Raw genomic sequence first — 72,089 nt, 5'->3', positions numbered from 1 at the left:
TGGGTTTTACAGTACATATCTGGCACCAAACATAACAACACAAAAAAACAGTTTCTCATATGGTGATAGACAAGTTTTTATACCAGAAGGCAATACAGCTTAAACAGTCTTAATGAATATTTAAAATCTCAATCCATCAACGTAACATTATCAGAAGATCATTTAAGAAATAGAGTTAAAATTGAAACTGATAGTAATGATGTTACAATTGGGAGTATAGGTACTGTCCTCGGGTTTAATGTTTTTGAAGTTTTAGAAAAGAACAAAACACATATTGGAAGTAAGTTGCCAAAGTTTCATCCGTTTGATACTATAAATGTTCACTGTAATATAGCAGATGGCATGTTTGTTAAAGATACAGAATACACACATAGAGAAACAGGAATTATAGCATCATTCAAAACAGATGCTGAGTTCAAACATAGTATTATTTACGAGCCTACTTATCCATTATTTTTCCCTGTATCCAAAGACAAGGTTGATAATTTTGAGATAAGGATAACAGATGAGAATGATTTCTTAATTGATTTTGGTGGAGCTACAACAACTGTACTTTTACAAACCAAGATTTTCTCTTAAATAAATAGGAAGATGTGTTCTATTAAAGGTTGTATGTTTAGTGTTCCTTATAACGAACTAAAGGATCTAAATATTGATCATGTATTAACAAAGAAACAGCTTAGTGATAAATCTAAGAAAATTAAAGAAGGTAAAGGAATGAATTTAACTTTAACTACTGCGCAAATGAAAAAGATTAAGAAAGAGCATATTGGCGGTTTTATCTTTACAATTCCAGCCATTCTAGCAGCTTTAGGAGCAGTTGGCTCATTAGCAGGTGGTGCAGCAGCGATTACTAAAACTGTACTGGATGCTAAGAAGAATAAACAAGAACTTGAAGAACAAAAAAGACACAATATGGCTATGGAAGAAAAGCAGGGAGCAGGTAAACCGAAGAAGTCAAAAAACTAAAACCATTGACCAACTTCGATATAGAGAAGTTGGCTAAAGAACTGAAGATAAAACGATTTAGAGGTGTATTTATGAGTGATGAACTTCCACAAAATCCTTATGTACATGAGTGTGGTGTAGTTAACCTTGATAAATCAGAAAACATTGGTACTCATTGGATATGCTATTGGAAAGATAACAACATAAAGTACGTGTTCGATTCTTATGGTGGTGTTCCTCCTAAACAACTGGTACAATATCTTGGTACCGAAAACTTCTTTTACAATGACGAACGAATACAAGACTTTAATTCAGTTATATGTGGTCATCTTTGTGTTAAGGTCTTAAATCTTCTAAATCAAGGGTATTCATTTAGTGACGTTATGTATATGTTTAAAAATGATTAAGTGCTTTTATGGTTTGTATCCATAAAAGTTTTTCTTTAAGATAAATATGGAAGCTATACACAATAGATTTTTAGATTATTTTGAGAAGCATGAGGATGAACTAGATGCACTAAATAGTTATAATTTTTATCAGTATTTTGAGCATGTTAGTGAGATAGACTTAAAAGATAAAAACAATGTATATAATGTTATTGATCTATGGAAAAGGTTAATACCAAAATTTTTGTACACGGAAGAAGAGTTGGAAAAGTTACGTCCAATAATTACCTTAAAGGACTTGTTTTCAAATTATAGCTCTAGACCATTAGAGTGCAGTAATTGTGGTAGTAAGTCATTAACAAAAGGTATGAGTAGTTACATTTGTGACGATTGTTCTGTAGAGAGTGGTTGGGTTTACGATACTAATGAAGGAATGAGAGCTGCTTGTGCGATACCATGGTACGATACTACAAAAAGATTTAAGTTACAGTTATCTCGTTTGCAAGCTCTACAGGATAGAATTATTCCCGAAGAGGTGCTCAAGGTGTTAAATGATGAACTTAGAGATATACCAAGAGATTTAATATCAGCAAAAGATGTTCTAGAAGTACTAAAGAAAAACAAATACACAAAATATTATGATGATGTCTATTTAATACACTATCACCTTACCGATCAAAAACCATTAAAATTACAGCATATGGAGGAAACACTTATAAATGAGTTCGAAAACTTACACGAGGTCTTTAGGGAGCTGTATCCGGAAAGAGCATTGTTTATTAACCTAAAATGTGTATTGTACTATCTGTTGAAAAAGCATGATGTTCATGTTGATATTGATTTTAAACACTCGCCTAGACAAATAGAGATGTTAAAGAAATGTTTTGAAAAATTAGGATGGGCATTTTCTGTATAATAAATGAGTATGGATATATTTGGTAATGTTAAAGATAGAAAAGGTGATGTTGATATTAGTGAAGAAAAATTAAAATTGTTTGAGAATTTAAATGATGTTGTTAGCGTAAGTCAACTTAGGTCAATAGAAGCTCAATTAGAGAACGATAGAAAACGATTTGATGCATAAGAAGATGCATTAGAAACGTTACAAGACACATACATAAAGAAAGAAGATTTTCAAAAGATTAGAATGGATACTACTAGATTGATTATGCAAAAAGAAACCATACCTCTATTATGTCGATTGAGAGCTAAAAACGTTAAGGAGCCAATCTTTAGAATATTCAATCTCTCTAATGGTTACAAATTTCTCTATAATGGGAAAATAATGCACATGGAATTAAATTTGGATGAATACTTTCTAGAGATATATTTAGGCGATACTTTGAAAATTTACCTTTTAACTTTAACAAGAACGATATAATCACAATTAAACCAAATAAAAATTCAGCTATGGAAGAAGGTCAATTATTGTTTGGTATATTGTACATAGAAAGAGAGCTTTCCTAAGGACGTTTGCTATACAATAAATATGGATATCTTTGGTAATGTTAAAATGACATCAGAGTTAGGTAATACAGTTGTGAGAAAAGATATTGCTATGTTGAAAGAAGAGCTTAACTTCATCAAACGGAGTTATGTTATAGAGCTTCATAGTCGATTGATATCAGAAAATGTTGAAACTCCGTTTTTTTAATACATAATCTATCTATCACATACAAATTTCTTTATAAAGGTAGGTTAATGCATATAGAATCATCTTACAATACGTATTATATAGATATATATTTAAATGATTCTCTAGTTGAAACTTTTCCATTGCACTTTAATACAAATGATCTATTAGCAGTTAGGCCATCTAAAGATTCTGATCTGAAACATGGTAAATTACTATTGCTTCTTATGCATGTAGAAAGAGAAGACGAAGATAGTGATGATGGTGAGAATGTTGATAGCATAATATTAAACAGCGATAGTTATTGATTTTCTATATAATAAACAGGATGTATTGTGTTAAGTGTAAGAATTCGACAGATACGAAGAAAGATACTATTAGAATTGAACAAACAAAGAATGGAAGATATCTAAAGAAAGGTATTTGTTCTGTATGTGGTGTTACTAAAACTCAATTCGTTAAAAAGCCTGATTGACTAGAAGAAGGTAAAGGTGTTAGAGAAGACATTAAAGAAGAAATTCACAAACCATCTAGAAAAAACTTTGACAGATTAAGTGCAGTTATAAAAGGTATCGATGATCTTTGGCAAGCTGATCTTGTAGAAATGGATAGCGGAGTATTAAAAGGTGTTTCCAAAATCAATAAAGGTTATAAATATTTGCTAACGATTATAGATGTGTTCTCGAAATATGCGTTTGCTGTTCCTGTTAAAGATAAGAGTGGTAAGAATGTTACAGAAGCATTCGAATCCATATTAAGAACGAGAAAACCTAGTAACTTACAAACAGATCAAGGTAAAGAGTTTTACAATAAAGAGTTTAAGAAGTTAATGGATGAAAATAAGATTAATCACTACTCAACCTATAGTGGTAAGAAAGCTTCTGTTGTTGAGAGATTTAATCGAACACTTAAGCAGAACATGTGGAAAAGGTTCACAACACAAGGGAATTATAAATGGATAGAGATATTACCAACACTAGTTAAAGAATATAATCATCAAATTCATAGAACAATTGGTTTAAAGCCTGTAGAAGTTAATAAGAAGAATGAGAGAACAATATTGGAGAAAGTGTATCAAAAAGAATATAAGCGTGTTAAGCCCAAATACAAGTTAGGTGATTATGTTCGTATAAGTAAGTCGAAAGGGTTATTTGAGAAAGGATATACACCTAATTGGTCAACAGAAGTATTTGTTATTAGTGAAGTTATTCCATCCAATCCGCCTACATATAGAATTAAAGATTTAGAAGAAGAGAATGTGCAAGGTAGATTTTACGAACCAGAGCTATTAAAGACGAAACATAAGGATGAATACTTGGTAGAAAAGGTGTTGAGAAAGAAAGGTGACAAAGTATATGTTAAATGGTTAGGGTTTGATTATTCGCATAATAGTTGGATAGATAAGAGTAATGTTGTAGTGTAAATATAGATGTTTGTCTTTTATGGTTATTATGCCATAAAAGGATAGTTTGAATGAGATAGGGGGCGTCGAAACGCTACCCCCCATAACGTATATTTCCAGCGCTTGTATTCGAGCTGTGGAAATTATCAAAAAAGGCGATGGGGACGATTCTACCAACCGCTCTATGTACACAATCAAAGGTGGAGAAAGGCTTGATAACTAGTTGAGAAATAAAGAATCACAGGAGTTGATAAGATACTACAATCAAAAAATAAGCGACTCCTACTTCAAGTTGATTATAGATAAGAGCACAGGATATTTCAACGCTACTAAACTGTGTCAAGATGGAGGTAAGAGGTTTAGACACTGGCTAGAAAATAAACAATCTAAAGAACTAATAAGGTATTACGATGAGAAAACCGACTGCCGGAATTTCAGCGGTCGCTCTTCTACATATTTAGTAAAAGGAGGGGATGCAGAAACAAATGTTATTATCTCCGGAACATACGTCCATCGCACTGAATACATTCGTTTAACGAAGAAACACAAAGAAACTCCCGTACGGAAGATTTTCCGGTTGCAAAATACACCATCATGACACAAAATAAAACATCGGAAGACAAGCTCATTTCAGAAAAGATAAGCGGTCTAGATATAGGCCACTTCAAAATTCCTCCGAAGCTAGGAACTTCAGAAGCTCATCTTAGACAGTAAAAACTAGCTGGTTACGAAATAAACAATCTAAAGAGTTAATTTCTTATATAAAGTGATCGCACCGAATTCGTAGGGATGACTTTAAGATTAGTAAGAAGTAAGAAACTACTTGAATATTTTGATAAAAATTAGCTGGCCTACATCCAAGCCAGCAAAACTCATCTTACACAGTAAAACTAGGTGGTAATGAAAATGAAGTTAAAAATAAAGATTTTCTATATAATAAATATGAGTACTATGGATAGTCCTCTTAGTTTAAATGATATTTGCTATGAACAGATCAAAGATAACTATTGGTATGGTATTTTTGGTGATTTCAAGTTGATTATAGATAAGAGTACAGGATACTTCAATGCTACTAAGTTGTGTCAGAGTGGTGGTAAGAGGTTTGACAACTGGCTCAAAAATAAAGATTCTAAAGAATTGTTGGAATACTACAATGAAAAATTAGCTTCCTCTCTTTGTAGGAAGCTAAATGTAACGTATTATATAGAACCAAAAGGTACAAACGAGAAAGATTTATTAATCTCCGGCACATATGTATACAAAAGAATTTTCCTAGCTATTGCTTTTTGGACATCACACGACTTTTACGAAAAATGTTCTGTAATCATCGAAGACTATTTAGTTTCTAATTTTAAAGAGATTCAAGAAGACCAAGAAGAGTTACAATCAAGAGTAGAAGAGATAGAACAACAAATGGAGCAATTACGATTGTACAATCAAGAACTAGAAAGCAAAGTTGATTATCTTAAAACAGTTGCAGCACCATATACAGAAGATCCAGGAAAGATACATAGGCTATTCATTATCAAGAAAAACCTTACTAAAGAACAACTTGAAAATATACTCTTTTACTATGACGAAGAAGAACGAGATCAAAAAGAAAGAATAGAACGATATAAGTATTGGGTTGGAAGAGTACAAACATGCAATTACGAAAGTAGGATTAAACAACTAAAACTTAAGTATCCAAGTATGAGTATTCTGCTTAACGTCGACGATCCAAACTCTGTCAACTTATACAACAGAGCTAAAGAAAGATATGATGATAGAATAACTTGGCACGGTTCGCATATGAACACAGATTTAAGTGATATAGATCTTGTTGACAGGTTTATTCAGTTGAGAGACATTTAAGTACGAGAAACTAAATATACCATTGCTTTTATGGGTTAACCCATCAAAGTACGAAGCGTTGTATTAGAACAAACAAACCCCCAAAGCCGGTGCGGGATATCTGGCGCCGGCTAGCTGGTAACGAAAATGAAGTTAAAAATCAACATTTTCTATATAATAAATATGAGTACTATGGATAGTTCTAGTTTGAACGATATTTGCTACGAACAGATTAAAGACAATTATTGGTATGGTATTTTTGGTGACTTTAAATTGATTGTAGATAAGAGTACAGGATATTTCAATGCTACTAAACTCTGTCAAGATGGTGGGAAAAGATTCAAAAAATGGTTAGAAAACAAAGAATCAAAAGAACTGATAGATTATATTTCCAGGGACCGAATTCGGGCCGATGAAATTATTAGAAAAGTAACAGGAGGTAAAGGTGAAACATGGAACAAAATAAGAGGAACATATGTATGTAAAGAGTTGATTTTGGATATATCTCGATGGTTTTCTCCTGAGTTTTACCTTAAATGCAATCAAATCATTATCGACTATTACACAAAAGACTTTAAACAATACAAGGATGAACAGGAGCAACTAGAAGCAAGAGTAGAAGAGATAGAACAACAAATGAATCAATTACGTATAAACAATGAGAAATTAGAAACTGAAAATCAACACCTTAAATCAATCGCAGCTGAACATACAGAAGATCCAGGGAAAGTACACAAACTAGTTATTATTAAAAAGAACCTCACGGCTGGTCAGCTTCAAGACATAGTAGACAAGTACGACACAGACAAACATGATCAGGTTCGGCGTTACGAGTCATACAAATATTGGGTTGGAAGGGTTCAGCAGCGAAACATCAAAGCAAGACTTCAGTGCCTTAAAGAAAAGTACCCAAGAATGTCAGTGTTATCAGAAACCAAAGATCCAAACTCAGTCAACCTCCTAAACAAAGTCAAAGAAAAATACAGCTGTGTTGTTTCGTATGGTTGTCACGTGGATATTGAAGGAGAAGACGACGACGAGTTTGTTGTTGATTTGTTTTTGAGTATAAGAGATTTGTAGAGGTAAGGGGTATGAGTTTCATTTTTGTTGGTTTTTTATATAACAAATATGGAGAAAGAATTTGATTTATTACATGATAGACTTAACCTTATTCATGAAGATCTTAAACTTTTAGCAGCACTACTAGAGAAGCAAATACTGTTAAAGGAAAAAGAATTATTAATAATGCAACAAAAAACATCTGATTTGAGTAGTGATGATGAATACAAATATGGTAGTGATGATTATGATGATGATGATGATGATGATGAGTAAGTTTACAAAAATGATTTAATTTTAATATGTGTATATGTGACTTTGATGGGTTAATCCCATAAAAGCCGTGTTCTAATACAACGCATAATATGTAGACAATGGCAGGGGTGTACAATGTTAAGCGTTGTACTAGGACAAATGAAAATGAACTGAAATAACCCGGTGAAGATAAAAATTGAAGATTTTCTATATAATAAATAAGATGAGTAATTATAGTAAATTTAGTGTAGTAGAGTTAAGACGCCAATGTAAAGAGAGGGGAATCAGAAGATATTCCCGATTAAGTAAAGCAGAACTGATAGACCTTCTTAAACAATATGATGATGAACAAAGCAGAAGGCAGATTAAAAATATATTCCCCTTTAAACAAGAAGTATTTGAAGAACCAAGAATCAAAGTTGAATCACAACCAATCGATGTAAAACGTCAGAACATTGCATTAAAATCAAGATTAGAATCATGGAGATTTACAACAGATTATAAACCACAAGATCCACTTGAACAATATATTACTGCGACATCTAAAGCCATATCAAACAGATTACAAATTAGCTTAAGTAAACATAGTTCATTGAAAGCTAATCTTTATATAAGAAAGGTGAAGAAACTCAAAACTTCTATTTTAACACTGAAAACCAAGAAATATATCGATCAAGTAATTTAAAAGAAGAAATAACTAAGATGAAACAAAGATTAAGAACAAGAATGGATGAGCTCCAAGCTAAAGGTTCTGGTTGGGCTCTTATAAACATTAACTTTTTACAACTAGCAATCGTCAAATATACACCATATAGAGGATCAACATACATAGAATTACCTAAACAAATTCAAAACAAAAAGGCAGTAATTAATGTAAAGAATGAAGATGAAAAATGTTTCTTATATTCAATTTGTTCTGCACTATACCCAGTTAATAAAGATCCACAACGACCTTCCAAGTACAAGCAAGCTGTCAAATACTTACAAGAAAAATTAAAAAAATATTCATTTCCCTGTAAAACTATGCGATATTCCAAGAGCTGAAAAATTACTTAATATTTCTATAAATGTTTATGCATATGATAAAGACTATTCAATCTATATACTACATCACACACAAAACAAGCAAGAAAATCATGTCAATTTATTATATGTAAAATAACAAAATGAAGACCAAGTTGAAACACACTATTGTTGGATTAAGGATTTAAGCAGACTAGTATGTACACAATTAACTAAAAAGAGAGCTCGAAAATATTTATGTGACAGATGTTTGTTATACTTTTACTCACAAAACGCTTTAAATAAACATGAGCAAGATTGTTCGTTAAACGAGCCAGTAAAAATAATAATGCCTGAAGAAGGTAAATGCGTTGAATTTAAAAACTACCAATACATAATGAAAATGCCATTTGTGATTTATGCTGATTTTGAATGTTTGCTACATAAAGTTATAGGTTGTGAAGAATGTTATCCAGATAACGAGCCATATACCAAAAAATATCAACGACACAAACCATCCGGATTCTGTTACTATATTGTAAAAAGTGATGGAAGTAAAACTAATCCTGTTGTGTATAGAGGTAAAGATGCAGCAAAAAAGTTCATAAGAATGTTAAAGAAAGAAGCCAAACAAATATCAAACATATATAGTCAAAATAATGAACTACCATTAACACGTAAACAGATAAAAGAGTTCAACCAATCCGAATCCTGTTCTTACTGTAAAGTAAAATATACACCAGAAAACCACAAAGTTAAACATCACGATCATATAACAGGAGAGTTTGTAGCACCTCTATGTAATAACTGCAATTTAAAAGTTAAAGTACCAAAGTTTGTGCCAGTGATCATACATAACTTGACAGGATATGACTCTCACTTGTTTATAAAAGAGCTTGGATGTAATAAAGAAGAAATAGATCTAATACCCAATAACGAGGAAAGATACATATCATTCAGTAAAAAGGTTGGAACTATTAAATTGAAATTTGTAGATTCATTTAGATTTATGGCTTCTAATCTAGACAAATTGTCATCGAACTTGAAACCTGAGCAAATGATACATACCCAACACTTTTATCCTAATCAAGAACAATTTCATCTTGTGATAAGAAAAGGTGTTTACCCATATGATTATGTTAGCAATTGGGATAGGTTTAGAGAAAGAAAATTACCACCAAAGGAAGCATTCTACAACAAGCTTATGAACACACATATAAGTGATGAAGATTATGAACATGCAAAGAAAGTATGGGAAACATTTGGCATTAAGAATCTCGGACAATACCATGATTTATATTTGAAAACAGATGTATTATTGTTAGCAGATGTGTTTGAGAACTTTAGAGAAACATGTCTTAAAGCTTATGATCTTGATCCTGCTTGGTATATGACGGCACCAGGTTTAGCTTGGGATGCAATGTTAAAGATGACAAATATAAAACTAGAGTTACTAACTGATTATGATATGGTATTAATGGTAGAGAAAGGTATAAGAGGTGGGATTAGTCAATGTTCAAAAAGATATGTGAAAGCAAACAATAAGTATATGGAAGATTACGATAAGGATAAAGAAGATTCTTACTTAATGTATCTAGATGCCAATAACTTGTATGGGTGGGCAATGAGTCAATATCTGCCGTATAAGGGATTCAGATGGTTAAGTGAAGATGAGATAAGAGAAATAGATTTCACAAATATACCTGATGATTCTGATACTGGTTACATATTAGAAGTTGATCTTGAATATCCTAAAGAATTGCATGACTATCACAAAGACTACCCATTAGCACCTCAAAACATGTGTTCACCTGGTTCAAAACAATCAAAACTCTTAACAACCCTATATGACAAAGAAAAATATGTAATTCACTATCGAAACCTAAAACAATGTCTTTCACTTGGATTAAAACTTAACAAGATACACCGAGTAATAGAGTTCGAACAATCAGATTGGTTAAAGAAATATATTGATTTAAACACGCAGATGAGAACTAGAGCAACAAATAACTTTGAAAAAGACTTCTATAAGCTCATGAACAATTCAGTTTTTGGAAAGACTATGGAAAATATTAGAAAGAGAGTTAATATCAAACTTGTAAGTGATGAGAAAAAATACGAGAAGCTTGTAGCAAAACCGAATTATAAGAGTACTACAGTTTTTACGGAAAATTTAGTAGCAGTTCACATGAGCAAGGTTAAAGTGCAATTTAACAAACCGATTTATGTTGGTATGTCAATTCTAGATTTGTCAAAATATTTAATGTACGACTTCCATTATAATGTGATGAAGCCAAAATACCAAGACAAAATAGAAGTATGTTATACAGATACCGATAGTTATATATACCATATTCAAACAGATATGAAAAATTACATTGATTACTTCGATACGAGTGATTACTCTAAAGATAACAAATATAGGATACCACAAATCAATAAGAAAATACTTGGTAAGATGAAGGATGAAATTAAAGGTACAATCATAGAAGAGTTTGTGGGTTTAAGAAGTAAGATGTACAGTGTAAAAGCACCTCAAATAGATTTAACAGATAAAGACTTTAAGTTCGATAAAGAAAAGTGTTGTAAGAAAGCTAAAGGTGTTAAGAAGAGTGTCGTGTATAAAGAACTCACATTTAACGAATATAAAGACTGTTTGATTAGCCAAAGAGAATATTATAAGAAGATGAATTTGATTAGAAGTTATAAGCACGATTTGTACAGTATAGAAGTAAATAAGTTAGCTTTAAGTTGTGTGGATGATAAGAGATGTGTTTTAAAGAATGGGATAAATACTCTACCATGGGGACATTATAAGTTAGAAGAGTTGTAGATTTAGATGTAAGTTTTTAGATTGTAAGTTTTAGATGTAAGTTTTTATGATTTTAAATGTCATAAAAGCATATTCAATCTCACTTTGGGGTATCCCTCTGTGTTAAAGTGCACAGTGGCAGCTTCATAATTTTTGTTAGTTAGGGGGTGGAGGGGGAAATGCGCCAGAAGTAACCACCCCTAACTACTTTCTCCCTTTTTGTTCTTGGCCTACCAGAAAGTCTTTCGCCTTTAGCCCTACCGACTTGGGTCGAGTACCTCGCGTACACCTCCCATCAGTGACAATTTCAAGGAATGTGACGGGGAGGTTCCCCTAGGCATTTCTCTGACCATGCTCAACCTAGGTTCTCCGTAGTGCTGTTCACATTTCATTACATTTTGAGTTTTCTGAAAACTCGGACATCTGAAAATCGATTTTCGCTTTCGGTTTTAAAAACAAAAAAGCGATTATGAAGACCTAAACCGAACTTCTATTTTAAAAACTGAAACTGATTTTTGCTACGGAAATCAGAAAATTATTTCTCGGTTTTCTGTTTCTGAAGGCAAACATCTGTTATAAAAATTGAAATTGAATTTTGATTTTGAAATATAAAAATGTATTAAAAGACAGTAAACATTGGCAATTTTCGGGAGGCTTACTATTACAAAAATACTTTCGCGCAAACAAAGGTGCTCGAGTTAGTAGGAATGGTACGATATATTCCATTTCTTTCAGTTTCTTTAAAGTAATCGTTCCTCTAATTTTCGTAACTTTCTCTACATAAGCATTTCTCGAAACGAGAAATGTTAAAAGCTAGCACCGGTAGTCTATATATGAATATGAATTTCCTGGTGTATCGTCCAATTAAAAACTTTGTATATACAATTTCAGTATGAAAAATGTCTGTATAAAAATTAAATGGAAAGAGGTGTCGAAGTATATCATATACCTGTTTAGGAGTATTGCATAATATACTTAGCGACGTAAGAAATCTCTGGTGCAGAAATAAATTTTTGGAAGTCCCTAATCACCGAGCTGAGCACAATCGAGTATAATTCGACGGCTTAGTGTCATAAGAACGTATTTACAAAAAGTTAGTTTTTCAGAATCGCAAAAAGAAATTGTTTTTTCGTATTTGATATTAGTTTTTTGATCATCCAAAATGCTTTTATTTGATCAACCATTTTTTACAACGAAGTTTGACTTATAATCATTCCACAGAAAGAAACATTCGAGCTCTGATCATGTCAGATGTTCGTATCTCAATTTTTTTGTTTTTTGATACCTTCCTTTGACACTAAGCTGTCGATTTGTAAGTCCCCAGTCAGAGAGTTGTTTTAAATAAGAGTTGAAGTTTATCCCTAAAGAAGATAGGAGAGACAAGATTTGAGACTGTCTCGTTTCGAAAATGTGCTGTAAAAGTGATGTCTCTATTCGAAAAATGTATATTTCTCTATTGAAAGAGCTGTGTCTCAACTCGAAAAGTTGATATATCTCTATTGGAAGAGCTGTGCCTCGACTCGAATTTTGTCAGGACAATTTTGTCTCGTCTCGTGTGCATTCCTAAAATCATAACAATGGATCCCTTTGAATTATATTTATGTGGTCCTCCGATTGGTTCTGCGGGATCTTTTTTCCTTGGGGCTCCTAGCTCTCTCCTTCCGCGAACCATGAATGGATAACACCATAAAAAAGGTCAGTCTACAGTATTTTTCGATTTTAACAAAGACGTATTACACATAAAGCATGTAATATACTTAGGTATCTACTGATAATTTACTTTTGATGTTCAGCTCGCCGCGGTTTTAGTGACACCTTTGCTATTCTGCATTCAAAAGTCCAGCCTAAGCTGACTACACCCAAGATATTGTGTATAATGTGAGCTGTGTTAGTTGCATAGGGAGGGAAGTCACACGGCTAAAAATTTAAGTTTTATCACTTGAAATTAAGGAAATTATTTGTTGTATATAACAATTAATACGTTAAGAGAGTATTCTCTTTTTAGTTTCAAACAAGACCAGTTTAATTTTTAGTGGTGTAACTTCCCTTTCGAGCCGCGACTGGTGTTTTAATATGTAATTAATTTTTACTTTTTTAAACTTTATTTCACGTTAATAATGGTGGAGGGAATCAAATCAAGTTTGCTATGAATATGAAGCTTCCAAATGTACAAATCTTACATAAACAAAATGAGGAACTGAATAATTTAGATATTCAGTAATATGAAATATGAGCTTGAAACACTTAACTAGTTGCGAAGTGGGCCGGCACTATTGTGTATTCCGTATTGAGTTTCATTCCTTGCTCAACTCTGAACGTACGTCTACTGTTTATTAATACTAACTCTCAAATATTCAGAGTAATTGGTAGAAAGAACGAAAGGAAATACAAAATGAGTCATTTTCTTTTTCTTCTTGGAGTTCGAAAGGTGCGCTCGCAAGTCACTAGTCCAGCGACTTTGCTATACAGTGGGTCAAAAAAGTTTCCGTACAGATGTTTTCCGGTTATGTATTGTAATATATCTTACAAAGTACAGAAAGAAAATGACAATTTCTATGAGCTTTCTATAAGGAACTCCATAATAAGCATATACATAAGAAAATAAAACATTTGGAACCTTTAATTCAGAAGAAAATCAAATACACACAACATACTGACCATATTACAAATAAAAAAAAAAAAAAAATCCGTGGACATAAAGAAATAAACATAAATAAGGGAACCACTTTGCGTTTCGACCGCAGTTAGTGATCAATTTGGCCTTCTTTGGCCTTAAGTACTTCTGGCATTCGTTTTTACATTGCAGTGACCAATTTTGATTTAGTTATAGGGAAGATGTTACTCCATTCTTCACGTAATGCATTTTGCAACTAGTCCTTATTTTTAATATAGCATTTCCTAATGCACATCCCTAATTCATCCCTCAGATGCTCAATAGAATACAGTCAGGGTATTATGGATGAGTATGAAGTTGTTTCGGCACATTATACAACAACCACTTTTCATGCAGTATGTTCAGGGTCGTTATCTTGCTGGAATATAAAAGAGGCTCCGTTGTTCAGTTTCTTTGCACTGTTGTGAAGATTCTGTTTCAGAATGTTTAGGTAAAAATGTTGGTCCATTGTATCTTCGATAAAATCCAAATTTCCTACTCCAACTGCATTCATACACTCCCAGAAGAGCACACCACCACCTCCATTCTTCATAGTAGGACGCAGATACTTCGGTTCCATGTGCGTATTTGGTTTCCTCCGCACAATAACTCTTACGTCGGATCCATCAATGTTGAATTTGCTCTCATCACTAAATAAAACAGTTCCAGAAACTAATTGGCTTGTCAACATGAGCTTTTGGGAACTCTATACATTTCTTGGCGTTTGCTTTACTAAGATATGGTTTCTTTCTGGCTGTGCGACAGTTGTAGCCCGCTTTTCTGATGACAGTGCGAACTGTTTTAGGAACCATTTGTACAGTCTGTGGCTTAGAAATTGTTACAAAAATTCTAAGTCCAAATTAATAAGAAACTCCTGCCCCGTTTTCTTATGCAATCCAGAAATACATGTGTCGATCGATTAGTTATTTCTTGTATTGAATCCAACACATCCCACTCCACCACCTCTCCTTGCCTAAAGCAGTGTGTGAGACGTAGTACACTCTTTCCATTCAGACGAAAAAAAAAAAAAAAAACAGGAATCAAGTTTACAATGTTATAGCTCTAAAATAGTCTTTTTCATTCGTTTGTTCTGAAATATGTTTTAAGAGCCTTTTTTTTTTAAAAAAAAGGTCACACAATCTTCCCATAGCTTCATTAATACCTACAGTTTCATTCTTTCCCTTCTTTAAAGACTGCAAGCTAGTAAGATGCTCCCTAAGAAATCTATGAAAATTGCCAATAACGGCAGTAAGTTTTGTGCTTCCTAAAGTATGTAATGCACGCACAGAGCTCGAGAATATCTACTGACAGAAATGAGTGTTATTCAATGATTCATTTAATTTCTTTTCAGTAATTGCAAACAAATGTTCCAAGAGCGTCATTTGGGCAGGACAGGAGGGTGTAATTTCCCCTCCCTTGAGCTTCATAAATACGTATTGTTGATCAAATGTATAGTAATACACTAATAAAAAATTGAGAAATTTTTGTCGGCGGAGACTCCCCCCCCCCTTTCCCGAATAAAATCTAAAATGACACTGCTTTTAGCAACAAACCTATAGAGTTACGATAGCACATTGCTAGAGGGCTTACATTTGGTTTCAAGAGTCGAAGGTTTGATCTAAAGCCATATGAGTTTCTGGGTGACATTGAGAGAGACAGAGAGAAAGAGAGAGAGATTAAATATGGAGACAGAGAGGAATTATTTATATACACAGATTTAGAGCTGGGATAACACGATCGGACAGCATTCGTATTAAGACGAAATTTGTGATTTTGTGAAACGAAAGAAGGGAAGATTTCGAACTGCGATGATCACATTAGGTAGTTTTCGAATTAAGGTGGAGAACACTTTTGAGAGCATCAGATGATTACGAATGGAGAGAAAGATCTTGAGACCTGAGGAATTAAGAATTTAAAACAATCTGCAGCTTCCGAGACGGGTTTCGAACCCCGAACCTTGTAGTTATCGAACCATGGCTTTATCCATTCTGCTACGGAGAACTCTGTACTCATGGACATACGTTTCCTTTAGCTACGTTGAAAGCTAATTTAATGGGATATTCCAAAATTTGACTTGGTGGATGCGCCGTTCCGATAAGATATAAACCTCTTGTAACTTAGTTACAATGTGCATAATGAACTTCTCCTTGTTCAGAACTCTTTTTAGGGCAGTAAAATTTGTTACTATTGTGTTAATTAGGTGATATTTGATAGAGCCACCTGATAAAGTAGTACCAAACCCTGTGCGTCATTGTCTGTTAGGTGAATGGTTAATGTAAGTTACTCCTACGTGTATGGTCCAAGCTTCGAATCAAGTCCATTGTTATTGATTATTTTCTTTGAGCTACGCTCATACTGTGCATTCCACAAGTTCAATTTTGAAGTAATGTAGTCACAGCTAGTTTAATTCGAAATTATTTTCAAATATGATATCTGTTATTACATGCTTTTCTTTAACTTGCGGTGTTTCAAACTTGATATTAAATCTTACAACATTAATGCAACTCATTTCCCTACGGTATATCATCATGAATGTTTGCACAACGACGACAGTCAGGCGTTAATACAAAATTCAGTTCTTACTGTAATGTATGTATATATATTTAGAAAGTTTGACTCAGAAAAAAACGTACAGTGCAACATTGACTCTTGGAGGAACTTCAACCGAATTTACTATACGTATAAATTATCATCTCAAGAACCTACTGTGGGGGCTAAGACACTGAAAACATTCCAGGGAGGGAAAGGAGTTACAAGTAAAAAAGTAATAGAATACGAAAAATATTGGTGTCAAATTCATAGTTTTCTGGTTCGAAGAGATGAATAGTGGCTACCAGATGGCACTCCTCACTTGTTTGTAGCCTTGCGTAATTGGAAAATTGTTTTAAAGTATATTTTACATTCAAGTATGATTGTTTTTTTTTTAAAGGTTGTCCTTCAACATTATGTTTTATAATTATTTTCTACTGTATTTCTTATTTATAATAATATATTTTCTATATATATATTGTATTCTAGGTTATACGTTTCTTATTTACATTTTACGTCTTATATTTGAAAAGGAGCTTATGACAATTCAGAGCAGCAGGGACATACACAGAATGTAGGTCTTGGCAATCCATAGCTCCTGCCCCACGAAATCACTACTTTTCTGTAAATTATATCTAATTTTACAGATGACAATAGACATTTTAGTAAAACATGCCCTCAAAAAGCCTTGTCTACGCCCCTGCAAAGCAGTGAAATTTTTAGAGAGTGAGCAGTTAGTAATGTTTCCCCAGAAGTTATATCTCTCATAATTCCGAGTGATATCAGTGTTTGTGCATTATCACTTTTCACCCACAGTGTATTGAAACGCACTAAAAAGGAACTGTTCTGAAGTCTTCACTGGTTCCTCCTATGACCTAATGCAATAGGGTCAACCTTCGACATATCCACATCTGAAATATCACGTTTTATGTCAGTGATCCCGCAAACTATCCATTCGACACAAATATAGGATATTTTCGATTCTTTTTGCCTGTCACTCTCCCATTGTCAACTCTATGCCAACCAAGGCTTGATTTGGACTTACGCAGCATCCACACGGTTACTATTCATCTTTGCACTTGAATTCGACACTAATATCGTTCGTATTTGATGTCTTTTACATGTCATCTTCACCTCTTGGTAGGGGTCGTTTCAGTGTCTGGCCCCCATGTAAAAAATTGCCAAAGGGCTCAACTTCATCTGCACTATTGTGCTATGAATATAGGTTTTAGTCCTTTAATTCACTGAATGCTCGCTTAGATGTTGCTCTCGTCACAGGAAAAGTGAGATACAGTTATAAAAGAAAAATGACATGAAATATTTAGGTTTTACGTCACACGATTATACCGATTACGCTAATGGAGACATTGATGCTGAGAAATGAATGAAATCGTGGAACGAAGAAGTGGGAGGAAACGGGAGAAACCCGAGAAAACTCATGCACACGGTGTTTGTGCATAATAAAGTTCATTCGGCGCGAGCGGGGATGAACTAAGGACCCCATGCACCATAGATAAGTTATAAAAGAATATGCGTCTAAACAAATACGGAACATTACTATCAATGAGAGGTATATAAGATAAGATTTTTAGCTACTTCATTCTAAGGTAAACTTTTAATCAATCTTGTTCTTCATAACTGTTCGAGAACGTAAAGTTGTTGCTGCAAGGACATGATAAATCTTTTCAGTAGGCTTCACAGTCTATAGCTCCTTCACAACTTCTGTTTCATCTAAGGCTAAAGTAGTTGCAATTTGAACATTGAGGAAAAAGTGTGAAATTATATAAAAACCTCCAAAGTGGAATTACGAAACTTCAGTGGGCCCCTTTTCGCTGTAGAACTCCCTCACCACACTCCCGTTAGTTACGCCGGGTGCATAATACAGTTTCGCCCTTTTAGGAATATTTTCTAAGGCAGTACGAGGTTTTTGTTTTACTGCTGTGTGAATTGAGTTATATTTGTTAGAACTGTTACTTAAAGGAGACGAACGATCCTATACTCAAACACAAATCATGTCTTTCAGAGCTCTAATGGAAAACGAAACGAATCGTCGTATACATGTTACCTTTTTGAAGAGATAAAGAGCAAAACATTGATTGCACGAACGTATAATGGTATCAATTGCATGCAAGTTTATAACATAAAACGTGTTGGCTTGTTAGGTGAGGGGTTAGTAAACGGGATTCTCCTGCTGGTGGTCCTACCTTCGAATCTCGTCCATTCTTGTTGCGTTTTTCTTTTAGCTACATTGAGTTTGTGCATTGCAGATCTTCAAGCTTGAACCAAGTCTAATACCAGTTAGTGAATTAAAAGCAGCTGACATTATTTTCAAACATGAGAGGTTATTACATGCTTTTCATTAGCTTACAGTACTCAACTTTGATATGAACTCTTCCATCCTTCATTTAACTCATTTCTTGACTTGTTTTGTTACAAAATTCATTAATCGTGACGGAAAAATTGCTTTACCAGTTAATGGTGACTGCTTTGAAAGCAAGTGCAAAATATGAGAATTAAATTTGTCGTATCTGTAGTTTCGTGTGGAGAAGAAACAAACTTGTGAACCAAAGATTTAAGAACAACTCAAGTTATTAATATAAACTTTGCCGAAGATTATTCACTTAAACTATATCATCATAAAGGAAATACGGAAGACGTTCTGAAACGAAGAAATACGAGGGGCATTCAATAAGTAAAGAGACAAATTGTTATATCTCAATAAAGATTTATTTCAATCTTTCAAAACTAAGGCTATTTTTCAATATAATCACCCTTTACAGTTATGCATTTGTCCCATCTTTCTTGCAGCTTCCTAATTCCCTTGGCGAAGAAATCTTTCGATTTACCCCGAAGCCACCTTTGCACCGTCTGGGAACCCATCTGGCACACGTTTTTCTGTACTTTAAAATATTCCTAATGACATTGTGAGCAGTTCCAACACTTACTTGAACTTCCTCAGCTATCATTTCAACAGTGATTATTCTGTTATCACGAATAAGTCCGTCAATCCTCGATTCCAACGAAGAACCAGAAACTTCCACTGGACGTCAACATCAGGGTTCATCACCTTGTTCGGCCACTTTTAAACCGATCAACCCACTTGTACACATTCGCACGGTTCATACAACTGTTACCGTACTGTCTCAACATTCGAGAAAAAATATCACTTGGTTTTACACCTTCTGCGACTAAAAACCTAATGACTAAGCGTTGTTCTTCTAACGTGCAATCTTCTAGAGGACTTGCCATGATGAATTGATATTTTTGAAGTTATGTTGACATAAAATTAATCCCAAGGTTGCCAGCTAACACCCCTGAAACAAAAATACAAAAAAAAAAAAAAAAAAATGATTAGTGTTAAAAACATAGACTGTCTCTTTACTTATTGAATGACCCTCGTATAACATACAACTTTGCAAGCGGAGGCAAAGAAACTCAACGTAACAAGACTAAAGACGAGTTACTTACGGAGTAGTGATGGTGGCCAAGTTTTCATCATATTTTTAATAGTTTTTCGTGATAAAGATATATTAAATATCACGATATTTTAATGATTTTTGGTAAATGTGTCGGGGTCCTGAAGGTTGATATTTGTGCATCGTTTGGTGTCGGTGGCCATTATAGTTTCCGTGGTGGCCAAGTTTTTATCATATTTTTAATAGTTTTTCGTGATAAAGATATTTAATTATCACGATATTTTAATGATTTTTTGTAGATATGTCGGGGTCCTGAAAGTTGATATTCGTGCATTGTTTGGTGTCACTGGCCATTATAGTTTCCATGGCGGCCAAGTTTTTATCATATTTTTAATAGTTTTTCATGATAAAGATATATTAAATATCACGATATTATAATGATTTTTTGTAAATATTTCGGGGTCTTTTAGGTTGATATTTGTGCATTGGTTGGTGTCGGTGGCCATTATAGTTTCCGTGGTGGCCAAGTTTTTATCATATTTTTAATAGTTTTTCGTCATAATGATATATTAAATATCACGATGTTTTAATGATTTTTGGTAAATGTGTCGGGGTCCTGAAGGTTGATATTTGTGCATCGTTTGGTGTCGGTGGCCATTATAGTTTCCGTGTTGGCCAAGTTTTTATCATATTTTTAATAGTTTTTCGTGATAAAGATATTTAATTATCACGATATTTTAATCATTTTTTGTAGATATGTCGGGGTCCTGAAAGTTGATATTCGTGCATTGTTTGGTGTCACTGGCCATTATAGTTTCCATGGCGGCCAAGTTTTTATCATATTTTTAATAGTTTTTCGTGATAAAGATATATTAAATATCACGATATTATAATGATTTTTTGTAAATATTTCGGGGTCTTTTAGGTTGATATTTGTGCATTGGTTGGTGTCGGTGGCCATTATAGTTTCTGTGGTGGCCATGTTTTTATCATATTTTTAATAGTTTTTCGTAATAAAGATATATTAAATATCACGATATTTTAATAATTTTTTGCAAATATGTCGGTTTCCTGAAAATTGATATTTGTGCATCGTTTGGTGTTGTTGGCCGTTATAGTATCCGTGGTGGCCAAGCTTTTATGATATTTTTCATAGTTTTTCGTGATAAAGACATATTAAATATCACGATATTTTAATTGGTTTTTGTAAATACGTCGGGGTCCTGAAGGTTGATATTTGCGCATCGTTTGGTGTCGGTGGCCATTATAGTTTCCGTGGTGGCCAAGTTTTTATTACATTTTAACAGTTTTTGGTGATAAACATATATTAAATATCACGATATTTTAATTGATTTTTAAAAATATGTTGGGGAGTGAGGGTTGATATTTGTGTATCGTTTGGTGTCGGTGGCCATTATAGTTTCAGTGGTGGCCAAGATTTATCACATTTTAGTTTTTCATCATAAAGATATATTAAATATCACGATATTGTATTGATTTTTTGTAAATATGTCGCGATCCTGAAGGTAGATATTTGTGCATCGTGTGTTGTCGGTGGCCATTATAGTTTCCGTGGTGGCCAAGTTTTTATCATATTTTTAATAGTTTTTCGTCATAAAGATATATTAAATATCACGATATTTTAATGATTTTTCGTAAAATATTCGGGGTCCAGAAGTTTGATATTTGTGTGGAGTTTGGTGTCGGTGGCCATTATAGTTTCCGTGGTGGCAAAGTTTTTATCATATTTTTAATAGTTTTTCGTGATAAAGATATATTAAATATCACGATATTTTAATGATTTTTTGGAAATATGTCGGGGTCCTGAAGGTTGACATTTGTGCGGAGTTTGGTGTCGGTGGCCATTATAGTTTCCGTGGTGCCCAAGTTTTTATCATATTTTTAATAGTTTTTCGTGATAAAGATGTATTAAATATTACGATATTTTAACGATTTTTTGTAAATGTGTGGGGTCCTGGAGTTTGATATTTGTGCGTCGTTTGGTGTTGTTGGCCGTTATAGTTTCCGTGGTGGCCAAGTTTTTATCATATTTTTAATAGTTTTTCGTGATAAAGATATATTAAATATCACGATATTATAATGATTTTTTGTAAATATTTCGGGGTCTTTTAGGTTGATATTTGTGCATTAGTTGGTGTCGGTGGCCATTATAGTTTCCGTGGTGGCCATGTTTTATCATATTTTTAATAGTTTTTCGTAATAAAGATATATTAAATATCACGATATTTTAATGATTTTTTGCAAATATGTCGGCTTCCTGAAAATTGATATTTGTGCATCGTTTGGTGTTGTTGGCCGTTATAGTATCCGTGGTGGCCAAGCTTTTATGATATTTTTAATAGTTTTTCGTGATAAAGACATATTAAATATCACGATATTTTAATTGGTTTTTGTAAATACGTCGGGGTCCTGAAGGTTGATATTTGTGCATCGTTTGGTGTCGGTGGCCATTATAGTTTCCGTGGTGGCCAAGTTTTTATTACATTTTAATAGTTTTTGGTGATAAAGATATATTAAATATCACGATATTTTAATTGATTTTTTGTAAATATGTTGGGGAATGAGGGTTGATATTTGTGTATCGTTTGGTGTCGGTGGCCATTATAGTTTCAGTGGTGGCCAAGATTTATCACATTTTAGTTTTTCGTCATAAAGATATATTAAATATCACGATATTGTATTGATTTTTTGTAAATATGTCGCGATCCTGAAGGTAGATATTTGTGCATCGTGTGGTGTCGGTGGCCATTATAGTTTCCGTGGTGGCCAAGTTTTTATCATATTTTTAATAGTTTTTCGTCATAAAGATATATTAAATATCACGATATCTTATAGATTTTTCGTAAAATATTCGGGGCCCAGAAGTTTGATATTTGTGTGGAGTTTGGTGTCGGTGGCCATTATAGTTTCCGTGGTGGCAAAGTTTTTATCATATTTTTAATAGTTTTTCGTGATAAAGATATATTAAATATCACGATATTTTAATCATTTTTTGTAAATATGTCGGGGTCCTGAAGGTTGATATTTGTGCGGAGTTTGGTGTCGGTGGCAATTATAGTTTCCGTGGTGCCTAAGTTTTTATCATATTTTAAATAGTTTTTCGTGATAAAGATGTATTAAATATTACGATATTTAAACGATTTTTTGTAAATGTGTCGGGGTCCTGGAGATTGATATTTGTGCGTCGTTTGGTGTTGTTGGCCGTTATAGTTTCCGTGAGGCCAAGTTTTTTTCATATTTTTAATAGTTTTTCGTGATAAAGATATATTAAATATCACGATATTTTAATGATTTTTTGTAAATATGTCGGAGTACTGGAGGTTGATATTTGTGTGGAGTTTGGTGTCGGTGGCCATTATAGTTTCCGTGGTGGCAAATTTTTTATCATATTTTTAATAGTTTTTCATGATAAAGATATTATTAAATATCACGATATTTTAACGATTTTTTGTAGATATGTCGGGGTCCTGGAGTTTGATATTTGTTCGTCGTTTGGTGTTGTTGGCCGTTATAGTTTCCGTGGTGGCCAAGTTTTTATCATATTTTTAATAGTTTTTCGTGATAAAGATATATTAAATATCCCGATATTTTAATGATTTTTTGTAAATATGTCGGGGTCCTGAAGGTTGATATTTGTGCGGAGTTTGGTGTCGGTGGCCATTATAGTTTCCGTGGTGCCAAAGTTTTTATCATATTTTTAATAGTTTTTCGTGATAAAGATGTATTAAATATTACGATATTTTAACGATTTTTTGTAAATGTGTCGGGGCCTGCAGTTTGATATTTGTGCGTCGTATGGTGTTGTTGGCCGTTATAGTTTCCGTGGTGGCCAAGTTTTTATCATATTTTTAATAGTTTTTCGTGATAAAGATATATTAAATATCACGATATTTTAATGATTTTTTGTAAATATGTCGGGGCCCTGAAGGTTGATATTTGTGCGTAGTTTGGTGTCGGTGGCCATTATAGTTTCCGTGGTGGCCAAGTTTTTATCATATTTTTAATAGTTTTTCGTGATAAAGATATTTAATTATCACGATATTTTAATGATTTTTTGTAGATATGTCGGGGTCCTGAAAGTTGATATTTGTGCATCGTTTGGTGTCGGTGGCCATTATAGTTTCCGTGGTGGCCAAGTTTTTATCATATTTTTAATAGTTTTTCGTGATAAAGATATTTAATTATCACGATATTTTAATGATTTTTTGTAGATATGTCGGGGTCCTGAAAGTTGATATTCGTGCATTGTTTGGTGTCACTGGCCATTATAGTTTCCATGGCGGCCAAGTTTTTATCATATTTTTAATAGTTTTTCGTGATAAAGATATATTAAATATCAAGATATTATAATGATTTTTTGTAAATATTTCGGGGTCTTTTAGGTTGATATTTGTGCATTGGTTGGTGTCGGTGGCCATTATAGTTTCCGTGGTGGCCATGTTTTTATCATATTTTTAATAGTTTTTCGTAATAAAGATATATTAAATATCACGATATTTTAATGATTTTTTGCAAATATGTCGGTCTCCTGAAAATTGATATTTGTGCATCGTTTGGTGTTCTTGGCCGTTATAGTATCCGTGGTGGCCAAGCTTTTATGATATTTTTAATAGTTTTTCGTGATAAAGACATATTAAATATCACGATATTTTAATTGGTTTTTGTAAATACGTCGGGGTCCTGAAGGTTGATATTTGTGCATCGTTTGGTGTCGGTGGCCATTATAGTTTCCGTGGTGGCCAAGTTTTTATTACATTTTAACAGTTTTTGGTGATAAAGATATATTAAATATCACGATATTTTAATTGATTTTTTTAAAATATGTTGGGGAGTGAGGGTTGATATTTGTGTATCGTTTGGTGTCGGTGGCCATTATAGTTTCAGTGGTGGCCAAGATTTATCACATTTTAGTTTTTCGTCATAAAGATATATTAAATATCACGATATTGTATTGATTTTTTGTAAATATGTCGCGATCCTGAAGGTAGATATTTGTGCATCGTGTGTTGTCGGTGGCCATTATAGTTTCCGTGGTGGCCAAGTTTTTATGATATTTTTAATAGTTTTTCGTCATAAAGATATATTAAATATCACGATATTTTAATGATTTTTCGTAAAATATTCGGGGTCCAGAAGTTTGATATTTGTGTGGAGTTTGGTGTCGGTGGCCATTATAGTTTCCGTGGTGGCAAAGTTTTTATCATATTTATAATAGTTTTTCGTGATAAAGATATATTAAATATCACGATATTTTAATGATTTTTTGTAAATATGTCGGGGTCCTGAAGGTTGACATTTGTGCGGAGTTTGGTGTCGGTGGCCATTATAGTTTCCGTGGTGCCCAAGTTTTTATCATATTTTTAATAGTTTTTCGTGATAAGGATGTATTAAATATAACGATATTTTAACGATTTTTTGTAAATGTGTCGGGGTCCTGGAGTTTGATATTTGTGCGTCGTTTGGTGTTGTTGGCCGTTATAGTTTCCGTGGTGGCCAAGTTTTTATCGTATTTTTAATAGTTTTTCGTGATAAAGATATATTAAATATCACGATATTATAATGATTTTTTGTAAATATTTCGGGGTCTTTTAGGTTGATATTTGTGCATTGGTTGGGGTCGGTGGCCATTATAGTTTCCGTGGTGGCCATGTTTTTATCATATTTTTAATAGTTTTTCGTAATAAAGATATATTAAATATCACGATATTTTAATGATTTTTTGCAAATATGTCGGTTTCCTGAAAATTGATATTTGTGCATCGTTTGGTGTTGTTGGCCGTTATAGTATCCGTGGTGGCCAAGCTTTTATGATATTTTAAATAGTTTTTCGTGATAAAGACATATTAAATATCACGATTTTTTAAATGGTTTTTGTAAATACGTCGGGGTCCTGAAGGTTGATATTTGTGCATCGTTTGGTGTCGGTGGCCATTATAGTTTCCGTGGTGGCCAAGTTTTTATTACATTTTAACAGTTTTTGGTGATAAAGATATATTAAATATCACGATATTTTAATTGATTTTTTTAAAATATGTTGGGGAGTGAGGGTTGATATTTGTGTATCGTTTGGTGTCGGTGGCCATTATAGTTTCAGTGGTGGCCAAGATTTATCACATTTTAGTTTTTCGTCATAAAGATATATTAAATATCACGATATTGTATTGATTTTTTGTAAATATGTCGCGATCCTGAAGGTAGATATTTGTGCATCGTGTGGTGTCGGTGGCCATTATAGTTTCCGTGGTGGCCAAGTTTTTATCATATTTTTAATAGTTTTTCGTGATAAAGATATATTAAATATCACGATATTTTAATGGTTTTTCGTAAAATATTCGGGGCCCAGAAGTTTGATATTTGTGTGGAGTTTGGTGTCGGCGGCCATTATAATTTCCGTGGTGGCAAAGTTTTTATCATATTTTTAATAGTTTTTCGTGATAAAGATATATTAAATATCACGATATTTTAATCATTTTTTGTAAATATGTCGGGGTCCTGAAGGTTGATATTTGTGCGGAGTTTGGTGTCGGTGGCAATTATAGTTTCCGTGGTGCCTAAGTTTTTATCATATTTTAAATAGTTTTTCGTGATAAAGATGTATTAAATATTACGATATTTTAACGATTTTTTGTAAATGTGTCGGGGTCCTGGAGTTTGATATTTGTGCGTCGTTTGGTGTTGTTGGCCGTTATAGTTTCCGTGAGGCCAAGTTTTTTTCATATTTTTTAATAGTTTTTCGTGATAAAGATATATTAAATATCACGATATTTTAATGATTTTTTGTAAATATGTCGGAGTCCTGGAGGTTGATATTTGTGTGGAGTTTGGTGAGGCTGGCCATTATAGTTTCCGTGGTGGCAAATTTTTTTTCATATTTTTAATAGTTTTTCATGATAAAGATATATTAAATATCACGATATTTTAACGATTTTTTGTAGATATGTCGGGGTCCTGGAGTTTGATATTTGTTCGTCGTTTGGTGTTGTTGGCCGTTATAGTTTCCGTGGTGGCCAAGTTTTTATCATATTTTTAATAGTTTTTCGTGATAAAGATATATTAAATATCCCGATATTTTAATGATTTTTTGTAAATATGTCGGGGTCCTGAAAGTTGATATTCGTGCATTGTTTGGTGTTGTTGGCCGTTATAGTTTCCGTGGTGGCCAAGTTTTTATCGTATTTTTAATAGTTTTTCGTGATAAAGATATATTAAATATCACGATATTATAATGATTTTTTGTAAATATTTCGGGGTCTTTTAGGTTGATATTTGTGCATTGGTTGGGGTCGGTGGCCATTATAGTTTCCGTGGTGGCCATGTTTTTATCATATTTTTAATAGTTTTTCGTAATAAAGATATATTAAATATCACGATATTTTAATGATTTTTTGCAAATATGTCGGTTTCCTGAAAATTGATATTTGTGCATCGTTTGGTGTTGTTGGCCGTTATAGTATCCGTGGTGGCCAAGCTTTTATGATATTTTTAATAGTTTTTCGTGATAAAGACATATTAAATATCACGATTTTTTAAATGGTTTTTGTAAATACGTCGGGGTCCTGAAGGTTGATATTTGTGCATCGTTTGGTGTCGGTGGCCATTATAGTTTCCGTGGTGGCCAAGTTTTTATTACATTTTAACAGTTTTTGGTGATAAAGATATATTAAATATCACGATATTTTAATTGATTTTTTTAAAATATGTTGCGGAGTGAGGGTTGATATTTGTGTATCGTTTGGTGTCGGTGGCCATTATAGTTTCAGTGGTGGCCAAGATTTATCACATTTTAGTTTTTCGTCATAAAGATATATTAAATATCACGATATTGTATTGATTTTTTGTAAATATGTCGCGATCCTGAAGGTAGATATTTGTGCATCGTGTGGTGTCGGTGGCCATTATAGTTTCCGTGGTGGCCAAGTTTTTATCATATTTTTAATAGTTTTTCGTGATAAAGATATATTAAATATCACGATATTTTAATGGTTTTTCGTAAAATATTCGGGGCCCAGAAGTTTGATATTTGTGTGGAGTTTGGTGTCGGCGGCCATTATAGTTTCCGTGGTGGCAAAGTTTTTATCATATTTTTAATAGTTTTTCGTGATAAAGATATATTAAATATCACGATATTTTAATCATTTTTTGTAAATATGTCGGGGTCCTGAAGGTTGATATTTGTGCGGAGTTTGGTGTCGGTGGCAATTATAGTTTCCGTGGTGCCTAAGTTTTTATCATATTTTAAATAGTTTTTCGTGATAAAGATGTATTAAATATTACGATATTTTAACGATTTTTTGTAAATGTGTCGGGGTCCTGGAGTTTGATATTTGTGCGTCGTTTGGTGTTGTTGGCCGTTATAGTTTCCGTGAGGCCAAGTTTTTTTCATATTTTTAATAGTTTTTCGTGATAAAGATATATTAAATATCACGATATTTTAATGATTTTTTGTAAATATGTCGGAGTCCTGGAGGTTGATATTTGTGTGGAGTTTGGTGAGGCTGGCCATTATAGTTTCCGTGGTGGCAAATTTTTTTTCATATTTTTAATAGTTTTTCATGATAAAGATATATTAAATATCACGATATTTTAACGATTTTTTGTAGATATGTCGGGGTCCTGGAGTTTGATATTTGTTCGTCGTTTGGTGTTGTTGGCCGTTATAGTTTCCGTGGTGGCCAAGTTTTTATCATATTTTTAATAGTTTTTCGTGATAAAGATATATTAAATATCCCGATATTTTAATGATTTTTTGTAAATATATCGGGGTCTTGAAGGTTGATATTTGTGCGGAGTTTGGTGTCGGTGGCCATTATAGTTTCCGTGGTGCCAAAGTTTTTATCATATTTTTAATAGTTTTTCGTGATAAAGATATATTAAATATCACGATATTATAATGATTTTTTGTAAATATTTCGGGGTCTTTTAGGTTGATATTTGTGCATTGGTTGGTGTCGGTGGCCATTATAGTTTCCGTGGTGGCCATGTTTTATCATATTTTTAATAGTTTTTCGTAATAAAGATATATTAAATATCACGATATTTTAATGATTTTTTGCAAATATGTCGGTTTCCTCAAAATTGATATTTGTGCATCGTTTGGTGTTGTTGGCCGTTATAGTATCCGTGGTGGCCAAGCTTTTATGATATTTTTAATAGTTTTTCGTGATAAAGACATATTAAATATCACGATATTTTAATTGGTTTTTGTAAATACGTCGGGGTCCTGAAGGTTGATATTTGTGCATCGTTTGGTGTCAGTGGCCATTATAGTTTCCGTGGTGGCCAAGTTTTTATTACATTTTAATAGTTTTTGGTGATAAAGATATATTAAATATCACGATATTTTAATTGATTTTTTGTAAATATGTTGGGGAATGAGGGTTGATATTTGTGTATCGTTTGGTGTCGGTGGCCATTATAGTTTCAGTGGTGGCCAAGATTTATCACATTTTAGTTTTTCGTCATAAAGATATATTAAATATCACGATATTGTATTGATTTTTTGTAAATATGTCGCGATCCTGAAGGTAGATATTTGTGCATCGTGTGGTGTCGGTGGCCATTATAGTTTCCGTGGTGGCCAAGTTTTTATCATATTTTTAATAGTTTTTCGTCATAAAGATATATTAAATATCACGATATCTTAATGATTTTTCGTAAAATATTCGGGGCCCAGAAGTTTGATATTTGTGTGGAGTTTGGTGTCGGTGGCCATTATAGTTTCCGTGGTGGCAAAGTTTTTATCATATTTTTAATAGTTTTTCGTGATAAAGATATATTAAATATCACGATATTTTAATCATTTTTTGTAAATGTGTCGGGGTCCTGAAGGTTGATATTTGTGCGGAGTTTGGTGTCGGTGGCAATTATAGTTTCCGTGGTGCCTAAGTTTTTATCATATTTTAAATAGTTTTTCGTGATAAAGATGTATTAAATATTACGATATTTTAACGATTTTTTGTAAATGTGTCGGGGTCCTGGAGATTGATATTTGTGCGTCGTTTGGTGTTGTTGGCCGTTATAGTTTCCGTGAGGCCAAGTTTTTTTCATATTTTTAATAGTTTTTCGTGATAAAGATATATTAAATATCACGATATTTTAATGATTTTTTGTAAATATGTCGGAGTCCTGGAGGTTGATATTTGTGTGGAGTTTGGTGTCGGTGGCCATTATAGTTTCCGTGGTGGCAAATTTTTTATCATATTTTTAATAGTTTTTCATGATAAAGATATATTAAATATCACGATATTTTAACGATTTTTTGTAGATATGTCGGGGTCCTGGAGTTTGATATTTGTTCGTCGTTTGGTGTTGTTGGCCGTTATAGTTTCCGTGGTGGCCAAGTTTTTATCATATTTTTAATAGTTTTTCGTGATAAAGATATATTAAATATCCCGATATTTTAATGATTTTTTGTAAATATGTCGGGGTCCTGAAGGTTGATATTTGTGCGGAGTTTGGTGTCGGTGGCCATTATAGTTTCCGTGGTGCCAAAGTTTTTATCATATTTTTAATAGTTTTTCGTGATAAAGATGTATTAAATATTACGATATTTTAACGATTTTTTGTAAATGTGTCGGGGCCTGCAGTTTGATAATTGTGCGTCGTTTGGTGTTGTTGGCCGTTATAGTTTCCGTGGTGGCCAAGTTTTTATCATATTTTTAATAGTTTTTCGTGATAAAGATATATTAAATATCACGATATTTTAATGATTTTTTGTAAATATGTCGGGGTTCTGGAGGTTAATATTTGTGTGGAGTTTGGTGTCGGTGGCCATTATAGTTTTCGTGGTGGCCAAGTTTTTATCATATTTTTAATACTTTTTCGTGATAAAGATATATTAAATATCACGATATTTTAATGATTTTTTGTAAATATGTCGGGGTTTTTGAGTTTGATATTTGTGCGTCGTTTGGTATTGTTGGCCGTTATAGTTTCCGTGGTGGCCAAGTTTTTTTCATATTTTTAATAGTTTTTCGTCATAATGATATATTAAATATCACGATATTTTAATGATTTTTGGTAAATGTGTCGGGGTCCAGAAGGTTGATATTTGTGCATCGTTTGGTGTCGGTGGCCATTATAGTTTCCGTGGTGGCCAAGTTTTTATCATATTTTTAATAATTTTTCGTGATAAAGATATTTAATTATCACGATATTTTAATGATTTTTTGTAGATATGTCGGGGTCCTGAAAGTTGATATTCGTGCATTGTTTGGTGTCACTGGCCATTATAGTTTCCATGGCGGCCAAGTTTTTATCATATTTTTAATAGTTTTTCGTGATAAAGATATATTAAATATCAAGATATTATAATGATTTTTTGTAAATATTTCGGGGTCTTTTAGGTTGATATTTGTGCATTGGTTGGTGTCGGTGGCCATTATAGTTTCCGTGGTGGCCATGTTTTTATCATATTTTTAATAGTTTTTCGTAATAAAGATATATTAAATATCACGATATTTTAATGATTTTTTGCAAATATGTCGGTTTCCTGAAAATTGATATTTGTGCATCGTTTGGTGTTCTTGGCCGTTATAGTATCCGTGGTGGCCAAGCTTTTATGATATTTTTAATAGTTTTTCGTGATAAAGACATATTAAATATCACGATATTTTAATTGGTTTTTGTAAATACGTCGGGGTCCTAAAGGTTGATATTTGTGCATCGTTTGGTGTCGGTGGCCATTATAGTTTCCGTGGTGGCCAAGTTTTTATTACATTTTAACAGTTTTTGGTGATAAAGATATATTAAATATCACGATATTTTAATTGATTTTTTTAAAATATGTTGGGGCCTGCAGTTTGATATCTGTGCGTCGTTTGGTGTTGTTGGCCGTTATAGTTTCCGTGGTGGCCAAGTTTTTATCATATTTTTAATAGTTTTTCGTGATAAAGATATATTAAATATCACGATATTTTAATGATTTTTTGTAAATATGTCGGGGTTCTGGAGGTTAATATTTGTGTGGAGTTTGGTGTCGGTGGCCATTATAGTTTCCGTGGTGGCAAAGTTTTTATCATATTTTTAATAGTTTTTCGTGATAAAGATATATTAAATATCACGATATTTTAATGATTTTTTGTAAATATGTCGGGGTCCTGAAGGTTGACATTTGTGCGGAGTTTGGTGTCGGTGGCCATTATAGTTTCCGTGGTGCCCAAGTTTTTATCATATTTTTAATAGTTTTTCGTGATAAGGATGTATTAAATATAACGATATTTTAACGATTTTTTGTAAATGTGTCGGGGTCCTGGAGTTTGATATTTGTGCGTCGTTTGGTGTTGTTGGCCGTTATAGTTTCCGTGGTGGCCAAGTTTTTATCGTATTTTTAATAGTTTTTCGTGATAAAGATATATTAAATATCACGATATTATAATGATTTTTTGTTAATATTTCGGGGTCTTTTAGGTTGATATTTGTGCATTGGTTGGGGTCGGTGGCCATTATAGTTTCCGTGGTGGCCATGTTTTTATCATATTTTTAATAGTTTTTCGTAATAAAGATATATTAAATATCACGATATTTTAATGATTTTTTGCAAATATGTCGGTTTCCTGAAAATTGATATTTGTGCATCGTTTGGTGTTGTTGGCCGTTATAGTATCTGTGGTGGCCAAGCTTTTATGATATTTTTAATAGTTTTTCGTGATAAAGACATATTAAATATCACGATATTTTAATTGGTTTTTGTAAATACGTCGGGGTCCTGAAGGTTGATATTTGTGCATCGTTTGGTGTCGGTGGCCATTATAGTTTCCGTGGTGGCCAAGTTTTTATTACATTTTAATAGTTTTTGGTGATAAAGATATATTAAATATCACGATATTTTAATTGATTTTTTTAAAATATGTTGGGGAGTGAGGGTTGATATTTGTGTATCGTTTGGTGTCGGTGGCCATTATAGTTTCAGTGGTGGCCAAGATTTATCACATTTTAGTTTTTCGTCATAAAGATATATTAAATATCACGATATTGTATTGATTTTTTGTAAATATGTCGCGATCCTGAAGGTAGATATTTGTGCATCGTGTGGTGTCGGTGGCCATTATAGTTTCCGTGGTGGCCAAGTTTTTATCATATTTTTAATAGTTTTTCGTGATAAAGATATATTAAATATCACGATATTTTAATGGTTTTTCGTAAAATATTCGGGGCCCAGAAGTTTGATATTTGTGTGGAGTTTGGTGTCGGTGGCCATTATAGTTTCCGTGGTGGCAAAGTTTTTATCATATTTTTAATAGTTTTTCGTGATAAAGATATATTAAATATCACGATATTTTAATCATTTTTTGTAAATATGTCGGGGTCCTGAAGGTTGATATTTGTGCGGAGTTTGGTGTCGGTGGCCATTATAGTTTCCGTGGTGCCAAAGTTTTTATCATATTTTTAATAGTTTTTCGTGATAAAGATGTATTAAATATTACGATATTTTAACGATTTTTTGTAAATGTGTCGGGGCCTGCAGTTTGATATTTGTGCGTCGTTTGGTGTTTTGGCCGTTATAGTTTCCGTGGTGGCCAAGTTTTTATCATATTTTTAATACTTTTTCGTGATAAAGATATATTAAATATCACGATATTTTAATGATTTTTTGTAAATATGTCGGGGTCCTGAAGGTTGATATTTGTGCGGAGTTTGGTGTCGGTGGCCATTATAGTTTCCGTGGTGCCAAAGTTTTTATCATATTTTTAATAGTTTTTCGTGATAAAGATGTATTAAATATCACGGTATTTTAATGATTTTTTGTAAATATGTCGGGGTTCTGGAGGTTAATATTTGTGTGGAGTTTGGTGTCGGTGGACATTATAGTTTCCGTGGTGGCCAAGTTTTTATCATATTTTTAATACTTTTTCGTGATAAAAATATATTAAATATCACGATATTTTAATGAGTTTTTGTAAATATGTCGGGGTTTTTGAGTTTGATATTTGTGCGTCGTTTGGTATTGTTGGCCGTTATAGTTTCCGTGGTGGCCAAGTTTTTATCATATTTTTAATAGTTTTTCGTGATAAAGATATTTAATTATCACGATATTTTAATGATTTTTTGTAGATATGTCGGGGTCCTGAAAGTTGATATTCGTGCATTGTTTGGTGTCACTGGCCATTATAGTTTCCATGGCGGCCAAGTTTTTATCATATTTTTAATAGTTTTTCGTGATAAAGATATATCAAATATCAAGATATTATAATGATTTTTTGTAAATATTTCGGGGTCTTTTAGGTTGATATTTGTGCATTGGTTGGTGTCGGTGGCCATTATAGTTTCCGTGGTGGCCATGTTTTTATCATATTTTTAATAGTTTTTCGTAATAAAGATATATTAAATATCACGATATTTTAATGATTTTTTGCAAATATGTCGGTTTCCTGAAAATTGATATTTGTGCATCGTTTGGTGTTGTTGGCCGTTATAGTATCCGTGGTGGCCAAGCTTTTATGATTTTTTTAATAGTTTTTCGTGATAAAGACATATTAAATATCACGATATTCTAATTTGTTTTTGTAAATACGTCGTGGTCCTGAAGGTTGATATTTGTGCATCGTTTGGTGTTGGTGGCCATTATAGTTTCCGTGGTGGCCAAGTTTTTATTACATTTTAACAGTTTTTGGTGATAAAGATATATTAAATATCACGATATTTTAATGATTTTTTGTAAATATGTTGGGGAGTGAGGGTTGATATTTGTGTATCGTTTGGTGTCGGTGGCCATTATAGTTTCAGTGGTGGCCAAGATTTATCACATTTTAGTTTTTCGTCATAAAGATATATTAAATATCACGATATTGTATTGATTTTTTGTAAATATGTCGCGATCCTGAAGGTAGATATTTGTGCATCGTGTGTTGACGGTGGCCATTATATTTTCCGTGGTGGCCAAGTTTTTATCATATTTTTAATAGTTTTTCGTCATAAAGATATATTAAATATCACGATATTATAATGATTTTTCGTAAAATATTCGGGGTCCAGAAATTTGATATTTGTGTGGAGTTTGGTGTCGGTGGCCATTATAGTTTCCGTGGTGGCAAAGTTTTTATCATATTTTTAATAGTTTTTCGTGATAAAGATATATTAAATATCACGATATTTTAATGATTTTTTGTAAATATGTCGGGGTCCTGAAGGTTGATATTTGTGCGGAGTTTGGTGTCGGTGGCAATTATAGTTTCCGTGGTGCCTAAGTTTTTATCATATTTTAAATAGTTTTTCGTGATAAAGATGTATTAAATATTACGATATTTTAACGATTTTTTGTAAATGTGTCGGGGTCCTGGAGTTTGATATTTGTGCGTCGTTTGGTGTTGTTGGCCGTTATAGTTTCCGTGAGGCCAAGTTTTTTTCATATTTTTAATAGTTTTTCGTGATAAAGATATATTAAATATCACGATATTTTAATGATTTTTTGTAAATATGTCGGAGTCCTGGAGGTTGATATTTGTGTGGAGTTTGGTGAGGCTGGCCATTATAGTTTCCGTGGTGGCAAATTTTTTTTCATATTTTTAATAGTTTTTCATGATAAAGATATATTAAATATCACGATATTTTAACGATTTTTTGTAGATATGTCGGGGTCCTGGAGTTTGATATTTGTTCGTCGTTTGGTGTTGTTGGCCGTTATAGTTTCCGTGGTGGCCAAGTTTTTATCATATTTTTAATAGTTTTTCGTGATAAAGATATATTAAATATCCCGATATTTTAATGATTTTTTGTAAATATATCGGGGTCTTGAAGGTTGATATTTGTGCGGAGTTTGGTGTCGGTGGCCATTATAGTTTCCGTGGTGCCAAAGTTTTTATCATATTTTTAATAGTTTTTCGTGATAAAGATATATTAAACATCACGATATTTTAATTGATTTTTTGTAAATATGTTGGGGAATGAGGGTTGATATTTGTGTATCGTTTGGTGTCGGTGGCCATTATAGTTTCAGTGGTGGCCAAGATTTATCACATTTTAGTTTTTCGTCATAAAGATATATTAAATATCACGATATTGTATTGATTTTTTGTAAATATGTCGCGATCCTGAAGGTAGATATTTGTGCATCGTGTGGTGTCGGTGGCCATTATAGTTTCCGTGGTGGCCAAGTTTTTATCATATTTTTAATAGTTTTTCGTCATAAAGATATATTAAATATCACGATATCTTAATGATTTTTCGTAAAATATTCGGGGCCCAGAAGTTTGATATTTGTGTGGAGTTTGGTGTCGGTGGCCATTATAGTTTCCGTGGTGGCAAAGTTTTTATCATATTTTTAATAGTTTTTCGTGATAAAGATATATTAAATATCACGATATTTTAATCATTTTTTGTAAATATGTCGGGGTCCTGAAGGTTGATATTTGTGCGGAGTTTGGTGTCGGTGGCAATTATAGTTTCCGTGGTGCCTAAGTTTTTATCATATTTTAAATAGTTTTTCGTGATAAAGATGTATTAAATATTACGATATTTTAACGATTTTTTGTAAATGTGTCGGGGTCCTGGAGATTGATATTTGTGCGTCGTTTGGTGTTGTTGGCCGTTATAGTTTCCGTGAGGCCAAGTTTTTTTCATATTTTTAATAGTTTTTCGTGATAAAGATATATGAAATATCACGATATTTTAATGATTTTTTGTAAATATGTCGGAGTCCTGGAGGTTGATATTTGTGTGGAGTTTGGTGTCGGTGGCCATTATAGTTTCCGTGGTGGCAAATTTTTTATCATATTTTTAATAGTTTTTCATGATAAAGATATATTAAATATCACGATATTTTAACGATTTTTTGTAGATATGCCGGGGTCCTGGAGTTTGATATTTGTTCGTCGTTTGGTGTTGTTGGCCGTTATAGTTTCCGTGGTGGCCAAGTTTTTATCATATTTTTAATAGTTTTTCGTGATAAAGATATATTAAATATCCCGATATTTTAATGATTTTTTGTAAATATGTCGGGGTCCTGAAGGTTGATATTTGTGCGGAGTTTGGTGTCGGTGGCCATTATAGTTTCCGTGGTGCCAAAGTTTTTATCATATTTTTAATAGTTTTTCGTGATAAAGATGTATTAAATATTACGATATTTTAACGATTTTTTGTAAATGTGTCGGGGCCTGCAGTTTGATATTTGTGCGTCGTTTGGTGTTGTTGGCCGTTATAGTTTCCGTGGTGGCCAAGTTTTTATCATATTTTTAATAGTTTTTCGTGATAAAGATATATTAAATATCACGATATTTTAATGATTTTTTGTAAATATGTCGGGGTTCTGGAGGTTAATATTTGTGTGGAGTTTGGTGTCGGTGGCCATTATAGTTTTCGTGGTGGCCAAGTTTTTATCATATTTTTAATACTTTTTCGTGATAAAGATATATTAAATATCACGATATTTTAATGATTTTTTGTAAATATGTCGGGGTTTTTGAGTTTGATATTTGTGCGTCGTTTGGTATTGTTGGCCGTTATAGTTTCCGTGGTGGCCAAGTTTTTTTCATATTTTTAATAGTTTTTCGTCATAATGATATATTAAATATCACGATATTTTAATGATTTTTGGTAAATGTGTCGGGGTCCAGAAGGTTGATATTTGTGCATCGTTTGGTGTCGGTGGCCATTATAGTTTCCGTGGTGGCCAAGTTTTTATCATATTTTTAATAATTTTTCGTGATAAAGATATTTAATTATCACGATATTTTAATGATTTTTTGTAGATATGTCGGGGTCCTGAAAGTTGATATTCGTGCATTGTTTGGTGTCACTGGCCATTATAGTTTCCATGGCGGCCAAGTTTTTATCATATTTTTAATAGTTTTTCGTGATAAAGATATATTAAATATCAAGATATTATAATGATTTTTTGTAAATATTTCGGGGTCTTTTAGGTTGATATTTGTGCATTGGTTGGTGTCGGTGGCCATTATAGTTTCCGTGGTGGCCATGTTTTTATCATATTTTTAATAGTTTTTCGTAATAAAGATATATTAAATATCACGATATTTTAATGATTTTTTGCAAATATGTCGGTTTCCTGAAAATTGATATTTGTGCATCGTTTGGTGTTCTTGGCCGTTATAGTATCCGTGGTGGCCAAGCTTTTATGATATTTTTAATAGTTTTTCGTGATAAAGACATATTAAATATCACGATATTTTAATTGGTTTTTGTAAATACGTCGGGGTCCTAAAGGTTGATATTTGTGCATCGTTTGGTGTCGGTGGCCATTATAGTTTCCGTGGTGGCCAAGTTTTTATTACATTTTAACAGTTTTTGGTGATAAAGATATATTAAATATCACGATATTTTAATTGATTTTTTTAAAATATGTTGGGGCCTGCAGTTTGATATCTGTGCGTCGTTTGGTGTTGTTGGCCGTTATAGTTTCCGTGGTGGCCAAGTTTTTATCATATTTTTAATAGTTTTTCGTGATAAAGATATATTAAATATCACGATATTTTAATGATTTTTTGTAAATATGTCGGGGTTCTGGAGGTTAATATTTGTGTGGAGTTTGGTGTCGGTGGCCATTATAGTTTCCGTGGTGGCAAAGTTTTTATCATATTTTTAATAGTTTTTCGTGATAAAGATATATTAAATATCACGATATTTTAATGATTTTTTGTAAATATGTCGGGGTCCTGAAGATTGACATTTGTGCGGAGTTTGGTGTCGGTGGCCATTATAGTTTCCGTGGTGCCCAAGTTTTTATCATATTTTTAATAGTTTTTCGTGATAAGGATGTATTAAATATAACGATATTTTAACGATTTTTTGTAAATGTGTCGGGGTCCTGGAGTTTGATATTTGTGCGTCGTTTGGTGTTGTTGGCCGTTATAGTTTCCGTGGTGGCCAAGTTTTTATCGTATTTTTAATAGTTTTTCGTGATAAAGATATATTAAATATCACGATATTATAATGATTTTTTGTTAATATTTCGGGGTCTTTTAGGTTGATATTTGTGCATTGGTTGGGGTCGGTGGCCATTATAGTTTCCGTGGTGGCCATGTTTTTATCATATTTTTAATAGTTTTTCGTAATAAAGATATATTAAATATCACGATATTTTAATGATTTTTTGCAAATATGTCGGTTTCCTGAAAATTGATATTTGTGCATCGTTTGGTGTTGTTGGCCGTTATAGTATCTGTGGTGGCCAAGCTTTTATGATATTTTTAATAGTTTTTCGTGATAAAGACATATTAAATATCACGATATTTTAATTGGTTTTTGTAAATACGTCGGGGTCCTGAAGGTTGATATTTGTGCATCGTTTGGTGTCGGTGGCCATTATAGTTTCCGTGGTGGCCAAGTTTTTATTACATTTTAATAGTTTTTGGTGATAAAGATATATTAAATATCACGATATTTTAATTGATTTTTTTAAAATATGTTGGGGAGTGAGGGTTGATATTTGTGTATCGTTTGGTGTCGGTGGCCATTATAGTTTCAGTGGTGGCCAAGATTTATCACATTTTAGTTTTTCGTCATAAAGATATATTAAATATCACGATATTGTATTGATTTTTTGTAAATATGTCGCGATCCTGAAGGTAGATATTTGTGCATCGTGTGGTGTCGGTGGCCATTATAGTTTCCGTGGTGGCCAAGTTTTTATCATATTTTTAATAGTTTTTCGTGATAAAGATATATTAAATATCACGATATTTTAATGGTTTTTCGTAAAATATTCGGGGCCCAGAAGTTTGATATTTGTGTGGAGTTTGGTGTCGGTGGCCATTATAGTTTCCGTGGTGGCAAAGTTTTTATCATATTTTTAATAGTTTTTCGTGATAAAGATATATTAAATATCACGATATTTTAATCATTTTTTGTAAATATGTCGGGGTCCTGAAGGTTGATATTTGTGCGGAGTTTGGTGTCGGTGGCCATTATAGTTTCCGTGGTGCCAAAGTTTTTATCATATTTTTAATAGTTTTTCGTGATAAAGATGTATTAAATATTACGATATTTTAACGATTTTTTGTAAATGTGTCGGGGCCTGCAGTTTGATATTTGTGCGTCGTTTGGTGTTTTGGCCGTTATAGTTTCCGTGGTGGCCAAGTTTTTATCATATTTTTAATACTTTTTCGTGATAAAGATATATTAAATATCACGATATTTTAATGATTTTTTGTAAATATGTCGGGGTCCTGAAGGTTGATATTTGTGCGGAGTTTGGTGTCGGTGGCCATTATAGTTTCCGTGGTGCCAAAGTTTTTATCATATTTTTAATAGTTTTTCGTGATAAAGATGTATTAAATATCACGGTATTTTAATGATTTTTTGTAAATATGTCGGGGTTCTGGAGGTTAATATTTGTGTGGAGTTTGGTGTCGGTGGACATTATAGTTTCCGTGGTGGCCAAGTTTTTATCATATTTTTAATACTTTTTCGTGATAAAAATATATTAAATATCACGATATTTTAATGAGTTTTTGTAAATATGTCGGGGTTTTTGAGTTTGATATTTGTGCGTCGTTTGGTATTGTTGGCCGTTATAGTTTCCGTGGTGGCCAAGTTTTTATCATATTTTTAATAGTTTTTCGTGATAAAGATATTTAATTATCACGATATTTTAATGATTTTTTGTAGATATGTCGGGGTCCTGAAAGTTGATATTCGTGCATTGTTTGGTGTCACTGGCCATTATAGTTTCCATGGCGGCCAAGTTTTTATCATATTTTTAATAGTTTTTCGTGATAAAGATATATCAAATATCAAGATATTATAATGATTTTTTGTAAATATTTCGGGGTCTTTTAGGTTGATATTTGTGCATTGGTTGGTGTCGGTGGCCATTATAGTTTCCGTGGTGGCCATGTTTTTATCATATTTTTAATAGTTTTTCGTAATAAAGATATATTAAATATCACGATATTTTAATGATTTTTTGCAAATATGTCGGTTTCCTGAAAATTGATATTTGTGCATCGTTTGGTGTTGTTGGCCGTTATAGTATCCGTGGTGGCCAAGCTTTTATGATTTTTTTAATAGTTTTTCGTGATAAAGACATATTAAATATCACGATATTCTAATTTGTTTTTGTAAATACGTCGTGGTCCTGAAGGTTGATATTTGTGCATCGTTTGGTGTTGGTGGCCATTATAGTTTCCGTGGTGGCCAAGTTTTTATTACATTTTAACAGTTTTTGGTGATAAAGATATATTAAATATCACGATATTTTAATGATTTTTTGTAAATATGTTGGGGAGTGAGGGTTGATATTTGTGTATCGTTTGGTGTCGGTGGCCATTATAGTTTCAGTGGTGGCCAAGATTTATCACATTTTAGTTTTTCGTCATAAAGATATATTAAATATCACGATATTGTATTGATTTTTTGTAAATATGTCGCGATCCTGAAGGTAGATATTTGTGCATCGTGTGTTGACGGTGGCCATTATATTTTCCGTGGTGGCCAAGTTTTTATCATATTTTTAATAGTTTTTCGTCATAAAGATATATTAAATATCACGATATTATAATGATTTTTCGTAAAATATTCGGGGTCCAGAAATTTGATATTTGTGTGGAGTTTGGTGTCGGTGGCCATTATAGTTTCCGTGGTGGCAAAGTTTTTATCATATTTTTAATAGTTTTTCGTGATAAAGATATATTAAATATCACGATATTTTAATGATTTTTTGTAAATATGTCGGAGTTCTGGAGGTTGATATTTGTGTGGAGTTTGGTGAGGCTGGCCATTATAGTTTCCGTGGTGGCAAATTTTTTATCATATTTTTAATAGTTTTTCATGATAAAGATATATTAAATATCACGATATTTTAACGATTTTTTGTAGATATGTCGGGGTCCTGGAGTTTGATATTTGTTCGTCGTTTGGTGTTTTTCGCCGTTATAGTTTCCGTGGTGGCCAAGTTTTTATAATATTTTTAATAGTTTTTCGTGATAAAGATATATTAAATATCCCGATATTTTAATGATTTTTTGTAAATATGTCGGGGTCCTAAAGGTTGATATTTGTGCGGAGTTTGGTGTCGGTGGCCATTATAGTTTCCGTGGTGCCAAAGTTTTTATCATATTTTTAATAGTTTTTCGTGATAAAGATGTATTAAATATTACGATATTTTAACGATTTTTTGTAAATGTGTCGGGGCCTGCAGTTTGATATTTGTGCGTCGTTTGGTGTTGTTGGCCGTTATAGTTTCCGTGGTGGCCAAGTTTTTATCATATTTTTATTAGTTTTTCGTGATAAAGATATATTAAATATCACGATATTTTAATGATTTTTTGTAAATATGTCGGGGTTCTGGAGGTTAATATTTGTGTGGAGTTTGGTGTCGGTGGCCATTATAGTTTTCGTGGTGGCCAAGTTTTTATCATATTTTTAATATTTTTTCGTGATAAAGATATATTAAATATCACGATATTTTAATGATTTTTTGTAAATATGTCGGGGTTTTTGAGTTTGATATTTGTGCGTCGTTTGGTATTGTTGGCCGTTATAGTTTCCGTGGTGGCCAAGTTTTTATCATATTTTTAATAGTTTATCGTCATAATGATATATTAAATATCACGATATTTTAATGATTTTTGGTAAATGTGTCGGGGTCCTGAAGGTTGATATTTGTGCATCGTTTGGTGTCGGTGGCCATTATAGTTTCCGTGGTGGCCAAGTTTTTATCATATTTTTAATAGTTTTTCGTGATAAAGATATTTAATTATCACGATATTTTAATGATTTTTTGTAGATATGTCGGGGTCCTGAAAGTTGATATTCGTGCATTGTTTGGTGTCACTGGCCATTATAGTTTCCATGGCGGCCAAGTTTTTATCATATTTTTAATAGTTTTTCGTGATAAAGATATATTAAATATCAAGATATTATAATGATTTTTTGTAAATATTTCGGGGTCTTTTAGGTTGATATTTGTGCATTGGTTGGTGTCGGTGGCCATTATAGTTTCCGTGGTGGCCATGTTTTTATCATATTTTTAATAGTTTTTCGTAATAAAGATATATTAAATATCACGATATTTTAATGATTTTTTGCAAATATGTCGGTTTCCTGAAAATTGATATTTGTGCATCGTTTGGTGTTGTTGGCCGTTATAGTATCCGTGGTGGCCAGGCTTCTATGATATTTTTAATAGTTTTTCGTGATAAAGACATATTAAATATCACGATATTTTAATTTGTTTTTGTAAATACGTCGTGGTCCTGAAGGTTGATATTTGTGCATCGTTTGGTGTTGGTGGCCATTATAGTTTCCGTGGTGGCCAAGTTTTTATTACATTTTAACAGTTTTTGGTGATAAAGATATATTAAATATCACGATATTTTAATGATTTTTTGTAAATATGTTGGAGAGTGAGGGTTGATATTTGTGTATCGTTTGGTGTCGGTGGCCATTATAGTTTCAGTGGTGGCCAAGATTTATCACATTTTAGTTTTTCGTCATAAAGATATATTAAATATCACGATATTGTATTGATTTTTTGTAAATATGTCGCGATCCTGAAGGTAGATATTTGTGCATCGTGTGTTGACGGTGGCCATTATATTTTCCGTGGTGGCCAAGTTTTTATCATATTTTTAATAGTTTTTCGTGATAAAGATATATTAAATATCACGATATTTTAATGATTTTTCGTAAAATATTCGGGGTCCAGAAATTTGATATTTGTGTGGAGTTTGGTGTCGGTGGCCATTATAGTTTCCGTGGTGGCAAAGTTTTTATCATATTTTTAATAGTTTTTCGTGATAAAGATGTATTAAATATTACGATATTTTAACGATTTTTTGTAAATGTGTCGGGGTCCTGGAGTTTGATATTTGTGCGTCGTTTGGTGTTGTTGGCCGTTATAGTTTCCGTGGTGGCCAAGTTTTTTTCATATTTTTAATAGTTTTTCGTGATAAAGATATATTAAATATCACGATAATTTAATGATTTTTTGTAAATATGTCGGAGTCCTGGAGGTTGATATTTGTGTGGTGTTTGGTGAGGCTGGCCATTATAGTTTCCGTGGTGGCAAATTTTTTATCATATTTTTAATAGTTTTTCATGATAAAGATATATTAAATATCACGATATTTTAACGATTTTTTGTAGATATGTCGGAGTCCTGGAGTTTGATATTTGTTCGTCGTTTGGTGTTGTTGGCCGTTACAGTTTCCGTGGTGGCCAAGTTTTTATCATATTTTTAATAGTTTTTCGTGATAAAGATATATTAAATATCCCGATATTTTAATGATTTTTTGTAAATATGTCGGGGCCCTGAAGGTTGATATTTGTGCGTAGTTTGGTGTCGGTGGCCATTATAGTTTCCGTAGTGGCCAAGTTTTTATCATATTTTTAATAGTTTTTCGTGATAAAGATGTATTAAATATTACGATACTTTAACGATTTTTTGTAAATGTGTCGGGGCCCTGCAGTTTGATATTTGTGCGTCGTTTGGTGTTGTTGGCCGTTATAGTTTCCGTGGTGGCCAAGTTTTTATCATATTTTTAATAGTTTTTCGTGATAAAGATGTATTAAATATCACGATATTTTAATGATTATTTGTAAATATGTCGGGGTTCTGGAGGTTAATATTTGTGTGGAGTTTGGTGTCGGTGGCCATTATAGTTTTCGTGGTGGCCAAGTTTTTATCATATTTTTAATACTTTTTCGTGATAAAGATATATTAAATATCACGATATTTTAATGATTTTTTGTAAATATGTCGGGGTTTTTGAGTTTGATATTTGTGCGTCGTTTGGTATTGTTGGCCGTTATAGTTTCCGTGGTGGCCAAGTTTTTATCATATTTTTAATAGTTTATCGTCATAATGATATATTAAATATCACGATATTTTAATGATTTTTGGTTAATGTGTCGGGGTCCTGAAGGTTGATATTTGTGCATCGTTTGGTGTCGGTGGCCATTATAGTTTCCGTGGTGGCCAAGTTTTTATCATATTTTTAATAGTTTTTCGTGATAAAGATATTTAATTATCACGATATTTTAATGATTTTTTGTAGATATGTCGGGGTCCTGAAAGTTGATATTCGTGCATTGTTTGGTGTCACTGGCCATTATAGTTTCCATGGCGGCCAAGTTTTTATCATATTTTTAATAGTTTTTCGTGATAAAGATATATTAAATATCAAGATATTATAATGATTTTTTGTAAATATTTCGGGGTCTTTTAGGTTGATATTTGTGCATTGGTTGGTGTCGGTGGCCATTATAGTTTCCGTGGTGGCCATGTTTTTATCATATTTTTAATAGTTTTTCGTAATAAAGATATATTAAATATCACGATATTTTAATGATTTTTTGCAAATATGTCGGTTTCCTGAAAATTGATATTTGTGCATCGTTTGGTGTTGTTGGCCGTTATAGTATCCGTGGTGGCCAAGCTTTTATGATATTTTTAATAGTTTTTCGTGATAAAGACATATTAAATATCACGATATTTTAATTTGTTTTTGTAAATACGTCGTGGTCCTGAAGGTTGATATTTGTGCATCGTTTGGTGTTGGTGGCCATTATAGTTTCCGTGGTGGCCAAGTTTTTATTACATTTTAACAGTTTTTGGTGATAAAGATATATTAAATATCACGATATTTTAATGATTTTTTGTAAATATGTTGGGGAGTGAGGGTTGATATTTGTGTATCGTTTGGTGTCGGTGGCCATTATAGTTTCAGTGGTGGCCAAGATTTATCACATTTTAGTTTTTCGTCATAAAGATATATTAAATATCACGATATTGTATTGATTTTTTGTAAATTATGTCGCGATCCTGAAGGTAGATATTTGTGCATCGTGTGTTGACGGTGGCCATTATATTTTCCGTGGTGGCCAAGTTTTTATCATATTTTTAATAGTTTTTCGTGATAAAGACATATTAAATATCACGATATTTTAATGATTTTTCGTAAAATATTCGGGGTCCAGAAATTTGATATTTGTGTGGAGTTTGGTGTCGGTGGCCATTATAGTTTCCGTGGTGGCAAAGTTTTTATCATATTTTTAATAGTTTTTCGTGATAAAGATATATTAAATATCACGATATTTTAACGATTTTTTGTAAATACGTCGGTCCTGGAGGTTGATATTTGTGTGGAGTTTGGTGAGGCTGGCCATTATAGTTTTCGTGGTGGCAAATTTTTTATCATATTTTTAATAGTTTTTCATGATAAAGATATATTAAATATCACGATATTTTAACGATTTTTTGTAGATATGTCGGGGTCTGGAGTTTGATATTTGTTCGTCGTTTGGTGTTGTTCGCCGTTATAGTTTCCGTGGTGGCCAAGTTTTTATCATATTTTTAATAGTTTTTCGTGATAAAGATATATTAAATATCCCGATATTTTAATGATTTTTTGTAAATATGTCGGGGTCCTGAAGGTTGATATTTGTGCGGAGTTTGGTGTCGGTGGCCATTATAGTTTCCGTGGTGCCAAAGTTTTTATCATATTTTTAATAGTTTTTCGTGATAAAGATGTATTAAATATTACGATATTTTAACGATTTTTTGTAAATGTGTCGGGGCCTGCAGTTTGATATTTGTGCGTCGTTTGGTGTTGTTGGCCGTTATAGTTTCCGTGGTGGCCAAGTTTTATCATATTTTTAATAGTTTTTCCTGATACAGAAATATTAAATATCACGATATTTTAATGATTTTTTGTAAATATGTCGGGGTTCTGGAGGTTAATATTTGTGTGGAGTTTGGTGTCGGTGGCCATTATAGTTTTCGTGGTGGCCAAGTTTTTATCATATTTTTAATACTTTTTCGTGATAAAGATATATTAAATATCACGATATTTTAATGATTTTTTGTAAATATGTCGGGGTTTTTGAGTTTGATATTTGTGCGTCGTTTGGTATTGTTGGCCGTTATAGTTTCCGTGGTGGCCAAGTTTTTATCATATTTTTAATAGTTTATCGTCATAATGATATATTAAATATCACGATATTTTAATGATTTTTGGTAAATGTGTCGGGGTCCTGAAGGTTGATATTTGTGCATCGTTTGGTGTCGGTGGCCATTATAGTTTCCGTGGTGGCCAAGTTTTTATCATATTTTTAATAGTTTTTCGTGATAAAGATATTTAATTATCACGATATTTTAATGATTTTTTGTAGATATGTCGGGGTCCTGAAAGTTGATATTCGTGCATTGTTTGGTGTCACTGGCCATTATAGTTTTCATGGCGGCCAAGTTTTTATCATATTTTTAATAGTTTTTCGTGATAAAGATATATTAAATATCAAGATATTATAATGATTTTTTGTAAATATTTCGGGGTCTTTTAGGTTGATATTTGTGCATTGGTTGGTGTCGGTGGCCATTATAGTTTCCGTGGTGGCCATGTTTTATCATATTTTTAATAGTTTTTCGTAATAAAGATATATTAAATATCACGATATTTTAATGATTTTTTGCAAATATGTCGGTTTCCTGAAAATTGATATTTGTGCATCGTTTGGTGTTGTTGGCCGTTATAGTATCCGTGGTGGCCAAGCTTTTATGATATTTTTAATAGTTTTTCGTGATAAAGACATATTAAATATCACGATATTTTAATTTGTTTTTGTAAATACGTCGTGGTCCTGAAGGTTGATATTTGTGCATCGTTTGGTGTTGGTGGCCATTATAGTTTCCGTGGTGGCCAAGTTTTATTACATTTTAACAGTTTTTGGTGATAAAGATATATTAAATATCACGATATTTTAATGATTTTTTGTAAATATGTTGGGAGTGAGGGTTGATATTTGTGTATCGTTTGGTGTCGGTGGCCATTATAGTTTCAGTGGTGGCCAAGATTTATCACATTTTAGTTTTTCGTCATAAAGATATATTAAATATCACGATATTGTATTGATTTTTTGTAAATATGTCGCGATCCTGAAGGTAGATATTTGTGCATCGTGTGTTGACGGTGGCCATTATATTTTCCGTGGTGGCCAAGTTTTTATCATATTTTTAATAGTTTTTCGTGATAAAGACATATTAAATATCACGATATTTTAATGATTTTTCGTAAAATATTCGGGGTCCAGAAATTTGATATTTGTGTGGAGTTTGGTGTCGGTGGCCATTATAGTTTCCGTGGTGGCAAAGTTTTTATCATATTTTTTAATAGTTTTTCGTGATAAAGATATATTAAATATCACGATATTTTAACGATTTTTTGTAAATACGTCGGAGTCCTGGAGGTTGATATTTGTGTGGAGTTTGGTGAGGCTGGCCATTATAGTTTTCGTGGTGGCAAATTTTTATCATATTTTTAATAGTTTTTCATGATAAAGATATATTAAATATCACGATATTTTAACGATTTTTTGTAGATATGTCGGGGTCCTGGAGTTTTGATATTTGTTCGTCGTTTGGTGTTGTTCGCCGTTATAGTTTCCGTGGTGGCCAAGTTTTTATCATATTTTTAATAGTTTTTCGTGATAAAGATATATTAAATATCCCGATATTTTAATGATTTTTTGTAAATATGTCGGGGTCCTGAAGGTTGATATTTGTGCGGAGTTTGGTGTCGGTGGCCATTATAGTTTCCGTGGTGCCAAAGTTTTTATCATATTTTTAATAGTTTTTCGTGATAAAGATGTATTAAATATTACGATATTTTAACGATTTTTTGTAAATGTGTCGGGGCCTGCAGTTTGATATTTGTGCGTCGTTTGGTGTTGTTGGCCGTTATAGTTTCCGTGGTGGCCAAGTTTTTATCATATTTTTAATAGTTTTTCCTGATACAGAAATATTAAATATCACGATATTTTAATGATTTTTTGTAAATATGTCGGGGTTCTGGAGGTTAATATTTGTGTGGAGTTTGGTGTCGGTGGCCATTATAGTTTTCGTGGTGGCCAAGTTTTTATCATATTTTTAATACTTTTTCGTGATAAAGATATATTAAATATCACGATATTTTAATGATTTTTTGTAAATATGTCGGGGTTTTTGAGTTTGATATTTGTGCGTCGTTTGGTATTGTTGGCCGTTATAGTTTCCGTGGTGGCCAAGTTTTTATCATATTTTTAATAGTTTATCGTCATAATGATATATTAAATATCACGATATTTTAATGATTTTTGGTAAATGTGTCGGGGTCCTGAAGGTTGATATTTGTGCATCGTTTGGTGTCGGTGGCCATTATAGTTTCCGTGGTGGCCAAGTTTTTATCATATTTTTAATAGTTTTTCGTGATAAAGATATTTAATTATCACGATATTTTAATGATTTTTTGTAGATATGTCGGGGTCCTGAAAGTTGATATTCGTGCATTGTTTGGTGTCACTGGCCATTATAGTTTTCATGGCGGCCAAGTTTTTATCATATTTTTAATAGTTTTTCGTGATAAAGATATATTAAATATCAAGATATTATAATGATTTTTTGTAAATATTTCGGGGTCTTTTAGGTTGATATTTGTGCATTGGTTGGTGTCGGTGGCCATTATAGTTTCCGTGGTGGCCATGTTTTTATCATATTTTTAATAGTTTTTCGTAATAAAGATATATTAAATATCACGATATTTTAATGATTTTTTGCAAATATGTCGGTTTCCTGAAAATTGATATTTGTGCATCGTTTGGTGTTGTTGGCCGTTATAGTATCCGTGGTGGCCAAGCTTTTATGATATTTTTAATAGTTTTTCGTGATAAAGACATATTAAATATCACGATATTTTAATTTGTTTTTGTAAATACGTCGTGGTCCTGAAGGTTGATATTTGTGCATCGTTTGGTGTTGGTGGCCATTATAGTTTCCGTGGTGGCCAAGTTTTTATTACATTTTAACAGTTTTTGGTGATAAAGATATATTAAATATCACGATATTTTAATGATTTTTTGTAAATATGTTGGGGAGTGAGGGTTGATATTTGTGTATCGTTTGGTGTCGGTGGCCATTATAGTTTCAGTGGTGGCCAAGATTTATCACATTTTAGTTTTTCGTCATAAAGATATATTAAATATCACGATATTGTATTGATTTTTTGTAAATATGTCGCGATCCTGAAGGTAGATATTTGTGCATCGTGTGTTGACGGTGGCCATTATATTTTCCGTGGTGGCCAAGTTTTTATCATATTTTTAATAGTTTTTCGTGATAAAGATATATTAAATATCACGATATTTTAATGATTTTTCGTAAAATATTCGGGGTCCAGAAATTTGATATTTGTGTGGAGTTTGGTGTCGGTGGCCATTATAGTTTCCGTGGTGGCAAAGTTTTTATCATATTTTTAATAGTTTTTCGTGATAAAGATGTATTAAATATTACGATATTTTAACGATTTTTTGTAAATATATCGGGGTCCTGGAGTTTGATATTTGTGCGTCGTTTGGTGTTGTTGGCCGTTATAGTTTCCGTGGTGGCCAAGTTTTTTTCATATTTTTAATAGTTTTTCGTGATAAAGATATATTAAATATCACGATAATTTAATGATTTTTTGTAAATATGTCGGAGTCCTGGAGGTTGATATTTGTGTGGAGTTTGGTGAGGCTGGCCATTACAGTTTCCGTGGTGGCAAATTTTTTATCATATTTTTAATAGTTTTTCATGATAAAGATATATTAAATATCACGATATTTTAATGATTATTTGTAAATATGTCGGGGTTCTGGAGGTTAATATTTGTGTGGAGTTTGGGTTCGGTGGCCATTATAGTTTTCGTGGTGGCCAAGTTTTTATCATATTTTTAATAGTTTTTCGTGATAAAGATATATTAAATATCACGATATTTTAATGATTTTTTGTAAATATGTCGGGGATTTGGAGTTTGATATTTGTGCGTCGTTTGGTATTGTTGGCCGTTATAGTTTCCGTGGTGGCCAAGTTTTTATCATATTTTTAATAGTTTTTCGTGATAAAGATATATTAAATATCCCGATATTTAAATGATTTTTTGTAAATTTGTCGGGGTCCTGAAGGTTGATATTTGTGTGGAGTTTGGTGTCGGTGGCCATTATAGTTTCCGTAGTGGCCAAGTTTTTATCATATTTTTAATAGTTTTTCGTGATAAAGATATATTAAATATCACGACATTTTAATGATTTTTGTAAATATCTCGGGGTGCTGGAGGTTGATATTTGTGAGGATTTTGGTGTCGGTGGCCATTATAGTTTCCGTGGTACCCAAGTTTTTGTCATTTTTTTTTATAGTTTTTCGTGATAAAGATATATTAAATATCACGATATTTTAATGATTTTTTGTAAATATTTCGGGGTCTTTTAGGTTGATATTTGTGTTGAGTTTGGTGTCGGTGGCCATTATAGTTTCCGTGGTGGCCAAGTTTTTATCATATTTTTTATAGCTTTTCGTGATAAACATATATTAAATATCGCGATATTTTAAAGATTTTTTGTAATTGTTTCGAGGTTCTGGAGGTTGATATTTGTGTGGAGTTTGGTGTCGGTGGCCATTATAGTTTCCGTGGTGGCCAAGTTTTTATCATATTTTTAATAGTTTTTCGTGATAAAGATATATTAAATATCACGATATTTTAATCATTTTTTGCAAATAAGTCGGGGTACTGGAGTTAAATATTTTTGCGTCGTTTGGTGTTGTTGGCCGTTATAGTTTCCGTGGTGGCCAAGTTTTTATCGTATTTTTAATAGTTTTTCGTGATAAAGATATATTAAATATCACGATATTATAATGATTTTTTGTAAATATTTCGGGGTCTTTTAGGTTGATATTTGTGCATTGGTTGGGGTCGGTGGCCGTTATAGTTTCCGTGGTGGCCAAGTTTTTATCATATTTTTAATAGTTTTTCGTGATAAAGATATTTAATTATCACGATATTTTAATGATTTTTTGTAGATATGTCGGGGTTCTGGAGGTTAATATTTGTGTGGTGTTTGGTGTCGGTGGCCATTATAGTTTTCGTGGTGGCCAAGTTTTTATCATATTTTTAATACTTTTTCGTGATAAAGATATATTAAATATCACGATATTTTAATGATTTTTTGTAAATATGTCGGGGTTTTTGAGTTTGATATTTGTGCGTCGTTTGGTATTGTTGGCCGTTATAGTTTCCGTGGTGGCAAAGTTTTTATCATATTTTTAATAGTTTTTCGTGATAAAGATATATTAAATATCACGATATTTTAATGATTTTTTGTAAATATGTCGGGGTCCTGAAGGTTGACATTTGTGCGGAGTTTGGTGTCGGTGGCCATTATAGTTTCCGTGGTGCCCAAGTTTTTATCATATTTTTAATAGTTTTTCGTGATAAGGATGTATTAAATATAACGATATTTTAACGATTTTCTGTAAATGTGTCGGGGTCCTGGAGTTTGATATTTGTGCGTCGTTTGGTGTTGTTGGCCGTTATAGTTTCCGTGGTGGCCAAGTTTTTATCGTATTTTTAATAGTTTTTCGTGATAAAGATATATTAAATATCACGATATTATAATGATTTTTTGTAAATATTTCGGGGTCTTTTAGGTTGATATTTGTGCATTGGTTGGGGTCGGTGGCCATTATAGTTTCCGTGGTGGCCATGTTTTTATCATATTTTTAATAGTTTTTCGTAATAAAGATATATTAAATATCACGATATTTTAATGATTTTTTGCAAATATGTCGGTTTCCTGAAAATTGATATTTGTGCATCGTTTGGTGTTGTTGGCTGTTATAGTATCCGTGGTGGCCAAGCTTTTATGATATTTTTAATAGTTTTTCGTGATAAAGACATATTAAATATCACGATATTTTAATTGGTTTTTGTAAATACGTCGGGGTCCTGAAGGTTGATATTTGTGCTTCGTTTGGTGTCGGTGGCCATTATAGTTTCCGTGGTGGCCAAGTTTTTATTACATTTTAACAGTTTTTGGTGATAAAGATATATTAAATATCACGATATTTTAATTGATTTTCTTAAAATATGTTGGGGAGTGAGGGTTGATATTTGTGTATCGTTTGGTGTCGGTGGCCATTATAGTTTCAGTGGTGGCCAAGATTTATCACATTTTAGTTTTTCGTCATAAAGATATATTAAATATCACGATATTGTATTGATTTTTTGTAAATATGTCGCGATCCTGAAGGTAGATATTTGTGCATCGTGTGGTGTCGGTGGCCATTATAGTTTCCGTGGTGGCCAAGTTTTTATCATATTTTTAATAGTTTTTCGTGATAAAGATATATTAAATATCACGATATTTTAATGGTTTTTCGTAAAATATTCGGGGCCCAGAAGTTTGATATTTGTGTGGAGTTTGGTGTCGGTGGCCATTATAGTTTCCGTGGTGGCAAAGTTTTTATCATATTTTTAATAGTTTTTCGTGATAAAGATATATTAAATATCACGATATTTTAATCATTTTTTGTAAATATGTCGGGGTCCTGAAGGTTGATATTTGTGCGGAGTTTGGTGTCGGTGGCAATTATAGTTTCCGTGGTGCCTAAGTTTTTATCATATTTTAAATAGTTTTTCGTGATAAAGATGTATTAAATATTACGATATTTTAACGATTTTTTGTAAATGTGTCGGGGTCCTGGAGTTTGATATTTGTGCGTCGTTTGGTGTCGTTGGCCGTTATAGTTTCCGTGAGGCCAAGTTTTTTTCATATTTTTAATAGTTTTTCGTGATAAAGATATATTAAATATCACGATATTTTAATGATTTTTTGTAAATATGTCGGAGTCCTGGAGGTTGATATTTGTGTGGAGTTTGGTGTCGGTGGCCATTATAGTTTCCGTGGTGGCAAATTTTTTATCATATTTTTAATAGTTTTTCATGATAAAGATATATTAAATATCACGATATTTTAACGATTTTTTGTAGATATGTCGGGGTCCTGGAGTTTGATATTTGTTCGTCGTTTGGTGTTGTTGGCCGTTATAGTTTCCGTGGTGGCCAAGTTTTTATCATATTTTTAATAGTTTTTCGTGATAAAGATATATTAAATATCCCGATATTTTAATGATTTTTTGTAAATATGTCGGCGTCCTGAAGGTTGATATTTGTGCGGAGTTTGGTGTCGGTGGCCATTATAGTTTCCGTGGTGCCAAAGTTTTTATCATATTTTTAATAGTTTTTCGTGATAAAGATGTATTAAATATTACGATATTTTAACGATTTTTTGTAAATGTGTCGGGGCCTGCAGTTTGATATTTGTGCGTCGTTTGGTGTTGTTGGCCGTTATAGTTTCCGTGGTGGCCAAGTTTTTATCATATTTTTAATAGTTTTTCGTGATAAAGATATATTAAATATCACGATATTTTAATGATTTTTTGTAAATATGTCGGGGTTCTGGAGGTTAATATTTGTGTGGAGTTTGGTGTCGGTGGCCATTATAGTTTTCGTGGTGGCCAAGTTTTTATCATATTTTTAATACTTTTTCGTGATAAAGATATATTAAATATCACGATATTTTAAAGATTTTTTGTAAATATTTCGGGGTTTTTGAGTTTGATATTTTTTTGCCTCGTTTGGTATTGTTGGCCGTTATAGTTTCCGTGGTGGCCAAGTTTTTATCATTTTTTTAATAGTTTATCGTCATAATGATATATTAAATATCACGATATTTTAATGATTTTTGGTAAATGTGTCGGGGTCCTGAAGGTTGATATTTGTGCATCGTTTGGTGTCGGTGGCCATTATAGTTTCCGTGGTGGCCAAGTTTTTATCATATTTTTAATAGTTTTTCGTGATAAAGATATTTAATTATCACGATATTTTAATGATTTTTTGTAGATATGTCGGGGTACTGAAAGTTGATATTCGTGCATTGTTTGGTGTCACTGGCCATTATAGTTTCCATGGCGGCCAAGTTTTTATCATATTTTTAATAGTTTTTCGTGATAAAGATATATTAAATATCAAGATATTATAATGATTTTTTGTAAATATTTCGGGGTCTTTTAGGTTGATATTTGTGCATTGGTTGGTGTCGGTGGCCATTATAGTTTCCGTGGTGGCCATGTTTTTATCATATTTTTAATAGTTTTTCGTAATAAAGATATATTAAATATCACGATATTTTAATGATTTTTTGCAAATATGTCGGGGTCCTGAAGGTTGATATTTGTGCGGAGTTTGGTGTCGGTGGCCATTATAGTTTCCGTGGTGCCAAAGTTTTTATCATATTTTTAATAGTTTTTCGTGATTAAGATGTATTAAATATTACGATATTTTAACGATTTTTTGTAAATGTGTCGGGGCCTGCAGTTTGATATTTGTGCGTCGTTTGGTGTGTTTGGCCGTTATAGTTTCCGTGGTCGCCAAGTTTTTGTCATATTTTTAATAGTTTTTCGTGATAAAGATATATTAAATATCACGATATTTTAACGATTTTTTGTAGATATGTCGGAGTCCTGGAGTTTGATATTTGTTCGTCGTTTGGTGTTGTTGGCCGTTATAGTTTCCGTGGTGGCCAAGTTTTTATCATATTTTTAATAGTTTTTCGTACTAAAGTTATATTAAATATCCCGATATTTTAATGTTTTTTTGTAAATATGTCGGGGTCCTGAAGGTTGATATTTGTGCGGAGTTTGGTGTCGGTGGCCATTATAGTTTCCGTGGTGCCAAAGTTTTTATCATATTTTTAATAGTTTTTCGTGATTAAGATGTATTAAATATTACGATATTTTAACGATTTTTTGTAAATGTGTCGGGGCCTGCAGTTTGATATTTGTGCGTCGTTTGGTGTGTTTGGCCGTTATAGTTTCCGTGGTCGCCAAGTTTTTGTCATATTTTTAATAGTTTTTCGTGATAAAGATATATTAAATATCACGATATTTTAATGATTTTTTGTAAATATGTCGGGGTTCTGGAGGTTAATATTTGTGTGGAGTTTGGTGTCGGTGGCCATTATAGTTTTCGTGGTGGCCAAGTTTTTATCATATTTTTAATACTTTTTCGTGATAAAGATATATTAAATATCACGATATTTTAATGATTTTTTGTAAATATGTCGGGGTTTTTGAGTTTGATATTTGTGCGTCGTTTGGTATTGTTGGCCGTTATAGTTTCCGTGGTGGCCAAGTTTTTATCATATTTTTAATAGTTTTTCGTGATAAAGATATTTAATTATCACGATATTTTAATGATTTTTTGTAGATATGTCGGGGTCCTGAAAGTTGATATTCGTGCATTGTTTGGTGTCACTGGCCATTATAGTTTCCATGGCGGCCAAGTTTTTATCATATTTTTAATAGTTTTTCGTGATAAAGATATATTAAATATCAAGATATTATAATGATTTTTTGTAAATATTTCGGGGTCTTTTAGGTTGATATTTGTGCATTGGTTGGTGTCGGTGGCCATTATAGTTTCCTTGGTGGCCATGTTTTTATCATATTTTTAATAGTTTTTCGTGATAAAGATATATTAAATATCACGATATTTTAATGATTTTTTGCAAATATGTCGGTTTCCTGAAAATTGATATTTGTGCATCGTTTGGTGTTGTTGGCCGTTATAGTATCCGTGGTGGCCAAGCTTTTATGATATTTTTAATAGTTTTTCGTGATAAAGACATATTAAATATCACGATATTTTAATTTGTTTTTGTAAATACGTCGTGGTCCTGAAGGTTGATATTTGTGCATCGTTTGGTGTTGGTGGCCATTATAGTTTCCGTGGTGGCCAAGTTTTTATTACATTTTAATAGTTTTTGGTGATAAAGATATATTAAATATCACGATATTTTAATGATTTTTTGTAAATATGTTGGGGAGTGAGGGTTGATATTTGTGTGTCGTTTGGTGTCGGTGGCCATTATAGTTTCAGTGGTGGCCAAGATTTATCACATTTTAGTTTTTCGTCATAAAGATATATTAAATATCACGATATTGTATTGATTTTTTGTAAATATGTCGCGATCCTGAAGGTAGATATTTGTGCATCGTGTGTTGACGGTGGCCATTATATTTTCCGTGGTGGCCAAGTTTTTATCATATTTTTAATAGTTTTTCGTGATAAAGATATATTAAATATCACGATATTTTAATGATTTTTCGTAAAATATTCGGGGTCCAGAAATTTGATATTTGTGTGGAGTTTGGTGTCGGTGGCCATTATAGTTTCCGTGGTGGCAAAGTTTTTATCATATTTTTAATAGTTTTTCGTGATAAAGATGTATTAAATATTACGATATTTTAAGGATTTTTTGTAAATGTGTCGGGGTCCTGGAGTTTGATATTTGTGCATCGTTTGGTGTTGTTGGCCGTTATAGTTTCCGTGGTGGCCAAGTTTTTTTCATATTTTTAATAGTTTTTCGTGATAAAGATATATTAAATATCACGATATTTTAATGATTTTTTGTAAATATGTCGGAGTCCTGGAGGTTGATATTTGTGTGGAGTTTGGTGAGGCTGGCCATTATAGTTTCCGTGGTGGCAAATTTTTTATCATTTTTTTAATAGTTTTTCATGATAAAGATATATTAAATATCACGATATTTTAACGATTTTTTGTAGATATGTCGGAGTCCTGGAGTTTGATATTTGTTCGTCGTTTGGTGTTGTTGGCCGTTATAGTTTCCGTGGTGGCCAAGTTTTTATCATATTTTTAATAGTTTTTCGTGATAAAGATATATTAAATATCCCGATATTTTAATGATTTCTTGTAAATATGTCGGGGCCCTGAAGCTTGATATTTGTGCGTAGTTTGGTGTCGGTGGCCATTATAGTTTCCGTAGTGGCCAAGTTTTTATCATATTTTTAATAGTTTTTCGTGATAAAGATGTATTAAATATTACGATACTTTAACGATTTTTTGTAAATGTGTCGGGGCCCTGCAGTTTGATATTTGTGCGTCGTTTGGTGTTGTTGGCCGTTATAGTTTCCGTGGTGGCCAAGTTTTTATCATATTTTTAATAGTTTTTCGTGATAAAGATGTATTAAATATCACGATATTTTAATGATTATTTGTAAATATGTCGGGGTTCTGGAGGTTAATATTTGTGTGGAGTTTGGTGTCGGTGGCCATTATAGTTTTCGTGGTGGCCAAGTTTTTATCATATTTTTAATACTTTTTCGTGATAAAGATATATTAAATATCACGATATTTTAATGATTTTTTGTAAATATTTCGGGGTTTTGGAGTTTGATATTTGTGCGTCGTTTGGTATTGTTGGCCGTTATAGTTTCCGTGGTGGCCAAGTTTTTATCATATTTTTAATAGTTTTTCGTGATAAAGATATATTAAATATCCCGATATTTAAATGATTTTTTGTAAATTTGTCGGGGTCCTGAAGGTTGATATTTGTGTGGAGTTTGGTGTCGGTGGCCATTATAGTTTCCGTAGTGGCCAAGTTTTTATCATATTTTTAATAGTTTTTCGTGATAAAGATATATTAAATATCACGATATTTTAATGATTTTTGTAAATATCTCGGGGTGCTGGAGGTTGATATTTGTGAGGATTTTGGTGTCGGTGGCCATTATAGTTTCCGTGGTGGCCAAGTTTTTATCATATTTTTAATAGTTTTTCGTGATAAAGATATATTAAATATCACGATATTTTAATGATTTTTTGTAAATATTTCGGGACCCTGTAGTTTGATATTTGTGTTGAGTTTGGTGTCGGTGGCCATTATAGTTTCCGTGGTGGCCAAGTTTTTATCATATTTTTAATAGCTTTTCGTGATAAACATATATTAAATATCGCGATATTTTAAAGATTTTTTGTAAATGTTTCGGGGTTCTGGAGGTTGATATTTGTGTGGAGTTTGGTGTCGGTGGCCATTATAGTTTCCGTGGTGGCCAAGTTTTTATCATATTTTTAATAGTTTTTCGTGATAAAGATATATTAAATATCACGATATTTTAATCATTTTTTGTAAATAAGTCGGGGTACTAGAGTTAAATATTTTTGCGTCGTTTGGTGTTGTTGGCCGTTATAGTTTCCGTGGTGGCCAAGTTTTTATCATATATTTTAATAGTTTTTCGTGATAAAGATATATTAAATATCACGATATTTTAATGATTTTTCGTAAATATGCCGGGGTTCTGGAGGTTAATATTTGTGTGGAGTTTGGTGTCGGTGGCCATTATAGTTTTCGTGGTGGCCAAGTTTTTATCATATTTTTAATACTTTTTCGTGATAAAGATATATTAAATATCACGATATTTTAATGATTTTTTGTAAATATGTCGCGGTTTTTAAGTTTGATATTTGTGCGTCGTTTGGTATTGTTAGCCGTTATAGTTTCCGTGGTGGCCAAGTTTTTATCATATTTTTAATAGTTTTTCGTCATAATGATATATTAAATATCACGATATTTTAATGATTTTTGGTAAATGTGTCGGGGTCCTGAAGGTTGATATTTGTGCATCGTTTGGTGTCGGTGGCCATTATAGTTTCCGTGGTGGCCAAGTTTTTATCATATTTTTAATAGTTTTTCGTGATAAAAATATATTAAATATCACGATATTTTAATGATTTTTTGTAAATATGTCGGGGTCCTGAAGGTTGATATTTGTGTGGAGTTTGGTGTCGTTGGCCATTATAGTTTCCGTGGTGGCTACGTTTTTAACATATTTTTAATTGTTTTTCGTGATAAAGATATATTAAATATCACGATATTTTAATAATTTTTTTTGTAAATATGTCGCGGTCCTGAAGGTTGATATTTGTGCATCGTTTGGTGCCGGTGGCCATTATAGTTTCCGTAGTGGCCAAGTTTTTATCATATTTTTAATAGTTTTTCGTGATAAAAATATATTAAATATCACGATATTTTAATAATTTTTTTTAAATATGTCGCTGTTTTGGAGGTTGATATTTGTGTGGAGTTTGGTGTCGGTGGCCATTATAGTTTCCGTGGTGGCAAATTTTTAATCATATTTTTAATAGTTTTTCATGATAAAGATATATTAAATATCACGATATTTTAATGATTTTTTGTAGATATGTCGGGGTCCTGGAGTTTGATATTTGTTCGTCGTTTGGTGTTGTTGGCCGTTATAGTTTCCGTGGTGGCCAAGTTTTTATCATATTTTTAATGGTTTTTCGTGATAAAGATATATTAAATATCCCGATATTTTAATGATTTTTTGTAAATATGTCGGGGTCCTGAAGGTTGATATTTGTGCGTAGTTTGGTGTCGGTGGCCGTTATAGTTTCCGTAGTGGCCAAGTTTTTATGATATTTTTAATAGTTTTTCGTGATAAAGATGTATTAAATATTACGATATTTTAGCGATTTTTTGTAAATGTGTCGGGGCCCTGCAGTTTGATATTTGTGCGTCGTTTGGTGTTGTTGGCCGTTATAGTTTCCGTGAAGGCCAAGTTTTTATCATATTTTTAATAGTTTTTCGTGATAAAGATATATTAAATATCACGATATTTTAATGATTTTTTGTAAATATGTCGGGGTTCTGGAGGTTAATATTTGTGTGGAGTTTGGTGTCGGTGGCCATTATAGTTTTCGTGGTGGCCAAGTTTTTATCATATTTTTAATACCTTTTCGTGATAAAGATATATTAAATATCACGATATTTTAATGATTTTTTGTAAATATGTCGGGGTTTTGGAGTTTGATATTTGTGCGTCGTTTGGTATTGTTGGCCGTTACAGTTTCCGTGGTGGCCAAGTTTTTATCATATTTTTAATAGTTTTTCGTGATAAAGATATATTAAATATCCCGATATTTAGTTGATTTTTTGTAAATTTGTCGGGGTCCTGAAGGTTGATATTTGTGTGGAATTTGGTGTCGCTGGCCATTATAGTTTCCGTAGTGGCCAAGTTTTTATCATATTTTTAATAGTTTTTCGTGATAAAGATATATTAAATATCACGATATTTTAATGATTTTTGTAAATATCTCGGGGTGCTGGAGGTTGATATTTGTGAGGATTTTGGTGTCGGTGGCCATTATAGTTTCCGTGGTGGCCATGTTTTTATCATATTTTTAATAGCTTTTCGTGATAAACATATATTAAATATCGCGATATTTTAATGATTTTTTGTAAATATGTCGGGGTCCTGAAGGTTGATATTTGTGTGGAGTTTGGTGTCGTTGGCCATTATAGTTTCCGTGGTGGCTAGGTTTTTAACATATTTTTAATAGTTTTTCGTGATAAAGATATATTAAATATCACGATATTTTAATGATTTTTTTGTAAATATGTCGCGGTCTTGAAGGTTGATATTTGTGCATCGTTTGGTGTCGGTGGCCATTATAGTTTCCGTGATGGCCAAGTTTTTATCATATTTTTAATAGTTTTTCGTGATAAAAATATATTAAATATCACGATATTTTAATAATTTTTTTAAATATGTCGGTGTCCTGGAGGTTGATATTTGTGTGGAGTTTGGTGTCGGTGGCCATTATAGTTTCCGTGGTGGCAAATTTTTTATCATATTTTTAATAGTTTTTCATGATAAAAATATATTAAATATCACGATATTTTAATGATTTTTTGTAGATATGTCGGGGTCCTGGAGTTAAATATTTGTTCGTCGTTTGGTGTTGTTGGCCGTTATAGTTTCCGTGGTGGCCAAGTTTTTATCATATTTTTAATAGTTTTTCGTGATAAAGATATATTAAATATCACGATATTTTAATGATTTTTTGTAAATATTTCGGGACCCTGTAGTTTGATATTTGTGTTGAGTTTGGTGTCGGTGGCCATTATAGTTTCCGTGGTGGCCAAGTTTTTATCATATTTTTAATAGCTTTTCGTGATAAACATGTATTAAATATCGCGATATTTTAAAGATTTTTTGTAAATGTTTCGGGGTTCTGGAGGTTGATATTTGTGTGGAGTTTGGTGTCGGTGGCCATTATAGTTTCCGTGGTGGCCAAGTTTTTATCATATTTTTAATACTTTTTCGTGATAAAGATATATTAAATATCACGATATTTTAATCATTTTTTGTAAATAAGTCGGGGTACTGGAGTTAAATATTTTTGCGTCGTTTGGTGTTGTTGGCCGTTATAGTTTCCGTGGTGGCCAAGTTTTTATCATATATTTTAATAGTTTTTCGTGATAAAGATATATTAAATATCACGATATTTTAATGATTTTTCGTAAATATGCCGGGGTTCTGGAGGTTAATATTTGTGTGGAGTTTGGTGTCGGTGGCCATTATAGTTTTCGTGGTGGCCAAGTTTTTATCATCTTTTTAATACTTTTTCGTGATAAAGATATATTAAATATCACGATATTTTAATGATTTTTTGTAAATATGTCGCGGTTTTTAAGTTTGATATTTGTGCGTCGTTTGGTATTGTTAGCCGTTATAGTTTCCGTGGTGGCCAAGTTTTTATCATATTTTTAATAGTTTTTCGTCATAATGATATATTAAATATCACGATATTTTAATGATTTTTGGTAAATGTGTCGGGGTCCTGAAGGTTGATATTTGTGCATCGTTTGGTGTCGGTGGCCATTATAGTTTCCGTGGTGGCCAAGTTTTTATCATATTTTTAATAGTTTTTCGTGATAAAGATATTTAATTATCACGATATTTTAATGATTTTTTGTAGATATGTCGGGGTCCTGGAGTTTGATATTTGTTCGTCGTTTGGTGTTGTTGGCCGTTATAGTTTCCATGGCGGCCAAGTTTTTATCATATTTTTAATAGTTTTTCGTGATAAAGATATATTAAATATCAAGATATTATAATGATTTTTTGTAAATATTTCGGGGTCTTTTAGGTTGATATTTGTGCATTGGTTGGTGTTGTTGGCCGTTATAGTTTCCGTGGTGGCCAAATTTTTATCATATTTTTAATAGTTTTTCATGATAAAGATATATTAAATATCACGATATTTTAATGATTTTTTGTAAATGTTTCGGGGTACTGGAGGTTAATATTTGTGTGGAGTTTGGTGTCGGTGGCCATTATAGTTTCCGTGGTGGCCATGTTTTTATCATATTTTTAATAGCTTTTCGTGATAAACATATATTAAATATCGCGATATTTTAATGATTTTTTGTAAATATGTCGGGGTCCTGAAGGTTGATATTTGTGTGGAGTTTGGTGTCGTTGGCCATTATAGTTTCCGTGGTGGCTAGGTTTTTAACATATTTTTAATTGTTTTTCGTGATAAAGATATATTAAATATCACGATATTTTAATGATTTTTTTTGTAAATATGTCGCGGTCCTGAAGGTTGATATTTGTGCATCGTTTGGTGCCGGTGGCCATTATAGTTTCCGTGGTGGCCAAGTTTTTATCATATTTTTAATAGTTTTTCGTGATAAAAATATATTAAATATCACGATATTTTAATATTTTTTTTAAATATGTCGCTGTTTTGGAGGTTGATATTTGTGTGGAGTTTGGTGTCGGTGGCCATTATAGTTTCCGTGGTGGCAAATTTTTTATCATATTTTTAATAGTTTTTCATGATAAAGATATATTAAATATCACGATATTTTAATGATTTTTTGTAGATATGTCGGGATCCTGGAGTTTGATATTTGTTCGTCGTTTGTTGTTGTTGGCCGTTATAGTTTCCGTGGTGGCCAAGTTTTTATCATATTTTTAATGGTTTTTCGTGATAAAGATATATTAAATATCCCGATATTTTAATGATTTTTTGTAAATATGTCGGGGTCCTGAAGGTTGATATTTGTGCGTAGTTTGGTGTCGGTGGCCGTTATAGTTTCCGTAGTGGCCAAGTTTTTATCATATTTTTAATAGTTTTTCGTGATAAAGATGTATTAAATATTACGATATTTTAGCGATTTTTTGTAAATGTGTCGGGGCCCTGCAGTTTGATATTTGTGCGTCGTTTGGTGTTGTTGGCCGTTATAGTTTCCGTGGTGGCCAAGTTTTTATCATATTTTTAATAGTTTTTCGTGATAAAGATATATTAAATATCACGATATTTTAATGATTTTTTGTAAATATGTCGGTGTTCTGGAGGTTAATATTTGTGTGGAGTTTGGTGTCGGTGGCCATTATAGTTTTCGTGGTGGCCAAGTTTTTATCATATTTTTAATACCTTTTCGTGATAAAGATATATTAAATATCACGATATTTTAATGATTTTTTGTAAATATGTCGGGGTTTTGGAGTTTGATATTTGTGCGTCGTTTGGTATTGTTGGCCGTTACAGTTTCCGTGGTGGCCAAGTTTTTATCATATTTTTAATAGTTTTTCGTGATAAAGATATATTAAATATCCCGATATTTAGTTGATTTTTTGTAAATTTGTCGGGGTCCTGAAGGTTGATATTTGTGTGGAATTTGGTGTCGCTGGCCATTATAGTTTTCGTAGTGGCCAAGTTTTTATCATATTTTTAATAGTTTTTCGTGATAAAGATATATTAAATATCACGATATTTTAATGATTTTTTGTAAATATTTCGGGACCCTGTAGTTTGATATTTGTGTTGAGTTTGGTGTCGGTGGCCATTATAGTTTCCGTGGTGGCCAAGTTTTTATCATATTTTTTTATAGCTTTTCGTGATAAACATATATTAAATATCGCGATATTTTAAAGATTTTTTGTAATTGTTTCGGGGTCCTGAAAGTTGATATTCGTGCATTGTTTGGTGTCACTGGCCATTATAGTTTCCATGGCGGCCAAGTTTTTATCATATTTTTAATAGTTTTTCGTGATAAAGATATATTAAATATCAAGATATTATAATGATTTTTTGTAAATATTTCGGGGTCTTTTAGGTTGATATTTGTGCATTGGTTGGTGTCGGTGGCCATTATAGTTTCCGTGGTGGCCATGTTTTTATCATATTTTTAATAGTTTTTCGTAATAAAGATATATTAAATATCACGATATTTTAATGATTTTTTGCAAATATGTCGGTTTCCTGAAAATTGATATTTGTGCATCGTTTGGTGTTCTTGGCCGTTATAGTATCCGTGGTGGCCAAGCTTTTATGATATTTTTAATAGTTTTTCGTGATAAAGACATATTAAATATCACGATATTTTAATTGGTTTTTGTAAATACGTCGGGGTCCCGAAGGTTGATATTTGTGCATCGTTTGGTGTCGGTGGCCATTATAGTTTCCGTGGTGGCCAAGTTTTTATTACATTTTAACAGTTTTTGGTGATAAAGATATATTAAATATCACGATATTTTAATTGATTTTTTTAAAATATGTTGGGGAGTGAGGGTTGATATTTGTGTATCGTTTGGTGTCGGTGGCCATTATAGTTTCAGTGGTGGCCAAGATTTATCACATTTTAGTTTTTCGTCATAAAGATATATTAAATATCACGATATTGTATTGATTTTTTGTAAATATGTCGCGATCCTGAAGGTAGATATTTGTGCATCGTGTGTGTTTTCGGTGGCCATTATAGTTTCCGTGGTGGCCAAGTTTTTATGATATTTTTAATAGTTTTTCGTCATAAAGATATATTAAATATCACGATATTTTAATGATTTTTCGTAAAATATTCGGGGTCCAGAAGTTTGATATTTGTGTGGAGTTTGGTGTCGGTGGCCATTATAGTTTCCGTGGTGGCAAAGTTTTTATCATATTTATAATAGTTTTTCGTGATAAAGATATATTAAATATCACGATATTTTAATGATTTTTTGTAAATATGTCGGGGTCCTGAAGGTTGACATTTGTGCGGAGTTTGGTGTCGGTGGCCATTATAGTTTCCGTGGTGCCCAAGTTTTTATCATATTTTTAATAGTTTTTCGTGATAAGGATGTATTAAATATAACGATATTTTAACGATTTTTTGTAAATGTGTCGGGGTCCTGGAGTTTGATATTTGTGCGTCGTTTGGTGTTTTTGGCCGTTATAGTTTCCGTGGTGGCCAAGTTTTTATCGTATTTTTAATAGTTTTTCGTGATAAAGATATATTAAATATCACGATATTATAATGATTTTTTGTAAATATTTCGGGGTCTTTTAGGTTGATATTTGTGCATTGGTTGGGGTCGGTGGCCATTATAGTTTCCGTGGTGGCCATGTTTTTATCATATTTTTAATAGTTTTTCGTAATAAAGATATATTAAATATCACGATATTTTAATGATTTTTTGCAAATATGTCGGTTTCCTGAAAATTGATATTTGTGCATCGTTTGGTGTTGTTGCCGTTATAGTATCCGTGGTGACCAAGCTTTTATGATATTTTTAATAGTTTTTCGTGATAAAGACATATTAAATATCACGATTTTTTAATTGGTTTTTGTAAATACGTCGGGGTTTTGAAGGTTGATATTTGTGCATCGTTTGGTGTCGGTGGCCATTATAGTTTCCGTGGTGGCCAAGTTTTTATTACATTTTAACAGTTTTTGGTGATAAAGATATATTAAATATCACGATATTTTAATTGATTTTTTTAAAATATGTTGGGGAGTGAGGGTTGATATTTGTGTATCGTTTGGTGTCGGTGGCCATTATAGTTTCAGTGGTGGCCAAGATTTATCACATTTTAGTTTTTCGTCATAAAGATATATTAAATATCACGATATTGTATTGATTTTTTGTAAATATGTCGCGATCCTGAAGGTAGATATTTGTGCATCGTGTGGTGTCGGTGGCCATTATAGTTTCCGTGGTGGCCAAGTTTTTATCATATTTTTAATAGTTTTTCGTGATAAAGATATATTAAATATCACGATATTTTAATGGTTTTTCGTAAAATATTCGGGGCCCAGAAGTTTGATATTTGTGTGGAGTTTGGTGTCGGCGGCCATTATAGTTTCCGTGGTGGCAAAGTTTTTATCATATTTTTAATAGTTTTTCGTGATAAAGATATATTAAATATCACGATATTTTAATCATTTTTTGTAAATATGTCGGGGTCCTGAAGGTTGATATTTGTGCGGAGTTTGGTGTCGGTGGCAATTATAGTTTCCGTGGTGCCTAAGTTTTTATCATATTTTAAATAGTTTTTCGTGATAAAGATGTATTAAATATTACGATATTTTAACGATTTTTTGTAAATGTGTCGGGGTCCTGGAGTTTGATATTTGTGCGTCGTTTGGTGTTGTTGGCCGTTATAGTTTCCGTGAGGCCAAGTTTTTTTCATATTTTTAATAGTTTTTCGTGATAAAGATATATTAAATATCACGATATTTTAATGATTTTTTGTAAATATGTCGGAGTCCTGGAGGTTGATATTTGTGTGGAGTTTGGTGAGGCTGGCCATTATAGTTTCCGAGGTGGCAAATTTTTTTTCATATTTTTAATAGTTTTTCATGATAAAGATATATTAAATATCACGATATTTTAACGATTTTTTGTAGATATGTCGGGGTCCTGGAGTTTGATATTTGTTCGTCGTTTGGTGTTGTTGGCCGTTATAGTTTCCGTGGTGGCCAAGTTTTTATCATATTTTTAATAGTTTTTCGTGATAAAGATATATTAAATATCCCGATATTTTAATGATTTTTTGTAAATATATCGGGGTCCTGAAGGTTGATATTTGTGCGGAGTTTGGTGTCGGTGGCCATTATAGTTTCCGTGGTGCCAAAGTTTTTATCATATTTTTAATAGTTTTTCGTGATAAAGATGTATTAAATATTACGATATTTTAACGATTTTTTGTAAATGTGTCGGGGCCTGCAGTTTGATATTTGTGCGTCGTTTGGTGTTGTTGGCCGTTATAGTTTCCGTGGTGGCCAAGTTTTTATCATATTTTTAATACTTTTTCGTGATAAAGATATATTAAATATCACGATATTATAATGATTTTTTGTAAATATTTCGGGGTCTTTTAGGTTGATATTTGTGCATTGGTTGGTGTCGGTGGCCATTATAGTTTCCGTGGTGGCCATGTTTTATCATATTTTTAATAGTTTTTCGTAATAAAGATATATTAAATATCACGATATTTTAATGATTTTTTGCAAATATGTCGGTTTCCTCAAAATTGATATTTGTGCATCGTTTGTTGTTGTTGGCCGTTATAGTATCCGTGGTGGCCAAGCTTTTATGATATTTTTAATAGTTTTTCGTGATAAAGACATATTAAATATCACGATATTTTAATTGGTTTTTGTAAATACGTCGGGGTCCTGAAGGTTGATATTTGTGCATCGTTTGGTGTCGGTGGCCATTATAGTTTCCGTGGTGGCCAAGTTTTTATTACATTTTAATAGTTTTTGGTGATAAAGATATATTAAATATCACGATATTTTAATTGATTTTTTGTAAATATGTTGGGGAATGAGGGTTGATATTTGTGTATCGTTTGGTGTCGGTGGCCATTATAGTTTCAGTGGTGGCCAAGATTTATCACATTTTAGTTTTTCGTCATAAAGATATATTAAATATCACGATATTGTATTGATTTTTTGTAAATATGTCGCGATCCTGAAGGTAGATATTTGTGCATCGTGTGGTGTTGGTGGCCATTATAGTTTCCGTGGTGGCCAAGTTTTTATCATATTTTTAATAGTTTTTCGTCATAAAGATATATTAAATATCACGATATTTTAATCATTTTTTGTAAATATGTCGGGGTCCTGAAGGTTGATATTTGTGCGGAGTTTGGTGTCGGTGGCAATTATAGTTTCCGTGGTGGCAAATTTTTTATCATATTTTTAATAGTTTTTCATGATAAAGATATATTAAATATCACGATATTTTAACGATTTTTTGTAGATATGTCGGGGTCCTGGAGTTTGATATTTGTTCGTCGTTTGGTGTTGTTGGCCGTTATAGTTTCCGTGGTGGCCAAGTTTTTATCATATTTTTAATAGTTTTTCGTGATAAAGATGTATTAAATATTACGATATTTTAACGATTTTTTGTAAATGTGTCGGGGTCCTGGAGACTGATATTTGTGCGTCGTTTGGTGTTGTTGGCCGTTATAGTTTCCGTGAGGCCAAGTTTTTTTCATATTTTTAATAGTTTTTCGTGATAAAGATATATTAAATATCACGATATTTTAATGATTTTTTGTAAATATGTCGGAGTCCTGGAGGTTGATATTTGTGTGGAGTTTGGTGTCGGTGGCCATTATAGTTTCCGTGGTGGCAAATTTTTTATCATATTTTTAATAGTTTTTCATGATAAAGATATATTAAATATCACGATATTTTAACGATTTTTTGTAGATATGTCGGGGTCCTGGAGTTTGATATTTGTTCGTCGTTTGGTGTTGTTGGCCGTTATAGTTTCCGTGGTGGCCAAGTTTTTATCATATTTTTAATAGTTTTTCGTGATAAAGATATATTAAATATCCCGATATTTTAATGATTTTTTGTAAATATGTCGGGGTCCTGAAGGTTGATATTTGTGCGGAGTTTGGTGTCGGTGGCCATTATAGTTTCCGTGGTGCCAAAGTTTTTATCATATTTTTAATAGTTTTTCGTGATAAAGATGTATTAAATATTACGATATTTTAAAGATTTTTTGTAAATGTGTCGGGGCCTGCAGTTTGATAATTGTGCGTCGTTTGGTGTTGTTGGCCGTTATAGTTTCCGTGGTGGCCAAGTTTTTATCATATTTTTAATAGTTTTTCGTGATAAAGATATATTAAATATCACGATATTTTAATGATTTTTTGTAAATATGTCGGGGTTCTGGAGGTTAATATTTGTGTGGAGTTTGGTGTCGGTGGCCATTATAGTTTTCGTGGTGGCCAAGTTTTTATCATATTTTTAATACTTTTTCGTGATAAAGATATATTAAATATCACGATATTTTAATGATTTTTTGTAAATATGTCGGGGTTTTTGAGTTTGATATTTGTGCGTCGTTTGGTATTGTTGGCCGTTATAGTTTCCGTGGTGGCCAAGTTTTTTTCATATTTTTAATAGTTTTTCGTCATAATGATATATTAAATATCACGATATTTTAATAATTTTTGGTAAATGTGTCGGGGTCCAGAAGGTTGATATTTGTGCATCGTTTGGTGTCGGTGGCCATTATAGTTTCCGTGGTGGCCAAGTTTTTAGCATATTTTTAATAATTTTTCGTGATAAAGATATTTAATTATCACGATATTTTAATGATTTTTTGTAGATATGTCGGGGTCCTGAAAGTTGATATTCGTGCATTGTTTGGTGTCACTGGCCATTATAGTTTCCATGGCGGCCAAGTTTTTATCATATTTTTAATAGTTTTTCGTGATAAAGATATATTAAATATCAAGATATTATAATGATTTTTTGTAAATATTTCGGGGTCTTTTAGGTTGATATTTGTGCATTGGTTGGTGTCGGTGGCCATTATAGTTTCCGTGGTGGCCATGTTTTTATCATATTTTTAATAGTTTTTCGTAATAAAGATATATTAAATATCACGATATTTTAATGATTTTTTGCAAATATGTCGGTTTCCTGAAAATTGATATTTGTGCATCGTTTGGTGTTCTTGGCCGTTATAGTATCCGTGGTGGCCAAGCTTTTATGATATTTTTAATAGTTTTTCGTGATAAAGACATATTAAATATCACGATATTTTAATTGGTTTTTGTAAATACGTCGGGGTCCTAAACGTTGATATTTGTGCATCGTTTGGTGTCGGTGGCCATTATAGTTTCCGTGGTGGCCAAGTTTTTATTACATTTTAACAGTTTTTGGTGATAAAGATATATTAAATATTACGATATTTTAATTGATTTTTTTAAAATATGTTGGGGCCTGCAGTTTGATATTTGTGCGTCGTTTGGTGTTGTTGGCCGTTATAGTTTCCGTGGTGGCCAAGTTTTTATCATATTTTTAATAGTTTTTCGTGATAAAGATATATTAAATATCACGATATTTTAATGATTTTTTGTAAATATGTCGGGGTTCTGGAGGTTAATATTTGTGTGGAGTTTGGTGTCGGTGGCCATTATAGTTTCCGTGGTGGCAAAGTTTTTATCATATTTTTAATAGTTTTTCGTGATAAAGATATATTAAATATCACGATATTTTAATGAATTTTTGTAAATATGTCGGGGTCCTGAAGGTTGACATTTGTGCGGAGTTTGGTGTCGGTGGCCATTATAGTTTCCGTGGTGCCCAAGTTTTTATCATATTTTTAATAGCTTTTGGTGATAAGGATGTATTAAATATAACGATATTTTAACGATTTTTTGTAAATGTGTCGGGGTCCTGGAGTTTGATATTTGTGCGTCGTTTGGTGTTGTTGGCCGTTATAGTTTCCGTGGTGGCCAAGTTTTTATCGTATTTTTAATAGTTTTTCGTGATAAAGATATATTAAATATCACGATATTATAATGATTTTTTGTTAATATTTCGGGGTCTTTTAGGTTGATATTTGTGCATTGGTTGGGGTCGGTGGCCATTATAGTTTCCGTGGTGGCCATGTTTTTATCATATTTTTAATAGTTTTTCGTAATAAAGATATATTAAATATCACGATATTTTAATGATTTTTTGCAAATATGTCGGTTTCCTGAAAATTGATATTTGTGCATCGTTTGGTGTTGTTGGCCGTTATAGTATCTGTGGTGGCCAAGCTTTTATGATATTTTTAATAGTTTTTCGTGGTAAAGACATATTAAATATCACGATATTTTAATTGGTTTTTGTAAATACGTCGGGGTCCTGAAGGTTGATATTTGTGCATCGTTTGGTGTCGGTGGCCATTATAGTTTCCGTGGTGGCCAAGTTTTTATTACATTTTAATAGTTTTTGGTGATAAAGATATATTAAATATCACGATATTTGAATTGATTTTTTTAAAATATGTTGGGGAGTGAGGGTTGATATTTGTGTATCGTTTGGTGTCGGTGGCCATTATAGTTTCAGTGGTGGCCAAGATTTATCACATTTTAGTTTTTCGTCATAAAGATATATTAAATATCACGATATTGTATTGATTTTTTGTAAATATGTCGCGATCCTGAAGGTAGATATTTGTGCATCGTGTGGTGTCGGTGGCCATTATAGTTTCCGTGGTGGCCAAGTTTTTATCATATTTTTAATAGTTTTTCGTGATAAAGATATATTAAATATCACGATATTTTAATGGTTTTTCGTAAAATATTCGGGGCCCAGAAGTTTGATATTTGTGTGGAGTTTGGTGTCGGTGGCCATTATAGTTTCCGTGGTGGCAAAGTTTTTATCATATTTTTAATAGTTTTTCGTGATAAAGATATATTAAATATCACGATATTTTAATCATTTTTTGTAAATATGTCGGGGTCCTGAAGGTTGATATTTGTGCGGAGTTTGGTGTCGGTGGCCATTATAGTTTCCGTGGTGCCAAAGTTTTTATCATATTTTTAATAGTTTTTCGTGATAAAGATGTATTAAATATTACGATATTTTAACGATTTTTTGTAAATGTGTCGGGGCCTGCAGTTTGATATTTGTGCGTCGTTTGGTGTTGTTGGCCGT

This window comes from Thermobia domestica, chromosome 4 (genome assembly GCF_964235325.1).
Source record: "Thermobia domestica chromosome 4, izTheDome1.hap1.1, whole genome shotgun sequence".
Taxonomy (NCBI): Eukaryota; Metazoa; Arthropoda; class Insecta; order Zygentoma; family Lepismatidae; genus Thermobia; species Thermobia domestica.
The sequence above is the reverse complement of the archived record's forward strand: the minus strand, read 5'-3'. Positions refer to the sequence as shown.